Genomic DNA, 72089 nt, shown 5'->3' with positions numbered 1-72089 from the left:
AACATTCTGTATCATACATTCTGTAATCATTTGGAAGCTAAAGACAGTAATGTAACATTATCGTCAGACAGTTCTGGACTACAGACTCCAGTCCAGCTCCTGTTTTCTCATACTAAGAAACCACACTGTTATAACCCTGCCTGCTAAACTGTTTCTGTATGTGATTGTTGTATGCCTTCCACGCATAGTATGATCTGAGCTTGCATTTTTAGACGCTGTGACAAACTGTGATACTGATAAATGCTTTCTGAAGTTTTCCCCAACCCATGTGGTTTTATTTATTAATGTTGTTTTCTTAGCCAGTGTCATTTAACGGATCAAATGTTACTGTATTTAATGTTTTTGTCCTTTTCTGTGCAGAGATTTCTGTCACTTTAATAATGTTTTGAATTGTAGATGGCAAAATCGCTTCATTTTATGCATTATAATATACACAGACGAGGCACAACATTATGAGCACTGACAGGTGAAGTGAATAACACTGATCATCACGGCACCTGTTAGTGGGTGTTCAAATATATTTAAAATGTGTATTATTTTATATGTATCAGTTTTATAATATCATCATGAAATTAGTGGTGTTGATGGTCTGGCAGTAGTGGGACTTGAGCCGGCGACCATTCGATTATTAGTCCAGTCCGGTGCCTTAACCACTAGGCTACAACAGCGACGGCAGCTCCCAAGCATGTAGCCAGTTGTAGACAGTTGTGGCCTAGTGGTTTAGGAACTGGACTGGTGGTCGGCGGTGGTCGCTGGTTCGGTCCCCACCACTGCCGGGTTGCCACTGTTGGGCCCTTGAGCAAGGCCCTTAAGCAGCAATTGCTTAGACAGTACACTGTCACAGTACTGTAAGTCGCTTTGGATAAAACTGAAATAATTTGACTGTGATCTAGATAAAGTCTTGAAAACCTGCTGTGTGATTCCAGTTCTGCACGAAGAGTGAACCGAGTGAACCGAAATGTTTCCACAGTGTACTAAATGTGACACACACACACACACACACACACACACACACCTAATGCAAAACTGGTTAAACTAGTTATTAAGAGGACAGTAAATTTTACATATGTGATATGGATGTTTTGTTTGTTGATGTTTTTTTAAAATCATTCAGTGATAAATATGCAAGCAGGGATTTAAGAGCTGTATACTGTTATTAACTGTAAGTTTTGTGTTTTTGTCTTTGGTTTAGATTAAATGCAGTAAATGCAATTAACTTTCAAAATTCAAAGCCATTTTTCAAAGCCAACATTTTAGGCTGTCAGTACTATCATCATCATCATCATTTCACCATCAGTGCAGGCTTTCTTTCAGCATTCAGTCGATCAGCAGGGTGTATTCTGTTTTGATTCCTGGCTTTGTTTTGTGGTTTAATGTTCCTGTCTGATTGGCTTACACGAGGAACTTTATATTTATTCAGTTTAAATCGAAAAACAAAGTATATTAAGTATATTATTCATTGTTTACTTATTGGAGTACTTTACTTTGTAAGTACAAAATACTTTTATACACGTACATCCATTAGGAAAATGTACAATCAGGTCCATATTCAGTTCATATCCAGTGATGAGCAATTAATTTGAGGGTATTTGGATCCAGATGAGGTGAATGTTGAAGATACTACAGCCCAGTCCTGTATTACATTTATTTCTATTGGCATATCAAACTTGTACTGAGTACAGTTAAACCGATTAGGCATAACATTATGACCACCTTTCTAATATTGTGTTGGCACTGTGTATTCTGACACCGTTCTATCAGAACCAGCATGAACTTCTTCAGCAATTTGAGCTACAGCAGCTTGTCTGTTGGATCGGACCACAAGGGCCAGCCTTCTCTCCCCATGTGCATCAATGAGCCTTTACCACTGTTCCTTCCTTGGACCGCTTTTGATAGATACTGACCACTGCCGACCGGAAACACCCCACAAGCCACAAACACCTGCTCGCTCTCCCTTTTAGTTATGCTGTAATAATTAGGGCTGCCGGAGTCTAAAACTCTCTGTAAAACTGTTTGTCAACTAGCATTGTACATTATTAACTACATTCTCTGTTGTTTTACCCCGAGGGCATTCTGATGGAAACCTGTTTACCCGCCGAGGTTAAGGATTAAAGTCGAGACTGCCGGGACAACGATGCTGCTCCTGTCAGATGTGACGGGTCTGGAGTAATTGCAACGACAAGAAATCACTACAGACTTTATTGAAGACTAGAGCGGATAACAACTCTATTATTATTTAATTGTTTATTTATCTATTTATTACCAGTTATGACTTTTAGATCATTTAATTCTGTGTTCGTATGCTCTGTGTAAATCGTGTATTTATTTAAAGTATCCTCCAGGCCACCCAAGAAGGATGGGCCCTGCTGAGTCTGGTTCCTCTCAAGGTTTCTTCCTGTAATTTTCAGGGAGTTTTTCCTTGCCACAGTCGCCCTCGGCTTGCTCAACAGGGGTTTTTGTATCTGTTGGTCCTGGATTTTGTAAAGTTGCTTTGAGACAATGTATATTGTAAAAAGCGCTATATAAATAAAGTTGACTTGACTTGACAAGAGCTGCAGTTTTGGAGATGCTCTGACCCAGTCGTCTAGCCATCACAATTTTGCCCTAGTTAAACTTGCTTCTAACATCAACTTTGAGGATAAAATGTTCACTTGCTGCCTAATATATCCCCCCCACTAACAGGTGTCGTGATGAAGAGATAATCAGTGTTATTCACTTCACCTGTCAGTGGTCATAATGTTATGCCAGGTCAGTGTAAACAGTTAGCTGCTTAGTTAAACAGTTAGTTAAGTCCAAAAACATGCTGGCCAGTTGAAGATGCTCAAAAATACTAAAAAGGTGTGAGGTGTTTCTGTCTTTTTGCCCAATGAATCAGACCCACCGTGACCCTGACCAGGATAAAGCAGTGGTAAAATAGACAATGAATGAATAAACAGCATAACATTTACAACATTGTGCCAAATGAAGAGCATTCTCAAGTCAAATCAAGTCAAATTCTAGATGGTTTACTGCAAAATACTGTATCAACCACTGGCGGGAATCAAAACATTAATGTCTGAAAATATGAAAAAGGCCGCACAGTTCCTGGAACAGCATTCTTTGGACAGATTAAACCTGTGGACAGATAAACTTGTGCAAAAGTGATAGGAGGAAAAAAATATGAAGAAAAGACGCGACTGCTCGTGATCTCAAAAACACCACGTCAACAGTGAAGCCTGAAGGAAGTTTTGTTACAGCATGGGCGTGTATGGCTACAAATGGAACTGGTTCTCTTATATTTATTAATTATGTGATGGAAGCAGCAGGATGAATTATGGAGTGTTAAGGATCATTTTATCAAGTCAAATCCAGCCAAACTCCATAAAACTCATGAATTACAAATCACACCGCGGAGGGATAACGATCCAAAGCACACAACAAGAGCTACCATTTCTGTAGGTAAAGAAGCCAAGTTAATTTCCTGACCTGAAATTAATTGTGTGAAATTTAATGTGTATTTCATCTGCTGAAGACCAAGCATCTGGAGATGTTTATGGGTTCCAGTCTTCGTCATTGACCGCAAAGGATTTTTGACCAAGTTTTAAAAGTGAAATTTTTATTTATGATTGTTGGTTTGCCCACTTGTCCAGATTATTAGTTTACATTTATTGTAACTCCAATAGCATGTGGTAGACGGCTAAAATTACAACATAACCAGACCCAGAATATGTACAGACCTCACTGTAAATCATGGTGGTCCTGGGATTTTAATATTTCATTCAACAATATCAACAACATTAATAATAATATTATTTTTCCTTCTGGGCGCTCTTATATTTTGGGGTCACCAGAGTGGATCATTCTGGTCTATATACACTGACCAGGCATAACATTATGAGCACTGACAGGTGAAGTGAATAAAACTGTTTATCTCTTCATCACTGCACCTGTTAGTGGGGGGGATATATTAGGCAGCGAGTGAACATTTTATCCTCAAAGTTGATGTTAGAAGCAGGAAAAATGGGCGAGCGTGAGGATCTTTTTGATTGTTTGACGAGGGCCAGATTGTGATGGCTAGATGACTGGGTCAGAGCATCTCCAAAACTGCAGCTCTTGTGGGGTGTGTCCCGGTCTGCAGTGGTCAGTATCTATCAAAAGTGCTCCGAGGAAGGAACAGTGGTAAACCAGCCAAGGCTCATTGATGCCCGTGTGGTCCGATCCAACAGACGAGCTACTGTAGCTCAGATTACTGAAGAAGTTAATGCTGGTTCTGATAGAAAGGTGTCAGAATACGCAGAGCATCACAGTTGCAGGGCTGTTTTGGCAGCAAAAGGGGGGCCAACACAATATTAAGAAGAAGCCTGATGGCAGAGCTGAGATTTGAGACGATGTATTCGAGACCCCAGCTCTGGTGTGCTAGCGTTTGTTTTTACCGCTGCGCCACCTGAGCGGCATAATTGTATAGGATTATTATCTTCATATTAAGATACAAAGTTGGGCAGAATACGAAGATTTTGAAGACAAGTTGACAAGTTAAACTCATGTTCTGTTTAATGGAATTAAAATATTTATTGTTATTTATTGATAATAATGTGACAGTTACACCTCATAGTTACTGATTAAGAATAATGGGTTAACTGATTTGTTCAAAATTTAATGTGAACGGCAAAATATGCCGTCACAGAACCGTAGAGTCTGTAAAGTTTCATTATCTATCAAAACAAATACCTCACACATGGCGTTTGTTTGTTTGTTTATTAGGAATTTAACGTCATGTTTTACACTTTGATTACATTCATGACAGGAACGGTAGTTACTCGTTACACAAGATTTATCAGTTCACAAGGTTATATCAAACACAGTCATGGACAATTTTGTATCTCCAATTCACCTCACTTGCATGTCTTTGGACTGTGGGAGGAAACCGGAGCAAACCCACGCAGACACGGGGAACATACAAACTCCACACAGAAAGGACCCGGACCGCCCCACCTGGGGATCAAACCCAGGACCTTCTTGCTGTGAGGCGACAGTGCTACCCACTTAGCCACCGTGTCACCCCACACATGGCGTCTTTCTAGAGGCTAACCAACCACGTAACTGCTCTAGTTGATAAGTAATTATTTACTAATTATTTATTTCACACGTCACACTATTGCACACACGTTACCCCTCCTGCCTGTTGTTTCGTTCTCGTAATATGTTCTTTTGTCAGCAAGAGGAACTCAGGATACTCGGAATCAAGTCTGTTTTTCTTTTGAGCAGAAAACTTAAAATAACTCACGACTTTTCTTAATAACAGAAGCAAACGTGTTTCTGTTTAGCATGCATGGCTATCTCTCAAAAAGGGATCCAGCTTTCAGTCTTTCCTGGAGCTCCTGACACACATCCTGCATCGAAACAAATAGAGAGCGCCAAAGGGGCGATAACACAGGCGTTATATTAGGGTAGTAATTGGCACCACAAGTGTACTCACCCACTGAGTGAACTAAAAACAAAACGTATTCCTTGGACCATTACTTACAGGCAGTGAAATGTTTCTGATTCTGATTATGAAATATATCAATATATTTATTAAAGCTGTTCAAAAATGGTTAATTGTGTACAGTATCTCCACATTAGGCAAAAAATATGACTCGATAAAAGATCACAGAATCACAGTATACACCGATCAGGCATAACATTATGACCACCTTCCTAATATTGTTTTGGTCCCCCTTTTGCTGCCAAAACAGCCCTGCAGCTGTGATGCTCTGTGTATTCTGACACCTTTCTATCAGAACCAGCATTAACTTCTTCAGCAATTTGAGCTACAGTAGCTCGTCTGTTGGATCGGACCACACGTGCATCAGTGAGCCTTGGCCGCCCATGACCCTGACGCCGGTTTACCACTGTTCCTTCCTTGGACCACTTTTGATAGATACTGACCACTGCAGGCCGGCTGCAGTTTTGGAGATGCTCTGACCCAGTCGTCTAGCCATCACAATTTGGCCCTCGACAAACTCGCTCAGATCCTCAAGCTCGCCCATTTTTCCTGCTTCTAACATCAACTGTGAGGATAAAATGTTCACTCGCTGCCTAATATAACCCCCCCACTAACAGGTGCCGTGATGAAGAGATAATCAGTGTTATTCACTTCACCTGACAGTATTCATAATGTTATGCCTGGTCGGTGTACACATACATACTAAAACTTGACTCGTGGTAGTTTATTATGGGTAGAATTATGGGTGTGCTGTCAGTAAACTAAACGTTTTTCTTATTTGCTGCTGTACTGCACGTTTTATTAAAAAATAAATAAATAAATTAATTAATTAATCGTTGGGTGAACAGTAGAAATTCCACATGTGGGTGGCATGTGTATATTAGTGTATAGTGTTCTCGGTCTTTTGCTTGACAGTGCTAGTTTGGTATGTTCCATCCTCTAATGTAGCGATTCTCAACCCTCTTCACCTGTGTTAGCAAAGTTAACTACAAGAGTTGACTGCAGTGGTGTAAAGCACACTGCCACTGGTCTCAGGCACAGTGGTGAAACACTTCAGGCAAATCAGGATTTAGCAGATACCAAATACAAATAATCAGATTATATGTCTAAGGCAGGTTATATGCATTAGGCAGTGGTAGCTCAGGACTTAAGGTACTGGTCTAGTGATCAGAAGGTTGCTGGTTCTAGCCCCACCACTGCCAGATTGATTGATGTAAAAAAACATGAAAGTACACCATGCAAAAAGTGCTCATGGTGAGAATCCAGTGTTCAATCAGCACTTGTGAATGTGATGTTCAGGTGTTTACTTGCATTTGGCCATTCACTTTTTCTCAGTCACACACTGCAGATGAAGACGAAAAACGAATGTTCTTAATTGTCTGAATGGACAGATTGGAGATTTGATTTGATTTGATTTTATTGAACCATTTCATATTTTATAAATAGATACAATACCTCCTATAAAAAACTGAAACAGTCAGGGATAACACAAAAAGTCCATAGACTTATTTCCATTGTGGTCCCTAGATATAAAATCGTCTGTGACTGTGTTTGACATTCAAGACTTGAATTAATGAATCTTGTGTAAGCAGTAACTACCTGTCCTGTCATGAATGTAACCAAAGTGTGTAAAACATGATGTTAAAATCCTAAAAAATGAATAAATATAATAGTATAAATTGGCCTATTATTTTTTATTTCTTTAGTTTTTAAGTCAGATGTAATGAACCAAGTCCTCTAGGAAACTCAGTATGCTTTTGTCATATCCATTTTCTACATGCGTGAGCCAGGTAATGTACATTTTATACACCACACCACTCTGCTGAGGTGTGTTTCGAACTAAATATAGGACAAAAGACTGGCTGGGGAATTTTCTGACTTAAAAAGAGGAATGAGTTTGGCTGTCAACTTACAGGTTCCAAACTGCATTTTGAGCATTGCATTCCATCTCTGGTGTACCAGTTCGAAAATTGGAACAGATTCTACAAAAATCAATTGTCCATCTTTAGAAAAATAGACATTATATGGTAGTTTAAAGATATTAAATCTTTATTATGTATGTTACAGTGCATTACAGACTGCATGTTTATTTCTCCCTACTCCCTACAGACACTGAGATAACCAGTATAACTATCTAGCTTTTTTCATAACAGTTTCAAGGATAAATATTCTGATTGCAGTGCTCAGTAGCACAGCTGTCCTTTTACGTTAACCCACCACCACTGGGATCCGGGTACGAATCTCTGTGGTGTTATCGGCCAGTCGTGCATTCACACACAGACTTGCGATGGATTAACGCTTGGTCCAAGGTACTCCAGTTGCACCCCAGTGTTTTCTGGTGGAACCGTCCCATCAAGAGCTTAATCAGGATTAAGCAGTTGATGGAAATGAAAGGAAGAAGATATTTAGCATTATGCACACGCCTAATTATGTTTTAAAAGTTTTAACTTTTAAAGGTAGGCGGAACAGTGGCTCAGTGGGTAGCACTGTCACCTGACAGCGAGACGGTCCTGGGTTTGGTTCCCAGGTGGATTGATCTGTGTCCTTTCTGTGTGGAGTTTGCATGTTCTCTCCTCCGGGAGCTCCGGTTTCCTCCCACAGTCCAAAGACGTGCAAGTGAGGTAAACTGGAGATAAAAAATTGTTCTATGACTGTGTTCGATATAACCTTGTGAACTGATGAATCTTGTGTAATGAGTAACTACCGTTCCTGTCATGAATGTAACCAAAGTGTAAAACATGACGTTAAAATCCTAATAAACAAACAAGTTGCTTTTTTGATAAATAGTTTCAAGGATAAATATTCTGATAGTGGTGCCCATCACTGGGATCCAGGTACGAATCTTTGTGGTGCTAATGGCCAGTCGTGCATTCACATACACATGGTCGGCTATGGCTTAATTGGGGTGGATGTTGTTCTGCGATGGATTGGCGCTGGGTCCTGGGTACTCCTGTTGCACCCCAGTGTTTTCTGGTGGCACCGGACCCATCAAGAGCTTAATCAGGATAAAGCAGTTAATGGAAATGAAATGAGAAGATATTAAGCATTATGCACACTTATCTACTCACTCGCTTTCTTAACCACTTATCCAATCAGAGTCGCGGGGTGCTGGAGCCTATCCCAGCTTTTCAATGAGTGCAAGGTACACAGTAACACCCTGGATGGGGTGCCAGTCCATCGCAGGGCAGACACACATACACGCATACACACACTCATTCACTTATAGGGCAATTCAGTGTCTCCAATTAACCTGACGGCATGTTTTTGGACTGTGGGAGGAAATTGGAGCTCCCGGACACGGGGAGAACATGCAAACTACACACAGAAAGGACCCGGACCTCCCCGCCTGGGGATCGAATCCAGGACCTTCTCGCTGTGAGGCGACAGTACTACCCACCGAGCCACCGTGCCCCCTCACACTTATTTAATTACGTTTTAAAAGTTTTATTTTAATAAAAAAGGTGCAGCACATCCATCCATGCATAGTTTCCCAGTGGTTCCCTCAGCCCACATTTTAAATATCACTTCTGTAAATAATAATAATAATAATAATAATAAGCTACTTAATAAATTAATTACAAATTTTGGTAACCAACCCCCCCTCCCAGCACTTCCTTATGTTTTCTTCAGGTTTCTCTTTCTTAGTTGAAATAGGATTATCTATAAATAGAGCCATAAGCTGGCATCATACAGTCCAGTCCAGGTACCTATAAGCTCCTTAACAGTCTACAGGATGCACTGTGCTTTCTCTGCCTGCTGCTATTAAGTACTAAACGTCTGAGGAACAAACTGTTTATTCATCCTCTGGTAACCTAAAGCCCTGGCATCCGTGGCCTGTCCTGGTGTACACGCGGAACACAGCACAAAACAAATGCTCATGTGAGTCTACTCTCCAAAACGTGAATACTAAACATTTGAACTTTCTGTATGTACATAAACACCAATAGATGTGAACAGGATGAATGAATACTTTACTACAGTAGATTTGTTCAGTTCTGCAGTGTTGTAAATGGGAAAAAATAAAATCTAATAGATATATAGACTTTATTGTCATTGTAGTTATACAAAAAATTGTTTGGTAGCTCTTCAGTGAGACCAGCAGCAATAATAAAATAAGATAAAAAATATTAAAATATATATAAAAAGTACAAATACTATACCCTGATCAGCCATAACATTAAAACCACCTTGTTTCACACTCACAGCCCCCTTTCATGCTGTTCTTTAATGGTCAGGACCCCCACAGGACCACCACAGAGCAGGTATTATTTAGGTGGTGGATCATTCTCAGCACTGCAGTGACACTGACATGGTGGTGGTGTGTTAGTGTGTGTTGTGCTGGTATGAGTGGATCAGACACAGCAGCACTGCTGGAGTTTTTAAATACTGTGTCCACTCACTGTCCACTCTATTAGACACTCCTACCTAGTTGGTCCACCTTGTAGATGTAAAGTCAGAGACGATCGCTCATCTATTGCTGCTGTTTGAGTTGGTCATCTTCTAGACCTTCATCAGTGGTCACAGGACGCTGCCCATGGGGCGCTGTTGGCAGTCCAGCAGTGACAGTGAGGTGTTTAAAAACTCCAGCAGCGCTGCTGTGTCTGATCCACTCATACCAGCACAACACACACTAACACACCACCACCATGTCAGTGTCACTGCAGTGCTGAGAATGATCCACCACCTAAATAATACCTGCTCTGTGGTGGTCCTGTGGGGGTCCTGAGCATTGAAGAACAGCATGAAAGGGGCTAAAAAAGCATGCAGAAAAACAGATGGACTACAGTCAGTAATTGTAGAACTACAAAGTGCTTCTATATGGTAAGTGGAGCTGATAAAATGGACAGTGAGTGTAGAAACAAGAAGGTGGTTTTAATGTTATGGCTGCTCAGTGTATATACGTGGTTGAATAGTGCAAACAGAACAGTGTAACCGGTATCTTATCACAGTAAAGACAGATAATAATAATAATAATTATTATTGCACAATTAGTATACATTTATGTACAAAATCTAATCGTGAAGCTTTAAAGCTGTAAAAGATAATGATAATGAAAGTTCCCAACAAGATTATCTTAATTCATTATGAAGTAAGCAGTCAGAGCCAGGCTTAAACACGATGTTCCAGTACTAGTACTGAGCAGTAGTGTAAACACGAGTCGCAGAGGATCCAGTCTGAGTGACGCAGGTCAGAGAAGGCCGAGTTATTAATACCAGCTGTAGTGAAACGTCATTTCTCTATTTCTAATACAGTACAAGTATCTGAGCTGTGTGTGTTGATACCCGATACTGATCAGACATCCTGTAACGGAGCCGGAAAGGTTCGTACATTTTATTGATTTTAGAGACGTCCACTGTGCTGGGAGGGAGTTTCACTAGGTGTAGAGTGTGTCTTTTGGGAATTTGTGCCCGTTCAGTCATAAGAACATGATTTTATTTGTTAAAATGGTAGTAGATTGTGTTTTCCTTGTGCAGCAATTGTATCTGAAGATGATTGTAATTTTGGAATGGGTTAGGGGTTAGGGTTAGGGTTAGGGGTTAGGGTTAGGCAAAGTGGGTAGCGCTGTCACCTCACAGCAAGAAGGGCCTGGGTTTGATTTTTCAGCCGGGTGGTCCGGTCCTTTCTGTGTAGAGTTTGCATGTTCTCCCTGTGTCTGCATTGGTTTCCTCCTCCTGCCTTGAGTGTGTGTGTGTGTGTGTTCCCTGTGATGGACTGGTGACCTGTTCAGGGTGTTTCCTGACATTTGCCCAAAAAAACAAAACAATGAATGAATAAATAAATGTTTTGAAATATGATGAACACTAAAGGTAAGGGTGGAGTAATCATGTTTGAGGGCATTATCTGCAACGTGACTGACATGTACAGGATTACAGGAATGTAATAAAGACAGTTGGACTTGATTTGATTACCCAATTTTTACCATACATGTATATAACATGCTGGCGTCCTTATAAAGCCAACATGACAAGATCGTGCCGGTTCCTCCTGTACAACATCAGGAAGATTCGGCCATTTCTCTCCAGGGAAGCTACCCAGATTCTGGTCCAATCACTTGTAATCTCACGGTTGGACGGCTGCAACTCCCTCCTGGCAGGAGCTCCCATGTCCACTATTAAACCCTTGCAGCTCATTCAAAATGCAGCTGCTCGTCTGGTTTTTAACCAGCCCAAACACTGCCACATCACCCCACTGCTGCCACATCATCACCCCACTGCTGCCACATCATCACCCCACTGCTGCGTTCTCTTCACTGGCTTCCTGTAGCTGCACGCATTCAGTTTAAAACACTGATGCTCGCCTACAAAGCCAAAAATGGACCAGCCCCAAGCTACCTTTGTGGTCTAATCAAACCACGCTCTGTACCACGCAACCTCCGAGCCACTAGTCTCACTCGACTTGAGCCTCCACCCAGGACTAAAGGAAGACAAGCATCAAGGTTCTTCTCTGTTCTAGCACCCAAGTGGTGGAATGAACTTCCTCTGTCTGTCCGAACATCTGAGTCTCTTGCTGTCTTTAAAAAACGATTACAAACCTTCATCACCTTTTTACTAAGCACTTAAGCTGACTTGCACTTATTTACTAACATTTTTCTTCCATTTCCAAAAAAAACAAAAAAAAACCACTTTGGTTCTAACAGGTTTCAGCAGATTTGTGTTCTTTGACTGTTGTTTACTAAAACTAGAGAAATGAAATGTTTACTATGGAAGCACTTCTGTAAGTCGCTCTGGATAAGAGCGTCTGCTAAATGCAGAAAATGTAAATGTAAATGTAGCACAGAAAGTCTGGTGGAGCTGTGAGCTCTGTGTGGGCGCAGACTGTCCCATAGTTTAATAAACCTAAAGCTTAATCAACCTAAACACAAACACACCTCATCAGTGACGTCAAATTACACTGTGACATATTACTTACACACACATCGATCAGCCATAACATTAAAACCACCTCCGTGTTTCTACACTCACTGTCTATTTTATCAGCTCCACTTACCATATAGAAGCACTTTGTAGTTCTACAATTACTGACTGTAGTCCATCTGTTTCTCTGCATGCTTTGTTAGCCCCCTTTCATGCTGTTCTTCAATGGTCAGGACCCCCACAGAGCAGGTATTATTTAGGTGGTGGATCATTCTCAGCACTGCAGTGACACTGACATGGTGGTGGTGTGTTAGTGTGTGTTGTGCTGGTATGAGTGGATCAGACACAGCAGCGCTGCTGGAGTTTTTAAACACCTCACTGTCACTGCTTGACTGAGAATAGTCCACCAACCAAAAATATCCAGCCAACAGCGCCCCGTGGGCAGCGTCCTTTGACCACTGATGAAGGTCTAGAAGATGACCGACTTAAACAGCAGCAATAGATGAGCGATCGTCTCTGACTCTACATCTACAAGGTGGACCGACTAGGTAGGAGCGTCTAATAGAGTGGACAGTGAGTGGACACAGTATTTAAAAACTCCAGCAGCGCTGCTGTGTCTGATCCACTCATACCAGCTCAACACACACTAACACACCACCACCATGTCAGGGTCCCACTTTTGCTGCCAAAACAGCCCTGACCCATCAGGCATGGACTCCACCAGACCCCTGAAGGTGTGCTGTGGTATCTGGCACCAAGATTTAAGGAGCAGATCCTGTAAGTTGTGAGGTGGGGCCTTTATGGATCAGATTGGGATCTGGGGAATCTGGAGGCCAAGTCAACACCTCAAACTCGTTGTTGTGCTCCTCAAACCGTTCCTGAAGCATTTTTGCATTTTGTATTTTTATCTGCACTGTGTGTATTGTGTTGTTTTGCACTTGTGTTCTGTGTTGCACCCTGATCCTGGAGGAGCGTTATCTCATTTCAACATGTACTCGTATACAGCTGACATGACAATAAAGCCTCTTGAACTCTTAAACTTGAACTTAAAGCAGGAGTTAATGGACATGGAGACCAGAATATGAGTGACGTCACCAATAACAGCGTTTAATCTCACACTACTGTTTTATTACCTTCCTACAGAGCGTCACATTAAACATGAAACGTTATCTAGCAGTAACGATCATCGTGTTCTGCGACTGTAATAACACGTCCGGATAAACATTTCAGAGCAGGGAACCCAACGCTTTCTGTGTGTTAACCTACAGCCAGAATAACACGCCCTGTAATAACGCAAAACACTCATCAATGACATTTACTGCTTGAGAAGAAAAGATGCATGACGATCTTTTATCTGGGCAAACTTGACGATAACTTTTCTTTAAACCTTATCATCAGGTTTGTAATTTGCAGTTTGTTTGTCTGATTTGTTTTAGTACTTCATTAACCCTCCTTTTATGTTAAAAAATAATAACATCCACAATGTTACGGGTCAGATTGACCCACACAGTTTAAATACACTCAAAACCATCCAAAGGTTCAAGTCAAAACTGTACAACTTTGTTTACATTTTAGGCATTCAGCAGACGCTTTTATCCAAAGCGACTTACAATATACAGTCCAAGCAATTGAGGGTTAAGGGTCTTGCTCAAGGACCCAACAGTGGCAACCTGGCAGTGGTGGGGTTTGAACCAGCAACCTTCTACTTATAAGTCCAGTACCTTAACTGCTAGGCTACAACTTCCCTTTGTTAAGTATTATTAGAAGATTCAGAACCATGAAATATGAGAACACACACACACACACACACACACACACATATATTAACAATTATTTAATAAACATTAATAAACTGTAGCATGTGTGAAAATATGGTTGATATCACCTGCGCCCACTGGATTCATTGTTTTCTGCTGGAGATTGAGGTAAGCTCTTCTTCTGCAGCCATGCCTTTGTAATATGTGCAGCATGTGGTTTTGCATTGTCTTGTTTTTGGACATGTTGCTGATACATGTTGTCTGGATGGTCCTTTTCGTCTTTGGTCCGAAGCACACTGTGACCATTTTTTCCAAAAAAGACCTGGAATGCTGATTCATTTGACCACAATACACGTTTTCACTGTGTGATGGTCCATCCTAGATGCCTCCCAGCCCAGAGATGGTTAACATAAGGCTTCTTTTTTGCAGAGTAAAGTTTTAAGTGGTATTTGTGCAGTAACTCTGTATTGTAGAGCTTGATAAAGGTTTGATAAACTAATCCCTCACCCATGTGGTTATATCAGCTAGTGTTGAGTGGAGGTTCTTGATGCGGCGCCGTCTGAGGAATGGAAGATCACGAGCGTTCAGATTAATCTTGCACCCTTGGCCTTTACGCACTGAAATTTCTCCTGATTCCTTGAATGGTTTAATGATATTCTGCACTGTAGAGGGAGAACATGCAAATCCCTTCCAATCTTTCTTTGAGGTTTTTTGTTTTTAAACATTTCAATTATTTTCTCACACATTTGTGGACAAACTGGATCCTCTGATCATCTTCACTCATCAGAGACTCTCAGCCTTTCCTGGATGCTGCTTTTGTACCAAACCATGATCACAATCACCTGTTTGGAATCACATCATTATTTAGTTTCTTCACCTCATTACTCGCCCTAAATTGCCCCCATCCCAACTTTTTTTGGAATGTGTTGCAGGCCTGAAATGCAGGAATGGATGTTTAGTAATAAATGAAATGAAGTTGAGCAGATAAAACATGAAATATCTCAGGTTCATCCTGTCTGACATCAAATAAAAGTCCAAGTAAATGTAAGGAAATGTTATTTGCATTTTCCATACTGTCCCAACTTGTATGCCGCTGTGTGTCTTGTCTTGCACTCAGAGTGCATCTTTGTGCATTACAAGAACATTCTTGTTTTTCTTTGGGTAGTATGAAACTACAGTTGCATTTTCAGAAAAAATCAAATTGTGATTAATTCCCTGCATCTTTACAAGCTCACTAGGAAGTTCTGGTTTGTTTTTATTTTAGGTCTGTGAAACTATCTGTGCACATAAAAGCATCCGGGTCAAAATGACCCAAAACATAATCTTTGTACACGAATATTGTACAGACCTTAGACGAGATATCACTGAGACCAAACTTTTCATGCAAGTTCAGGACCCTTATTAAAGAAAAAGTTTTTAAATTTTTTTTTAGATGTGGACATGGGTTAAATGACCTGTAAAATAATAGGAGAGTTAAAAGCAAGTGTACTTTCGTGTGTGTGTGTGTGTGTTTGGTGTTTTATTGGATCTGATTAAATGTTTATAATATATGTTATATTTTGTATTGTTTCTCTTATCTAGCACTTACTTTGATTTCATAATGTTGCCTTATTTCCATTGAATCCATTTCTTTTTTGACATTTGAGTGACAGCGTTCATTTTCATTAGTTGCCTAAGCAATTTTTTGACAGGTCTGTAGGTCAGAATTCCACGAATACCTTCAGTCACTATCAGTTGTGTTTATTCTCAGTTTCGCCTGGTATGTGTACATGATCTCAGCTTTGATCTCAGGGGAAAATAAGCAAACAAGTAAAGTAGGAAGCTTGAGTGACTTACAGTACATTGCTCTACAAACATAATGTAAAAGAATTTCATCATTCTTATTATCTAAATAGGGGAACTGGATATGATCAACAGGAGATTCTGATTAAATAATATTCATACTGTAGTAAGAAGGTCCTGGGTTCAAAATCCCAGGTGGAGCGGTCCGGGTCCTTTCTGTCTGGAGTTTGCATGTTCTCTTTCCTTTGTTCTTTTGTTTATTAAATAAAGGTTCAAGTGAATTAACATATTACAGATTTCAGTTTTATTGCCTTGTTAGAAAGTGTCCCAAGTTTTCTGGAAATAGGTTTGCACATTTCTGTTGGTGAGTGGGAAAGGAATGTAGGCTGTAAAACTGACAAGTCAGATCAGTATAAAATTTAAAGATGGGGTGGGGCGGCACGATGGCTCGGTGGGTAGCACTGTCACCTCACAGCAAGAAGGTCCTGGGTTTGATTCCCTGGTGGAACAGTCTGGGTCCTTTCTGTGCGGAGTTTGCATGTTCTCCCCGTGTCTGCAGAGATTATCTCCCGGAGCTCCGGTTTCCTCCCACAGTCCAAAGACGTGCAGTCGGGTTAATCAGAGATACTAAAATTGGCCTAAGTATAAATGTGTGTGTGTGTGTGTGTTTGCCCTGTAATAGACTGGAGACCTGTCCGGGGTGTTTTCTGCCTCTTTCCTGGTGAACTGTACCCACCGCGACCCTGAACAGGATGAAGCGGTGGTAAAACAGGCAATAAATGAATGTAAAAGAACATAAATGGTAGATATTAACACAGCTTTCAAATGTTTAAAGGCAAAAAGTTCTACTTTTTGTCGGTGTTCTATGATTTCTTAACATAAAGATTTTTCAGTTCATTTAGTTAAATCACTCCTGCAAAACCACCCTTTACAAGCTCCATACTTATGATCATTCAGCTATTCCAGCTATTGCCACCAGCGCCCTTTATAAAACACCATTGCTCTCTGTACTCCCGGGTTAAATGTGTCATAACATCCGGTGGTTCATGTTTATTTACAAAACTCTTTTTGGCCTCACAGCGAGAAGGTCCTGGGTTCGATCCCTAGGTGGGCCGGTCGGGGTCCTTTCTGTGTGGAGTTTGCATGTTCTCCCCGTGTCTGTGTGGGTTTCCTCCGGGAGCTCCAGTTTACTTCCACAGTCTAAAGACGTGCAACTGAGGTGAACTGGAGATACAAAATCGTCCATGACTGTGTTTGATATTAAACTTGAACTGATGAATCTTGTGTAACCAGTAATTACCTCTCCTGTCAGGAATGTAACCAAAGTAAAACCATGTAAAACATGATGTTAATAAATAAATAAAATAATAACCCTTTAATCTTAGTTACTGGCCAGTGATAGCTCAGTGGTTAAGGTACTGGACTAGTAAACAGAAGGTTGCCGGTTCAAGCCCCTCCACCACCAAGTTGTCACTGTTGGGTCCCTGAGCAAGGCCCTTAACCCTCAATTGCTCATTGTGTTCCGCTCACTGTGTAAGTCGCTTTGGATAAAAGCGTCTGCTAAATGCTGAAAATGTAAATGTAAATGTACTGCAGCCGGTGTCTGTGGATAACGATAATACAGTGTCCTCACATTAGCAAAGTAAAAGCCCCTAAATCCAACACACACTTCAGTGAGTTATCATTTCAGTCTGCTGCTTCACTGACTGGAATCAGTTACAAAGAACTCTTAAACTAGCCAAATTCATTTCAGTTGCTGCTTTTAAGTATTTAATCAAGGCAAATTTAATCAAAAAGATACTTTTGCTTGTTTATGCAATTGTCTTGTGCGATGGTTCTGTCTTGTGTTTGGTTTCTTTGAACTTGGTCCCTCTCTGTCTTGTTTGCTCCTTGGCACTTGACAGGCTGTCCTTGTAAATAAGAACTTGTTTTTATTGTCCTGCCTGGTTAATTAAAGGTAAATAAATAAAAGTACATATTTAAAAAGTTAAGAAGAGTGGGGTTGGATCAGGTGCCACCGTTCAGCTTGCGTGTAAATTGTAAATGAGCCTCTCACTGACCTCTAGTGTTAATGAATGTAACCTGCAGACTGAGGGATCTCATGCTTGAGTGCAGTGGTCAGTCAGTGATTGATGAACTCATTCTGCTCTGTTATGTATGAAAGCAGGGGCAGGACTCCAGCCACGTGTAGGTTAATTACAGGTAACGCTGATTGCCTGATTGTTATTGATTGTTGACTTTTGAGAAAGTCTGGAATGGTGAAAGTTTGACATTCTGCTCTGATTTCAGGAACTGGAAATGAATTCACGACGTTTCTAATTTGTTTATGAGTCGTTTCCTGATTTCTGAGGTATTCATGCAGACGGGGAGCAGAAAAAAAAAGATACGATGCGTGAGAAAAGCGTTTGGCCAGTGCCGGCATGTTCTGCATGTTTTAATCAAAAAGGAAGCAGGAAATGATGTCACTAGGTCACAAACAGGATGCTGTGATTATAACACAATGAGAATGCCTGGCCATGTGATGGAGACCCAGAGGCCAAAGAGTGTGGCACACACAAACATATATACGTACACACAAAGCCTCGCAACACACTCCGTGTGTCCGTGTATGGGAGCGTGTTGCGGGTTCGAGAGCTTTACCAGATGACTAATTGCTGAGATAGCGAGCGCGGCGTACGCTCCACGCTCCGACGGAAGCTCTCTTGTAACCTTGTCAGTTTTTTTCTTCTCTCCGACCATCCTTTCCACCAGGATACACGTACTGTACAACATGTATGACTACGGAGGTCATTTACGTAGGGTGGCAGCGTGGGCCAGACGGACACCTCAACTGGGTTGAAAGTCTGGTCCGGGAAGGAGGGGGGTGGCAAAGTAATTTAATGTAATTGGTGGAACCAACATTTGACAAATGCATCAATAACCATCCAACTATGCTATTAAACTGCATTTATAGCCAGATAATCTTATTACTTTCAATTCAGAATTCAGCATTCAGCCCTAAACAATAAAAACAACGAATATGAGGGATCTTCAAAAAGTCTCCTCACTTGTATATTTTGGTTATAAGCGGTGAGGGTGTAGTAGTAGGAGCAGTAATCAGTCGTGTCTGAGAGACGCTTATAGTCCGGATTTAGCCCCATCTGATTTCCACCTTTCTGGACACTTGAAGCTTTAAGGGGAAGAAGATTTTCATGTGATGATGTGAAAGCAGCGCTGCATCAGTGGCTACACGCTCAACCAAAAACATTTATTGCCGACAGCATTAACAAGTTGATGCGACGCTGGAAAAATGCTTCGGAAGACTTTGTAGAAAAGTCACTGGTGGCACAGCAGGATCTTCCACTAGTCAGCCACCGGTCAGCTGGACGCCATCTAGCGGGCATAATTGGCAGTGCCTGCAGCAGACACGGTTCTGCTAGGGCGGGATGACCGAACTATGTGGGTGGGGTCTTCAAACGCTGTGTAAGGACCCTGATTAGCAGATAGAGGCGCCTGTGCAGAATGCATGGGTGAAAAAGGGTTCCACTAAGGGCTGCGAGCGGGTCGGAGGAGGCGTGAGCAGCAATAGACCCACCTCGACTGCAATCAGGGATCCACCAGCAGCGGAAGACAAATTGACTACGGTAAACTGGGAGAAAATGCATAAATAAAATAGGAAAAAAAAGGAAAAGTGATTTAATTTGTTTTGAGTTAAAAAAGTGCAGAAACTTTCTTGAAGAACCCTTGTAAAATAATTCATCAGTAGAGCTATTTTGACAGAATGTGGCGCTATCATTAATGTGGCATTGACATTAACCTCTATCTTGGTACGCACATTTGGAAATGTTTACTCTGCTTCAGAATCAGGGAAAGACTTTATAACGAGGCAGACGTGCTGTCTGTATCGATCTGTCCGAGAGAAGAAGATGTTTGAGGACGTGTGATCACCCTAAATTAAGAAACGGCACATCGAACCCCAGGACGGGGTACAAATCCTGCAGTTCACTATATTCCAGTAATGCTCAGTGTCTGCAGATTTTCATACCAAATCAGATCCAGCAAATAAGTAGTTTGAAGGCCAAGAATAACTGATTTAACACGTGGAATCAGATGAAGTTCCTCTGCTCTAATTCCTAGAATCATTACTACTGAGAAACCAGAGCCAGCTCCAGCCTTTCGCCTTTTGAGGGCCCCTATGTAAGATATTTTGGGTGCTCTTCTCTATATGGTCAGCTCCATATAGACTTCAGAACATGAGCCACAATTATGGACGTTCATATGGAGCTGGCCCCTTCTTTGCAGCTATAACAGTCTTCACTTTCCAGGAAACAGTGAATCATTCAGTCGAAAGAGCAAATGTAGGGCGAAAAGTTTGGCACAAAATCGGCGTTCCAATTCACCTCGTCAGATCAGATCATGTCTGTATGGATTTTGCTTTGTTCACAGGGATACAGTCATGCTGGAAAAGGAAATGGCCCTTCCCCAAACAGTTAAAGTCTGGAGCATATTAATTATACACTCACTGTCCATTTTATCAGCTCCACTTACCATATAGAAGCACTTTGTGGTTCTACAATTACTGACTGTAGTCCATCTGTTTCTCTGCATGATTTGTTAGCCCCATTTCACCATGTCCTTCAATGGTCAGGACCCCCACAAGACCACCACAGCGCAGGTATTATTTGGGTGGTGGATCATTCTCAGCACTGCAGTGACACTGACATGGTGGTGGTGTGTTAGTGTGTGTTGTGCTGGTATGAGTGGATAAGACACAGCAATGCTGCTGGAGTTTTTAAATACCGTGTCCACTTACTGTCCACTCTATTAGACACTCCTACCTAGTTGGCCCACCTTGTAGATGTAAAGTCAGAGACGATCGCTCATCTATCGCTGCTGTTTGAGTCGGTCATCTTCTAGACCTCCATCAGTGTTCACAGGACGCTGCACATGGGGCGCTTTTGTCTGCCTATATTTTTGGTTGGTGGACTATTCTCAGTCCAGCAGTGACAGTAATGTGTTTAAAAACTCCAGCAGCGCTGCTGTGTCTGATCCACTCATACCAGCACAACACACACTAACACACAACCACCATGTCAGTGTCACTGCAGGGCTGAGAATGATCCAGCACCTAAATAATACCTGCTCTGTGGGGTCCTGTGGGGGTCCTGACCATTGAAGAACAGTCAGTAATTGTAGAACTACAAAGTGCTTCTATATGGTAAGTGGAGCTGATAAAATGGACAGTGAGTGTAGAAACAAGGAGGTGGTTTTAATGTTATGGCTGATCGGTGTATAATCATTATTAGTGTTCATTTTATTTTGACCAGCCAAACGCCCCCCTGACTGACCCTGACAGCAGAAAGTGAAATATTAGTGGTCAGTAAATAGTGCTGATAGGACAGATGAAACTCTTAGACTGCGGTTTAAAATGTAAAGGAGCCACAACCCCTCCACACGGCTTTTACTTTGCCCTTTTCTGGCCTGCGTGCGGTCAGTGAAGGCTGACGTTGGCCAGGAGGGTGAATTATTTCCAGGTCTGGTTGGAAGAACAAGCGCGCTTTCACAAATTTCATCCGGGGAGGCGTTCGTCATGGGCTTGACACGCTGCCTAAACACGGACGAGGCGTCCAAGCTGTCGGCTCGGGAATCATTTTTTATGTTTTCTCAATATCGTGTTTACGTCTTGTTGAGTCTCGGCTCAGAGTCCTCCGAGAACCTAATGACCGACATAAATTCACTGCCAGCTCCAGGCTGTCTAACGCCGGACCTCTTGGCCCTTCCTCACTTAAGTGGAGACCCAGGTGACCCTGCACCACCCATATGGAGAAGCCACAATAAATAATTCTGCTTCGTGTTCCAGATTGCTCAGACGGGTCAATTAAACTTCGTCAGAGCCTGTAGCGGTCCCCCCTCCCTCCCTTTACTAGTTTGCGGTGCCAGCTTTGCCCTATAGCCCATCTGTGCGGGCCACGGCTTTTGTTACGGGTGTGTGTTGTACGAAGGGGGAGGCAGGAGCGCCCATCCTCGCTTTAACCCCGAAGGCGAGGCCGAGGCACTCGACGCCAAAACCCTCGTGCGTAAATGTGCGAGCGCTTTGTAGTCGCTGCTCGGCACGTGGAGCGGGGCGAGAGGGGTGGCATATGCCACTGTTTTTATAGTGGAGCAGGGTTGCACCCTGGGGCATCTGTTTCACTCCCCACTTTTGGCGAGCTCGAGGGGCCTGTAGCCGAGGCAACGGATTTGAATTTCAAGCCAATTTACGAGCGAGAAAGGGCGGGAGGGACGACCGCGACGAGGGTGGGATTCTTTTTCGGGATTCAAAAGGAAATCTAGACAGTTACAGAATATGAAAAAAAGAACCATGCCCACCTCTCCCCAACCCCAAATCATCTAAACTGTATAAGAACAAAAATCACAACAATAATAAACTAAAGAGAAGTATATTTCCTTTATTTTTTTTAGTTTACCACTGCTTTATCCTGGTCAGGGTCCCAGTAGCTTCAGTTTCCTTGGAATCACTGGGCGCAAATCAAAAATTAAAATGCATCAATGCGCCCCGGACAGGATGCCAGTCCTTTGCCTGTCTCAGAAATAGCCAATCATGTAGCCTAGTGGTTAAGGTACTAGACTAGTAATCAAAAGGTTACTGGTTCAAGCCCACCACTGCTAGGTTGCTGCTGTTGGGCCCTTGAGCAAGGCCCTTAACCCTCAATTGCTTAGACTGTATACTGTCACACTACTGTAAGTCACTTTAGATAAAGGCGTCTGCTAAATGCTGAAAATGTAAATATTTATCCTGGTCAGGGTCGCAGTAGCTCTGGTTTCCCTGGAATCACTGGATGCAAAATCAAAATGCATTAACACGCCCCGGACAGGATGCCAGTCCATCATCGCCTGTCTCAGAAATAGTCAATCGTGTTTGTATTTAGATACCGTCTATATTTACAACTGAGGCAGTTGTAGCCTAACAGTTAAGGTACTGGACTAGTAATCAGAAAGTCACCGGGTTCAAGCCCCACCATTGCCAGGTTGTCACTGTTGGACCCTTAAGCAAGGCTCTTAACCTTCAATTGCTTAGACTGTATACTGTCACAGTACTGTAAGTCACTTTGAATAAAAGCATCTGCTAAATGTACATGTTGGGGATTTGAACCCTAGATCCCAGCACAGCTTATTGTTGATCCATCTAAATTGCAGATGGAGAATTGCACCTCCAAATAAACTATAATAAAGAAAAATATGTATTGGATTGGTGTTATGAATAAATATTACAATTTTTGCATTTCCCCCCGAATTTCCTCCCAATTTAGTCGTATCCAATTACCTGATTGCATTAAGCTTCCTCTCTACTGATGTTGATCTCCACTCTGACTGAGGAGAGCCGTGACTAACACACGTCCCTTCCAAAAAGTGTGCAGTAGCCGGCCGCTGCTTGTTCACTTGCATGAAGTGGCTTCGTAGAGTCACGCACTGATCTCTAGTATCCCCTGTCTCTGTTCAGGGGGATAGAGGAAATATAGAGCAACCAATCTTCCTACTGACTTGGGGGAAAGACACACAAATGAAGAACATACCAAACTGTACACAGTCAAAACAGCTGTCTTGCTTTTAATGTATAGCTAAGTAGAAACTTTACATGTATTGATTCGTCCTTGTTTGAATCGTGGTTGGTCTGTAAGCAAGTCACACTCACACACCTAGGGACAATTTAGAGTACCTAATCCACCTACTTGTATGTTTTGGAGGTTAGGAGACACAGAATAGCCTTTCACTTGCATTACCAAAGGCTAGTCTGCTTACAAGCGGCGTAAGACAGAGGACGATGGAGAAAGCTGACCCATCTGTGCAGCCAACCATCACAAAGCAATGACGGTGTAGTGACGTCACTTGATAAGAGCTCCACACAAACTGTACATGGATGCAATGATTAAACCCAGCTTACTGGAGCTTTGCAGCATTAACACTGCTAGCTACGTCCATCAGATTAAAAACAGCTCCAATATTTTTAATAAACCCTATAAGGCTAAAAGAATGTGGTCTTTTAGTTTAGGTGTTTAAGCCACGCCCATGTATAAAGTAAATCATATAACATAAATGATTTCAACACTGAGTCGACAGTTTGTGAAAGGCCGTATTCTGTTCCCGTCTTTAAACACACAGAGGGATTCCAGTGACCAGTACAGAGCCCTGACCTCAACCTGTTGATAATACACACCGGCCACCAATGTGACATCTGATGTTTGTTATGACACGACAGCTACGCTAGTGTTCGTAAGCACAGAAAAAAAACTGCTACAAGCTCCTACCATGTAATTCATGTACTGTGGTTCATCCTCCTCGTTTCTACACTCACTGTCCATTTTATCAGCTCCACTTACCATATAGAAGCACTTTGTAGTTCTACAATTACTGACAGTAGTCCTGTTTCTCTACATGCTTTGTTAGCCCCCTTTCATGCTGTTCTTCAATGGTCAGGACCCCCACAGGACCACCACAGAGCAGGTATTATTTAGGTGGTGGATCATTCTCAGCACTGCAGTGACACTGACATGGTGGTAGTGTGTTAGTGTGTGTTGTGCTGGTATGAGTGGATCAGACACAGCAGCGCTGCTGGAGTTTTTAAACACATCACTGTCCCTGCTGGACTGAGAATAGTCCACCAACCAAAAACATCCAGCCGACAGCGCCCCGTGGGCAGCGTCCTGTGACCGCTGATGAAGGTCTAGAAGATGACCGACTCAAACAGCAGCAATAGATGAGCGATCGTCTCTGACTTTACATCTACAAGGTGGACCAACTAGGTAGGAGTGTCTAATAGAGTGGACAGTGAGTGGACACGGTATTAAAAACTCCAGCAGCGCTGCTGTGTCTGATCCACTCATACCAGCACAACACACACTAACACACCACCACCATGTCAGTGTCACTGCAGTGCTGAGAATGATCCACCACCTAAATAATACCTGCTCTGTGGGGGTGCTGTGGGGGTCCTGACCATTAAAGAACAGGGTGAAAGCAGGCTAAAAAGCATGCAGAGCAACAGATGGACTACAGTCAGTAATTGTAGAACTACAAAGTGCTATAAATTAGAAAGACACAATTAAAGAACATACTAAACTCTGAACTCAATGAAAACACTACTTTTTTACTGGTGCTATTGTCTCCAATCACCCCTAGGTGGGAGCAGCGTTTCGTTGCAACGAAAAAGCTCATTTGTGAGTAGTACAGTTTTTCTATTTTAAATAAATAAATTCTGAATTATTAAAACATCCACCGTAAAGTAAGCACTAAAAACAAATACTGAAGGAATTAACAATTTTTATTCTTCAGAAGTTTGGTTCTTATAAATATGCATTATATACAAAATAATAGTATAAAACTTATAAAGAGCAGTGTGTCATAATTAAATTAACTCTGGAAATAATCACTTTTTTAAAAACATGACATTATTGGTCTCATTATAGGCAGTCAGTGGTGTCCAGTCTCTTTTCCTTTTTCTTTCTTTAGTTTTCAGTCCTTTTCTGTTCTGGTAGGCTACACATGGGCTGTGATTCCCCTCAATCCTGCTGGTTCCTGTTGATTGCAGCTTTCTTTTATTCGTTTGAAACAATCTGAGACGTCCCAGGGCACGAAATCAGCATCCTATCCCACGTTTAAGGCTTTTCTGTGAATTCGGGCTGCATACAATCTTAGCACTGAGTCGTTTTATATAAACGTTGTATTTTTTTGTCTGGCATTCAGTGTTTCGAAACAGAATTAGGGCGGGTTGAGATGGGCTCCGATTGTTCCCCCCCATTTTCTGTTATTGCATAGCTGGCAATGCTGGCTGAAGGTTTGGAAGTCCCTGGCACCTTCTAGTGATTGGTTGGCAGATGACGTGTTCGTGATTATCACAAAATAGTGAGAGAGATCGCAAGAGCGCGTTCGCTCCGTGTGGGGGGCACTTTACTCTGCCAAAAACATTTTTCCTCGCAGTCAGTACAGAGTAGGTCTGTTTTTCCTTTGTGAGAGGAAAACCATACCGTAGAGGAAGGGGTCCGAATAAAGCGCTCTAGCACTGTACACGTTTGTACACACTCCGTCAACAGTTCAGCGAGCAGGCTCGTCCTCTTCTCGGTTCCTCAAGTTTCTCAGAGCAGCAGTGGACGTCACAAAAACGCCTTGAGTCTTTAGTTTTTTGTAAACAATCCAGAAAACTCTGCTTTGATTTCGCGTTCCCCTCCCCGAACGTGCGTTCCTACGTCTTCCCGAGCTTTATACCTGGAGAAACAAGAGCGTCGAGAGACGAGAACATGCTTTAGACCGTGCGTCACGTTAAATACATAAATACAGTCAGAACGATGACATGGAAACGAGCCATATGGAAGAATTAAGGAATTAGGGGCGTCCCTGTGCCCTCCTCACCTCAGTCGCTATGACGCATTCACTTCTCTCCTCTGCTATTACAAACACAGACTGGTACAAGGAGTCCCGCGGGGAGCATATCGTTGATATCCTACACTCCGGCTTTTCACTGCACACACAAATCACATTCGGCGTTAACGTAAAGTAAAAGCGAGCGCCCACTGCGCTGGAAATGTTAGAAACACAGGGGGGGAAAGAGACGAGGTCAGAGCGACTCTTGATCAAATCTGAGCTTTTTCACATAAATTATAGGAGACAAGTTTAATACCATCTTTATTTCTTCATGGGGTGCTGGTATACCTGTCGACCCCACGTATACACGACTGATAAGGACCTAAACCACCAGTGTTAAGACCAGTGTTACACATAAGATTAATCTGGTAATAAATAAAGTTGGCTTATCTGGTCACCCCAGAGTTTCACCCCAGAGTTTCTAAATAAATAACCACAGAATTAACCTAGAAAACAAACTTTTGCATGTCTAAAAGCACCATTACTGTTTACTTACTGAATTTAGCATGTAATATTTTGCTTATTAACATGTGAAATTTAAATGTATTAACATTTGTTCTCTCTAAAGTATACACTGATCAGCCATAACATTAAAACCACCTCTTTGTTTCTACACTTACTGTCCATTTTATCAGCTCCACTTACCATATAGAAGCACTTTGTAGTTCTACAATTACTGACTGTAGTCCATCTGTTTCTCTACATAATTTTTTAAGCTGCTTTCACCCTGTTCTTCAATGGTCAGGACCCCCACAGGACCACCACAGAGCAGGTATTATTTGGGTGGTGGATCATTCTCAGCACAGCAGCGCTGCTGGAGTTTTTAAATACCGTGTCCACTCACTGTCCACTCTATTAGACACTCCTACCTAGTTGGTCCATCTTGTAGATGTAAAGTCAGAGACGATCGCTCATCTATTGCTGCTGTTTGAGTCGGTCATCTTCTAGACCTTCATCAGTGTTCACAGGACGCTGCCCATGGGGCGCTGTTGGCTGGATATTTTTGGTTGGTGGACTATTCTCAGTCCAGCAGTGACAGTGAGGTGTTTAAAAACTCCAGCAGCGCTGCTGTGTCTGATCCACTCATACCAGCACAACACACACTAACACACCACCACCATGTCAGTGTCACTGCTGTGCTGAGAATGATCCATCACCTAAATAATACCTGCTCTGTGGTGGTCCTGTGGGGGTCCTGACCATTGAAAGGCATGAAAGGCGGCTAACAAAGCATGCAGAGAAACAGATGGACTACTGTCAGTAATTGTAGAACTACAAAGTGCTTCTATATGGTAAGTGGAGCTGAAACAAGGAGGTGGTTTTAATGTTATGGCTGATCGGTGTATATCTTAGGTTTCATTTCATATTCAAACACAACATGACATTTGACCAAGGATGTATTTTCCATCTCATCCACTAACATATATGTTGTGAACATGTGTGATATAGACATGATATTATCATCCACAGAAACGTGCATTCTTTATGTTGTAATTGCTTGCAGTGTGTCAGATTGGTCACTGTGAGGTGGTCAGTATCGGTCCAGCATCTGTATTACTCAATACTTAGAGCTTTCACATCAGAATCACATCGATGATGCATTTCTGCCAGCCACAACCACTACAAAAACTTGCTCATATGAATAAAAGTTTCTGCTGGGCAAACATACGGGTAAGTCATAAGGGTTCCCATAATACTCTAAGAACTGGTGGCTTTTGTGTTACAGTTAGCTATTTGTCGAACTGGATGTTCAACAAATAGCATTTTATAGAGCCTATAGAGCCAGGCAGCGCTCAAGATAAAACACACTAGCCCACTACTGCTGACATCTGGGGATCCAGGATTTGAATCTCAGCCGTGCTGCATGGACATGATTGGCTAATGTCGGGGTGGGGGTGCAGATCCCAAGCCTGGATAAAAGTAGGAGGGTTGTGTTGGGAAATGCAAGATCAGATCCAATGGTGCGACCCGTATATTCGAGAAAACAAAAGTGACTATAGAGCCGAAAAGTGACCACGGTGACTATATTAAATAGTATAAGAAGCATCTTTTTAAATGACACCTTGTGCTCTACAGCTCTGTTCTCATTGGCTAGTAAATCAGTTTAACTTTTACAGTCTGATTTCATGTCTTGCCTTTTATAAAACACATAAAGTTGATCAGGTTTTGGGATTAAACGTGATGTTTTTCAGTATTCCTCTCTCTTTTTTTCTCTCCAGATTTTCATCCAAGGAGAGCACGCCGCTGCCCACGCCTTCTTTACACGTGTACAGCCGTCTCTTCTGCCAATCAGGGTCCTTACACAGCGTATGTGACCCACCCACCCACCCACCCACCCACATATAGTCCGGTCCCCACCCTGCAGATATGGTGGCCAATTTGTATCTGCTGCAGGAACTGCCAATTATGCCCGCCAGATGTTGCCCAGCCGACCGGTGGCAACACCGAGCCTCGAACCCGGGAGTTCAGAAACTCGGTGCTGGTGCGTCAGCGGAATATCCCGCTGTGCCACCTGGGCGCCAGCATTCCTCTCTTAAACGGCATGAGTTTGTAGGTAGTGATACTACTGAAGTGATACTATGGAAATTTTACTAAATACCACCTTTTTAAATTTTTTTAGGACAGGGAAAAAAGTGTGAAATTTTTCACGTTTTGCCCATTCATTACATTCAATCCAGTCTTAATGGATTTACATGTTTACAAAAAGTCATGCTATTAAAAACTCAGAACAGAGCAAGGTGACAAATGAAATGAAAACAACCATAAAACCTGTGGTTCAATGTGAAAACTGTACTGGCTGGAAGAAACAGCATCCTTTTAAATGATCCAATAATATTAGGTTGAGATCTGGTTACTGTCAAGGCCATTAAATATGATTTCCATCATGTTCACACTTAAACCATTAAATAAGCTCTTGTGCCAAGTTTCTTCATGCGTCTTTAATTTGTTTTATGCTGACCCCTTCCTATCTATAAGAGGAAAAGAGGACCTTAACCATGCCAGGAAAATACCCCAATGGCATTTTTACTTCTATGAATGAATGTATGTTTTCTTTTATTTGACGCCTGCCTACAAGTTGCTTGCTGCTGTGATTATTTAATATAAATATAAACATAATAACGTGAATGAATCTCACCTGTACATTTTACTCAGCTGTATTTTGTCTTCTAAACACTTTTCGTACTTTAGACTTTTATCCTCTTGCGACTTGCTCTCTTTAAACTCTTTCGGCGCTATGTAGTCCAAATGGTAGTTCTTGTGTATATAATTCGACTTCTCCGGATCACAGTCCACCTCCAGCTCCACTTTCTTATTGTTGTTTTTGAGCTGCGAGGTGGGTATCAGATTGTCTCTCTGCGTATCCGACCGGTTGTTCATGGCCTCGGCGTGAGTCCTTTCGGCGCGGGCCTGCCTGTGGACGTGGCGCAGAACGATTCCCAGCATGCACAGGAGGATGAGCAGAGCCACCAGACCCACACCGAGCGAAATAGCCGCCCACTGAAACCCTTCCTGAGCCTTGGCGCCTGGCAGAACGGGCAACGTGACGGCAAAATACTCGCACCGGGGCCCGGTGAAGCCGCTCGGACACAGACACGTCGGAGGGCCGTCGCTGGAGCACGAGCCGCCGTTCAGGCACAGGTTGACCGAGAAGCAAGGGGCGGCGAAGAGCTCGCAGTTTCGACCTCCGTAGCCAAGAGCGCAGGAACAGGTGTAGTCGTTGGCACGGTTGTGGCAGGTGCCGCCGTTAGCGCAGGGGTTCGAGGCGCAGTTGTTGATGTTGATCTCACAGCGCTGGCCAGTGAAGCCCGGTCTACAGCTGCATGTACGCACACCGGACAGGACCACACACGAACCACCTGAACAGAAGCAAAACAGGTATTTAATTACACATCAGTAAGCTCACACAAACAATACAGGTGACACTGGATTTAATCTATGTACTCAAGCTCCACTATATGTGTGGATACCATAAACAAATAGTTTCACACATTATTTTCCTTTAGAAAAATCCTACACATCCGAGAAGAGGGCGTGTCTAAATTTTTAGATTACTTAAAATGCTCCTACTGAGGTGCCTTAATTCTGAGTGATAATCTGAGGAAGCGTCCAACGCCTCTGCACTGAAGGCAACCCCAGCATTCAGTGCGACACGACTTTTCTCGCAAAAAATTACAAATATGTTGGACCAATGCGGAGCAACCAACTGAGTTCTTTTACAAGTGTCATTTATTTGCAAATTCGGGCTCGTCAGAGACAGTTGAACTGTTTTCGGTACACGGAGGGAGACGTTAGCTGGCGTGCTAGCGGGTCGTGCTGCCCCAGCCCATTGGTTTGAACGGCCTGAGGCTAACTGTGATAGCTTAGTAAGCTAAAACTGTGGCGACGTAATTTGGCGTAATCTCTGTCTAAGTAGTGCGTCTAAATAATCTGAGTTATGAGTTTGATTAATTGCTTGGATTCCCTGTTATATTTCTGTCAAGGTACTGGACTGGTAATCAGAGGGTTGCTGGTTCAAGCCTTATCACTGCCACTGTTGGGCCCTTGAGCAAGGCCCTTAAACCTCAATTGCTTTGACTGTTTTCTGTCACAACTGTAAGTCGCTTTGGATGAAAGCGTCTGATAAAAGCCAAGAATGTAAATGTTAGTTGCTTCAGATAAAAGTGTCTGCTGAAGGTTTTAAATAGAACTGCAGTCGAGTGTTCCAGTTTTAGACTGATTGTGTCACATTTTAAACTACCCTCGTTTATAGACTTAAAATTGCAAATAGACTTTAATTCTAATGAAATTTTTACATTCTTCATTCTTTTCTCAGGTTAGAAAAATGTGTTGAAATTGTTGAACATTTGTAGCATCCTCATTAAAAGAAGTGGTTTCTTTATATAGCTTTAAAATAAAAAACAATATCAAAGGTATGTAGACGTACCATTGGCACACGGCAGAGTCGTGCACTTGTCCACCTTCTTCTCGCAGTTCAGGCCGGTGTAACCTCTCGGGCAGTCGCAGGAGTAGCTGCGACCATTATCCCTCTCGTGGCACTTGCCTCCTTGAAAGCAGGGCATATCGGCGCAGGTGAGCAGGCTGTTTTCGCAGTGCGTGCCCTCAAAGCCCGGCAGGCAGGTGCAGCTATAGCTATTGTCCAGCTCCTGATAAAAACACACAATACAGGCACTTAGAGGAGCTTTCTAGCTTTTAAAATCTTAAACAAACACAGCTGACAGCGGACTTACCGTACAATGGCCTCTGTTCCTGCACGGGTTACTGTCGCAGTGCCGCACCTCCAGTTCACAGTTAGTTCCAGTAAATCCAGGCCTGCACGTGCACGTGTAGCTTCCCTGGCCTGTGTTCGTGCATGTGGCTCCGTTCATACAGGGCTTGTGGTGGGTGCAGAAGTTCAGATCTAGTGTCATATGTGGATGATAGCACTTAAATCACCAAAAATTCTATCTAAAAACTGCTGGTAGCATTTGTCTTTAGATATATATCTAAATGTATATTTTTCTTATAGTTTAATGAAAAACTATGTTCAATCAACTCTCAAATGGTCCACTTTTTGAATTAAGATGATTGTAAGTCTCACCTTGATCGCAGAAGAGTCCACCCCAGCCTTCCTTACAGTTGCACTGCCAGGGTTGTTGGCATGTGCCATGCTTACACACTGGGTGTTTCTTACACTCAGTGCAGAAAGTTCCCTGCCAGCCTTCTCTGCAGCTGCAATGCAAAGAAAAGAAAAAAAATCAGCACATGGGTCATTTTAATATGTGTTGATGTGTATTATAAACTCAACTGCATCGATTAAGTTATAATTATGCTTGAATTATGTTAATGAAGCGGTGATTCAAAGATATGGCATAAGCTTGGTGACCATAATAATACATACTGTACATAATACATATAGATTATACACAGTTATATGGAAACCGGGAGCCTCCACTTCTAAGATCCTCTATTACTACCTCTATGTCTATGCACAAACTCTCATTTGCACACTTATACATACGCCTGTCTATATGTAATAAAGCATCACACCTTGCACACTTCTCCACTAAACTGACTGTACATACTGCTGTATCCTACTTCCTAACTTGTATATGTATTATATTTTGTTTATGCATTTCTCCCCGACTTTTTAGCGCGTCCAATTGCCCGATTGCGTCACGCGTCCTCTCCACTTATGCCGACCCCCGCTCTGATTTGAGAAGAATGAAGCTAACCCACGCCCCTCTGACATGTGGGAAGCAGCAGTATGCATTTTGTCACCCACACTAGGCTGGTGCATATATGCGAATCAGCCTTGTGTACGGAGAGACACACCCTGATTCGCACTCTTTCCCCACCTCTGTGCAGGCACCATCAATTAGCCAGCAGAGGTCGTAGTGCATCAGTCACAATGAGTCCCTATCCGGCTTAATACCCCATCCTTATATGAACAACAGGCCAATCGTCGTTCATGTGGCGGATGGCAAAAGCTGAGATTTCATACGATGTATTCGAGATCCCATGCCTGAGCGGCCTTTGTTTTAGTTTTTGAATAAAATCACAAAGAACTTTTCTAACAGTAATTCTATTTACTGAGACTAAAAAGCAATTTAACACCAACTGAAACTATTCGTCCAACCAGATTTGTTGATTTGGATGTTTGTGGGTTTTCCATAAGTAAATAAATATAATTTTTTGTGCCAATTTGACCAAGTGCATCTGTAGACAATAAGTTATTCATAGGTAGGTATATGACACATATGTACTAATAATCTATTTTATCATTTTCTACCATACATACTATATATACAAAAGTGTTTTAGAAATATTTACATTTTGTTAAAAGTTCAGGAGAACTCTGGGCCATGCGCTGGTTTTGGGCATGCCACCTCTTTCGTATCGCATACTTCATGCCTCTTACTTTCTCTCCGGTCTGTGTTAGTGTACAGTACGCTAAAATGCAGTATTTATAAAACATAGCGGGCTTGTCCGTGTTGGTTTGAGGTGGTGGGGTCAAGAAGGACACAACACACCCGCTCTACGACATTCTGGTCAGACAGCGGAGAGTCCATTCAGCCCCTCTGTAACAAGGGGCGGTACAGACACCGATCACACTGTACAATACTTCCTTGCTGTGCCAGGACATTGTGTGCTGAGACACTAACAGGACCGGCTCACTGAGTAACACTTAACACTACACACTTCCAATTTACCTCATACTTCTACACACACGTCATATCTCAGGGTCAAACTAGAGACATGTGAGTGTATCAATCTTACATGACACTCTTCTATACTGCACTCTTTACTTCACTTGTTATATATATTTTTATAATTGTTATGTGTTATACGTATATTTTACTATATCTCGTATACCATTGGAAACTGGAGTAGCTGGACGAAACACAAGCAGATACAGTAACAACATGCAAAAATCCTCACAGACAGTAACTGAAGGTGGGGATTAAACCACAGGACCCTACATTACTACTAGCACCATATTAATATTCTTTCCAAGACCTCGTATTATTGTGGCCTAAAGCTGGTAAGTTGTAAATTCAGAGTGAAACTAAGTGCAACAACAACGGTGCAGCACAGCACAGATAACAATGGCACGACCGTGGCAGCGTGTGCTCATCTGGGATTAAATTACCAAGCACACGCTTGATGATGAAGCACGTCCTTAACCCTAATCTCGACATTCGAAACCTTTCATATCGTTAGCTCATGGGAATTGTTTACAGTTTGGAACGGAGTAGTATCTATTGCTGGCCTACTACAACCGCTCAGTCACAGCAACAAATACATTCTGTCTTATTTTTATTCGATTTTTGGCCATCCATCCATGAGTGTTATATACAGTGTATCACAAAAGTGAGTACACCCCTCACATTTCTGCAGATATTTAAGTATATCTTTTCATGGGACAACACTGACAAAATGACACTTTGACACAATGAAAAGTAGTCTGTGTGCAGCTTATATAACAGTGTAAATTTATTCTTCCCTCAAAATAACTCAATATACAGCCATTAATGTCTAAACCACCGGCAACAAAAGTGAGTACACCCCTTAGTGAAAGTTCCTAAAGTGTCAATATTTTGTGTGGCCACCATTATTTCCCAGAACTGCCTTAACTTTCCTGGGCATGGAGTTTACCAGAGCTTCACAGGTTGCCACTGGAATGCTTTTCCACTCCTCCATGACGACATCACGGAGCTGGCGGATATTCGAGACTTTGCGCTCCTCCACCTTCCGCTTGAGGATGCCCCAAAGATGTTCTATTGGGTTTAGGTCTGGAGACATGCTTGGCCAGTCCATCACCTTTACCCTCAGCCTCTTCAATAAAGCAGTGGTCGTCTTAGAGGTGTGTTTGGGGTCATTATCATGCTGGAACACTGCCCTGCGACCCAGTTTCCGGAGGGAGGGGATCATGCTCTGCTTCAGTATCTCACAGTACATATTGGAGTTCATGTGTCCCTCAATGAAATGTAACTCCCCAACACCTGCTGCACTCATGCAGCCCCAGACCATGGCATTCCCACCACCATGCTTGACTGTAGGCATGACACACTTATCTTTGTACTCCTCACCTGATTGCCGCCACACATGCTTGAGACCATCTGAACCAAACAAATTAATCTTGGTCTCATCAGACCATAGGACATGGTTCCAGTAATCCATGTCCTTTGTTGACATGTCTTCAGCAAACTGTTTGCGGGCTTTCTTGTGTAGAGACTTCAGAAGAGGCTTCCTTCTGGGGTGACAGCCATGCAGACCAATTTGATGTAGTGTGCGGCGTATGGTCTGAGCACTGACAGGCTGACCCCCCACCTTTTCAATCTCTGCAGCAATGCTGACAGCACTCCTGCGCCTATCTTTCAAAGACAGCAGTTGGATGTGACGCTGAGCACGTGCACTCAGCTTCTTTGGACGACCAACGCGAGGTCTGTTCTGAGTGGACCCTGCTCTTTTAAAACGCTGGATGATCTTGGCCACTGTGCTGCAGCTCGGTTTCAGGGTGTTGGCAATCTTCTTGTAGCCTTGGCCATCTTCATGTAGCGCAACAATTTGTCTTTTAAGATCCTCAGAGAGTTCTTTGCCATGAGGTGCCATGTTGGAACTTTCAGTGACCAGTATGAGAGAGTGTGAGAGCTGTACTACTAAATTGAACACACCTGCTCCCTATGCACACCTGAGACCTAGTAACACTAACAAATCACATGACATTTTGGAGGGAAAATGACAAGCAGTGCTCAATTTGGACATTTAGGGGTGTAGTCTCTTAGGGGTGTACTCACTTTTGTTGCCGGTGGTTTAGACATTAATGGCTGTATATTGAGTTATTTTGAGGGAAGAATAAATTTACACTGTTATATAAGCTGCACACAGACTACTTTTCATTGTGTCAAAGTGTCATTTTGTCAGTGTTGTCCCATGAAAAGATATACTTAAATATCTGCAGAAATGTGAGGGGTGTACTCACTTTTGTGATACACTGTATATGTGAAAAATTGTGGAAAGTCTATACATCCCTAGTTATTTAATCAACTGATTATCAAAGTTTAATTAGTAATTGATTTGCTGATTTAGGGTTTGTGCAAATTGCTATTATCGTAAGCATCATACATTATGCTCTGTTGAATCTCCGTCAATCTGTGATCTTAACAATCTAAAACTTAATGTTAAATCCAAAACTTAAGATGCATTGGGATTCTGAGGCAGGACCTTTAATTGTGGCTAAATAAAAGCAATTCTGCATAGAAAAGTCAGACAGAATTCATCCATAGTCATGTTAAAGCCTGAGCTTTAGCTATAAGAGGCATTTTGATGCTCGGTCACCAGTTGAATAAAACAAATGTTGCCTTGTAAAAGGATTTAAACCCATTTGTGACAAATATGCAAAAACAGAGGACATCAAAAAGCCATCAGAAAGTCACATTGGCTGCGTATATGCAAGGATTATCTGTTAATTTACAGCAATAATAGGCCTGTACTACAGAAGAGGTAATGTTTTTATATGCCATAGGCCACAGGTTAAAAGAAGCTGATTGGTTGTTGTGTGGCTTGTTTGGTGTGTTGACATAACACAAGGATATTCGAGCAGTACTTACATGCACTCTCCAGGCTTGGAGCAATTGCCACTGGCTTCACTACATCCACTAAGACAGATTGCTGCAGGAAGAAAACAGAAATGGCTATAAGTAACATTAGTCTTTTATATAGAAGAGTAACTAGTTTTGTATAAAGTGAGGATTTAATCAACCCTGTCTAATGATCTACACAGACATGTGGGTCATTCTAAAGTCATTCTTTCACTTTTTTGGTGAATTAAGCATTAAGCAGTTTACTTATGTAACAGTGTGCACACATACAACACTAAGCCTGTCAAAGTTTTACATTTAAGCTGATGGTTGTTTGCTCCACTCAGTCAGTCGTAACTGATTATAATACGATACTACATTCACATTTTTATAAAGAACAGCCAATAATTACTGCTTATTTTAAATATCGTTTAAACCTGTAACAGTAAATCTAAACTACATTGTTTAAAACAGTGTCGTATACTTTACTTACATTTTCGGCATTTAGCAGACACTTTTATCCAAAGCGACTTACAGTACTGTGATAGTATATTATCTAAGCAACTGAGGGTCAAGGGCCCAAGAGTGGCAACCTGGCAGTCGTGGGGCTTGAACCAGCGACCTTTGGATTACTAGTCCAGTACCTTAACTGCTGGGCTACAACTGCCCTTTATGTACTTTATGACCTCCAGCAAACAACAACATATATAAGTTTGCATACGTCAGTTGTAGCCTAACGGTTAAGGTACTGGACTAGTAACTAAAAGGTTGCTGGTTTAAGCCCCACAACTGCCAGTTTGCCACTGTTGGGCCCTTAAACAAGGTCCTTAACCCTCAATAGCTTAGACAGTATACTGTCACAACACTGTAAGCGTCTGCTAAATGCCAAAACTGTAAATGCATATAAGTTCAATAGTTCACATGCATGTGAATCCGGCAATGAAATATAAGTATCATAAGTATATGATAGCACACGTATTCCATTATATAAATAATTAGTAATTATTTAAAGTAATTAACAATACATTTAAATTTATTTGCCAGCTTGTGAAATAAATTGTAAAACCTACTAATTAATATATATTTATAAATATATACAGTATATGCAACCATATACATGATGTACAGTGTGAGCTCAACAGGTAAGGTACTGCACTAGTAATCAGAAGCTTATATACAAATATGTACATGTTTAGTGTATTTACTGCTATATATTGCTATATTTTTTCTAGCAACATTTATGTTGTGTTTATGTTTCAAGACTAAATACTCTTTATATTTTTATTACCATGTTTCTAGATTTTTAGTCTTTACATTTTATTACTTAAATATTTTTATATTTAATTTACTCGTGCTTGGGTGACGCAGTGGTAAAGTACGCTGAGATCCAGGGATTTGGGGTTCGAATGTGTGCGTAGTTAAAACAGCCTAGTCATTGGGAGGTGCATGGCCAGTATTCTCTCAGTAGCAGTCCAAAAATAGGGGGCGGAGGTCATGTCAGGAAGGGGATTCAGCCAAAATCTAATCAAATCTGATGTGGCAAGCCCTAAATTTACTTATTTGTAAGCTTTAAATATTAAAAACTGAGAACATTTGTAACTGTAAAGTATATACAACAACTTCTAGTTCATTTTACTCTATTTTATAGTAGTTATAGGGTGCTTATTTAAGTCTGTCCTCAGTATGGTGTCTCTAGAGGTTAAGGTACTGGACTAGTAATCAAAAGGTCACTGGTTCAATCCCCACCACTGCCAGCTTGTCACTGTTGGGCCCCAGAGCAAGGCCCTTAACCCTCAATGACTTAGACTGTATACTGTTACAGTACTGTAAGTCGCTTTGGATAAAAGCGTCCGCCAAATGTAAACGTAACCGAACCTGTGGAACAGGCTTGGTGCTGGGTGCAGGTGTAGCATAAGGGTGCAGGTGTAGCATAAGGGTGCAGGTTGTTGCCCGGTCGTGTGCGGTTGTGGCCTCTGTGTGACATTGAGATTTGAGCGGTTCGAACGGCTGCTTTTTAGGCCAGAACAGATGCTCCATCTCAATAACCGGACAGCTGTCACCATTGTTGTTCAGGCTGTAATTTTGCAGCTGCCGCGCTGCACGGCGACAATGGGCAACGAACAACAACAGCGGAGCGGCGTGTGCCGGATAATAACCGCCCGATTACAGCGGCGCGTGCTCGCAGGGATTAAATTACCAAGCACGCGCTCGGGCGCGAGCACACACACACAAACACACACACACACAAAAAAGGTGCAACGGTGTCATTGCTTATCGTGACTCAGTGGGTAGCACTGTCGCCTCACAGCACTTGGGTTCGATTCCCAGGTGGGGCGGTCCGGGTCCTTTCTGTGTGGAGTTTGCATGTTCTCCCCGTGTCTGTGTGGGTTTCCTCCGGGTGCTCCGGTTTCCTCCCACAGTCCAAAGACTGCAAGTGAGGTGAATTGGAGATACAAAATTGTCCAACAGTGTGTTTGACATTAAATTTGTAACCAAAGTGTGTAAAACATGATGTTAAAATCCTAATAAATAAATAAATTTAAAAGCCCAACTTCCACCCCTACAGTTTAGTTTCAGATGGACGGGTCACACTGAAGATGCCCCGACCACACAGTGCGCACTCGTGCATAACGGCAACCGAAACCAGAGAAACAAGATCCAACTTGGCACATTTGGCAAAGCCAACTGCATGCAGCTCCGGATAATAGTATTAACACTAATGACTACTCGGACTAATGGAGAAAGCTGTGGGGTTGCCAGATTGACCTACAGTTCCTGGCACAGTTGCCAGATCCCCTTTTCAAATGCACCCGGATTCAATTAATGTAATTAATCACTGTTGCCAAATGCTGTATACATTTATACAAGCATGCTGTCTGTCTCAGATTTTTACATTTTAATCTTATTTATTTATTAAGATTTTAACGTCATCTTTTACACTTTGGTAGTTACTGGTTACACAAGATTCATCAGTTTAAGATTACAGTCATTTTGTATCTCCAATTCACCTCACTTGCACGTCTTTGGACTGTCGGAGGAAACCCACACAGACACGGGGAGAACATACAAACTCCACACAGAAAGGACCCGGACCGCACCACCTGGGGATGGAACCCAGGACCTATTTCTATTTTGTACTTTACGTGTTCCTTCTCTCTTTGTTATTTGGTATTAATGTGTCTGGGCAGTCGAAAAAGCATTTCACTGCTAGTTATATCATGTATGACCTGTATGTGACAATTACACTTTGAAACTTGAAAATACAACGTTAGAAAATGTGCCTAGATTCCGTGTAGCGATTAAAAAAGTGTATACCATTAAAAATTTGGTTCTACCATTAATACACTGGTATTTAAGTAGGTAAATGTGACTGATGTGGCCATTTCTTCTAGTAGTCTTAGTAGAAGTTAAACGGTTGCTTCAATGATTACTGCATGTCTATTAACACACACAGCCCTGTAAGTAATTGGAATACTGTGCCTTGTATACCATTAGAAACTGGAGTAGCTCGGTGAAACACAAGCAGATACAGTAACCACATGCAAAAATCCTCACAGACAGTAACTGAAGGTGGGGATTAAACCTCAGGACCCATGTTTCTGTGGCACCTACATTACTACTAGCACCATATTAATATTACTTGTAAGGGAGCTCGTATTACTGTTGTATATGGCTGTATACAACAACAACAGGGCAGCACAGCACAGATAATAATGGCACGACCGAGGCAGCGTGTGCTCATCTGGGATTAAATTACCAAGCACTCGCATACGAATGAAGCACGTCCTTAAGCCTAATCTCGACATTCGAAACCCTTCATATCATTAGCTCATGGGAATTGTTTACAGTTTGGAACGGAGTAGTGTGTATTGCTGACCTACTACAACCGCCGTGCTAAAAAGTGACACAAGCACAATGTTTACATTTTCGGTATTTATCCAAAGCGACTTACAGTACTGTATATTGTTTAAGCAATTAAAGGTTAGGGCCTTGTTCAAGGGCCCAGCAGTGGCAACCTGGCAGTGATGGGGCTTAATTGAGTGACCTTTCGATTACTAGTCCAGTACCTTAACCACTAGGCTACAACTGCCCAAACAAAAATAATAGTGTGTATTACTTAAAACGAATAAATAATGATATAAAAACGATGCACGCTTGTCCAAAATGACCAAACTAGCAAGCACAAACAATTAAAATAAAGTAGTAAAATTAAAACACTAGGCTTTTAAACATAGCTCAATATTAAACTTCATAAATTTGTCCCAAAAACAAAGGAACGTTGTATGGATGATAATAAATGTAGAGACAATCAAAACAGTCTAAGCACCAAGCACATACATCATACACAAATCTAATAGTAATGTCTAAATTAATGTCTTAAATTTCAAAACCTTTCTTCCATATAGAAGAAAGTCATGTGACTTGACATTTGCAAGCGTGAGACCCAGTTCAGGAGGGCGTTAGCCCCCACAAACGGCATCACTATAGATCATAAATGTGCAACCTTATTTCTGTAGATTTACCACCCTTCAAAGCTTACTTTGAACCCACCTGGCTTTAATATTTAGATGCCACTGAAGGTTTTAATTTACAGGCTCAAGTGCGCGAGCTTCTGGTTCGAATTAAACTTCGCAAGGTGGTAGATTTCTAGCGCTAGGCAGCCTGGACATAAAATAGTCTGATATGTAAAATAACGACTCCTAATTCATTTAACAGTCAGTTCTCAGGCCAGAAACGGTTACAGTGAGCTGTAAAAGCAAAAGGGGCCCCATGTGCACCTGAGAAAGCAAGGTGATGTACTAAAGCAAACTCTGAACCTCCTAAAATCCAGTGGATGGTGATCTCTGATTGCTTACGTTCTTCGCAGTATTCCCCCTTCCAGCCAGGGAGACAGGATAACTGCCCGTCTGGGTTGCAGGTGTAGTGGCCAAATCGGTCGTCCCTGGGCTTGCATTTTTTGGAACAACTGTCGCCGTAGTAATTTTCATTGCAGGTGAACCGGTAAGAATACCTTAGCTCTGTCTGCTGCCCGCTTTGAACATCCTGAGTCCACGCAGCCCCTACTTCCAACTGTCTTTGGATGGCAAAAGAGCTAATCTGTAAGTCGGGGTTGTTTGAGTCTGGAACAGAAAAATAAAAGGCACATCAGTCACGGCTAATAAATTATTTATATAAATATGAAACAGACTTTAGTAATGGTACAATGATTATACAGAATTGTAGGAATGTTTAATCAACTTTGATTTAAAGGGTACATATAGCGTAAAGTGAATTTCCTTTTCCTTCAGGTCGAATGAAAACATTCCCATGCTATTATCCCATTCCAAAGGGCGGGACACAGAAAGGTGTAAAATACAGGAAAGTCCAGTTGGATGGTTTTGGCAAGCACTGAGTATTCTCACCAAAGCCCCCTGCGCTTTCCCACGCCAAAAATAAACTAAAGGAAGTCCAATTGTGTTCGACTATGAGAATGTGAAGGTGTTTTGAAGCCAGAGGAAAGCGCAGTTCCACGGCAAACGTGATTTACAAAACAGGAGAAAACACTGCTGAACATAAGCCTTGCCGTATGAAATTAGTTAGGTATTACTACATTCAAACTTTCCTTTCCCAAAATAAATAAATAAATGAGTAAATAAAGAAATAAATAAAATGCAAATCCACTGTATTACACAATACAATAGTGTATACACAAGTGTCGCCCTCCAGTGGCTCAAAGGTTCACTCACCTAGAGCTGGATCCTCAAGAGATGAATACCAGGCCTCAATAATTAAAGAAAATGATCCCTAGGAAAAATAATAAACAATATATTCTATTATATTACAGTGCTGGTAACTAAATCTAAATAAATGAACAGAATAAAAAGGTCAATTTTACTGAATTGCATTCGTTAATTCACATCATTATCACATATGAGTTAAAAAATCCTCATACAGAATTGAAGAACTTGCTTTATATATAAAAACAACGTCTTCGATTGTGGCTACAACATTTGTAGGTAAGTACAGTAAATTGTTCATTTTAAAACACGCACACATTAGAATCAAGTAAATTCAATGCAAAACTCTACAATACACAGTAAATAAACATGTTTATGTAAGTACAGTGGATGGTGTTAACTCAGGTCAGACGTGTTTGGCGCTGCTAACATTGTGTACTTTAATTTAAGGTTAATAAAGTAAACTAACGTATGTAATGCATTAACTTGCAAAAACACTGCTGTCCACTGTAATGAATTAAGTATTTTATTAAAATAAATGATGTTTAAGATATACAGTTGTATATCAAATATAAACTATAAACAAGTTAGTTTTTCTTTATTTTAGTGAAACGTGTAGATCATTTTCACATAAAATTTAAAGTTCAAGCTGGCCAAATTTCAAATGCATTAATGTAAAACTCTAAAAACAATTTAATTTGGCAGTTTCTTTTGTATTTAGTGTAGCTGAATTTACCAGAATTCATCCTGGACTTAGTTTAGTTTAGTAAAATGGTGTACATGTTTAAATCAAATAACTTTTATGCAGCATTTTAACCTACTGTGCCTAGAACATGAAATTCAACTCTTTGTACATAAATCCAATCAGATTGTTATTGTTAAGTCTGAGACTGTTGACACTGCTTTGTGAATGGTGCAGTTTCACAATCATCAAACTGCTAATACTTATAACTACTAAACTACCAAATGAGTAATACATGCAATGCAGTCAGCTAAGGTCATCTTGAATTAACATTCTCAACTATGATGAAGTATTTTAGAACATATTTTGTTTATAGTGCCTATAGGGTGTAAACCTGCTGTCACTAAAAACACTTTTTCCACATGAATGAAGTTACAGGAGCAAGTACCTATATTTTATATGTGGAAATGTTGTACACATTTTAATTAGGTAAATAATTCAATGCATTGTTTTTGATTGATGAACAGACTTAAGGAAACAATACTTTAGAATGTGAGAAAGTGTTATTGCATTTTCCCACCTTAGTCTGCTGTATTTTATACTTTATTTTGAATTGTTAACATACTGGGCTGCACGAAACATCATAAAGTGACTTACATACACTAATAGTCATAAGTAAGTAAACTAAAAAGCAACTTTACTGGTGTAATATATGTGTATAATTGTATTAATAATTAATAATAAACTGATGGCCACAAGTTAATCAGTACAGCTGCTTAGCTGGCAGAATTACAATGCACTGAAAATGCTTCATTGCACTTCCAAGATTAAACTGTGTACAAAATGCATGAAATGAATAAAATGTATGTCTCAAGTAGCTGGGAACTAAAAGAGAATGTGAAAATGATGCACTACACAATAACAGACCAATATCACCAGTGTCTAACGCTTTAAACTGGAATTAAACACAGCTGGACTTACACACAGATCATCAGTGACTATGTACGTAAAATGTTGGTTGACCTGATTCCAAAGTGCACATCATTTCCAAATGAATAACACATTACTCGTTGCCAACTCAAAAGTGGCACTAGTATTGGTGGGATCTATTTAATCAATGTGAAAATAAATTTATCTTCTAACCCTGTACATGTTATAATTGTATAATATAATACAAATCAGCTCCTTTCCCTGCGCAAACTGTTTATCTGCGCGCATGATTTATATATTCCCTAGAATCTATTGCGCTTACCGGCCATCCAAAGTTGAAGGGGAGTCGGATAGGTGTGCTGAGAGGGCTTCCTGCCATCCTGAATGAGTTGGAGCCCAGTACAGGAGTGACAGCACTGCCAAATATACAGTCCCCGGGTGACACGGGCACCTGGTAGTTTTTAAGGCAAACTCGAAAAAAAGTCCGACAGTCCGGTCTGCACGGTGCGCCGTTCGCCAGCAGACCTTTAAGGTTTTTAAACTCGTGCAGGTCGAGTTCGAAAAGTCCTGATCCCAAAATCTAGAAGGAAAAGACATGATAGCATGCATCAGACTATATAGAAAGTAAATAAGACATGCATAAGATCTACTGACTAATGCAGAGTTTAAGGATCACTGCGTTAGGCTGGAATGGTGCGCTGCAAGGCTGTATGCATAACGGTTCAAGTCTGGGTGGTAGAATACATTTCTACATAACACAATGATAAATTCAGATAAACAGAAGCACTTCTTCTTAAAATATGGTAAAAGTATTTTAATGCACTTAAATGAACCCAGCTATGAGTGTGCGCTGTCGTGTTTACCTGCGTTAGTTGCGCGCTGAGACATGCAATGATTAAAGTGAACCAAGCTGCCATCCTTTATGTTCCCAGTGCTCACGGGGCAGCCGGGTCACCCGCGGGTTATATCTCCAAAAAAATATGCTCCTATTCCAAAGTGCAAGGCTTCAATAAACAAGTATACACCACCAAGTACAAGAAGAAGCAGGTATATTCCCGTGCGCGTCCTCGCCGCTCGTCCGTGCGCAAAGGTCGCGTTCAAATTTCCAGGTTATCCAGAAAGGTGTAGGTGACGCGCAGATCAGTATCCAGTCTAATTATCCGTCTTGTCCTTGCACCTTCATTATTCCACAAAACGGGCTGTTGCTTCGCTATAGGTGTGCAATGTATTTGTCAGTTAGGCTCAGTTATCGGTGTTGTTATTGTGCGCTTTGGTGTAACCGAGCGTCTTAACGCTTTTGTCTTTAAGTCCTGAATAAAGTCTCAACGCTCCCCTAGCGAGTATTTATACTGCGCGCTCGTTCCATCAACTGTCCGTCAGTGTGGCCACACCCACTCGATACTGTCCCCACCCCTAGCATCTACAATCAAATCCACAACCGTGTCCACACTTCATCCCAAACAGCGTCCTGCAATCAATCCAACAGGCTTAATGTTTCACATGTTAAGATCATGCAACATTAATGTACACTTAAATGTGCTGTTCCTATAGTGGGTGCAAAGTATTCACATTATCCACATGGTTCTTCAGGTCCTGGGTTCTATCCTCCCTCTGGTTACTGTCTGTGCAGAGTTTGTATGTTTTTCCAGTGTCTGTTTGGTCCTCCCAGCTCCCAGACGCATGCAGGAGGTGAACTGGCTGCACTAAATTACTCCCAAGTCTCAAGGATGTGCTCCCTGTGCCTGGTCCAGGATGTGTTCCTTGCACCCAGTATTTCTGACCGGCCTGCAACTCAAATTAGGATAAATAAAAAAGAAAAAAAGAAAATAAATAATGTTTAACTAACAGTCATTCACAAACAGTTATTTTTATGCATGTGCATACTTTCTTTATTTGAAATCTTTAACTACACAATTATGAAAGGCAGTATACATGTTTAAAGCAGTATATAAGCGTTAAGCAGTATATAAGCATTATATATGTATAAAAGCAGTATATAAGCATTATATATGTATAAAAGCAGTATAAAGGTGTTATATAAGCATTATCTATGTATAAAAGTAGCATAAAAGCAGTATCTATGTAAAGTAAAGCAGTATCTATGTAATAAGTACTGTGTATGTATAAAAACAGTATATAAGCATTACCTATGTATGAAGGCAGTATATAAGCATTATCTTTGCAAAAAAGCAGTATCTATGTATAAAAGTAATAAATAAGCAGTATATATGTATGTAAACTGTGTATATATATGCACCCCTGTTCAACGTCACTAATATAAGCATTATCTGTGTAAAAAGGCAGTATATAAGCATTATCTATGTATAAAAGCAGTATATAATCAACATATACAGTATATGTATAAAGGCAGTGGATAAGCATTATCTATGTATAAAGGCAGTATATAAGCAGTATCTATGTATAAAAGCAGTATCCATGTATAAAAACAGTATATAAGCAGTATCTATGTATAAAAACAGTATATAAGCAGTATCTATGTATAAAAACAGTATATAAGCAGTATCTATGTATAAAAGCAGTGAATATCAGTATATATGTAAACTGTGTATACGTATATACACCCCTGTTTAACGTAACTAAAATAAGAATTATCTGTAAAAGCAGTATTGTATATACGCATTATCTATAAATAAAAGCAGTATATAAGCAGTATCAATGCAAAAAAAGCATTATAAGGCAGTATATAAGCAGTATCTATGTATAAAAAGCAGTATCCATGTGTAAAAACAGTATATAAACAGTATCTATGTATAAAAGAAATGAACATCAGTATATATGTAAACTGTGTACTGTATATACACCCCTGTTCAACGTCACTAAAATAAGCATTATCTATGTAAAAAAGCAGTATATAATCAATATATACAGTGCTGGCCAAAAGTATTGGCACCCCTGCAATTCTGTCAAATAATACTCAATTTCTTGCAGAAAATGATTGCAATTACAAATGCTTTGATATTAAAATGTTCATTTAATTTGTCTTCAATGGAAAACCACAAAAAGAATTGTCAAAAAGCCAAATTGGATATAATTCCACACCAAACATAAAAAAGGGGGTGGACAAAAGTATTGGCACCCTTTGAAAAATCATGTGATGCTTCTCTAATTTGTGTAATTAACAGCACCTGTTACTTACCTGTGGCACATAACAGGTGGTGGCAATAACTAAATCACACTTGCAGCCAGTTAAAATGGATTAAAGTTGACTCAACCTCTGTCCTGTGTCCTTGTGTGTACCACATTGAGCATGGAGAAAAGAAAGAAGACCAAAGAACTGTCTGAGGACTTGAGAAGCAAAATTGTGAGGAAGCATGGGCAATCTCAAGGCTACAAGTCCATCTCCAAAGACCTGAATGTTCCTGTGTCTACCGTGCGCAGTGTCATCAAGAAGTTTAAAGCCCATGGCACTGTGGCTAACCTCCCTAGATGTGGACGGAAAAGAAAAATTGACGAGAGATTTCAACGAAAGATTGTGCGGATGGTGGATAAAGAACCTCGACTAACATCCAAACAAGTTCAAGCTGCCCTGCAGTCCGAGGGTACAACAGTGTCAACCCGTACTATCCGTCGGCGTCTGAATGAAAAGGGACTCTATGGTAGGATACCCAGGAAGACCCCACTTCTGACCCAGAGACATAAAAAAGCCAGGCTGGAGTTTGCCAAAACTTACCTGAGAAAGCCAAAAACATTTTGGAAGAATGTTCTCTGGTCAGATGAGACAAAAGTAGAGCTTTTTGGGAAAAGGCATCAACATAGAGTTTACAGGAAAAAAAACAAGGCCTTCAAAGAAAGAACACGGTCCCTACAGTCAAACATGGCGGAGGTTCCCTGATGTTTTGGGGTTGCTTTGCTGCCTCTGGCACTGGACTGCTTGACCGTGTGCATGGCATTATGAAGTCTGAAGACTACCAACAAATTTTGCAGCATAATGTAGGGCCCAGCGTGAGAAAGCTGGGTCTCTCTCAGAGGTCATGGGTCTTCCAGCAGGACAATGACCCAAAACACACTTCAAAAAGCACTAGAAGACTGGAGACTGGAGACTTCTAAAGTGGCCAGCAATGAGTCCAGACCTGAATCCCATAGAACACCTGTGGAGAGATCTCAAAATGGCAGTTTGGAGAAGGCACCCTTCAAATCTCAGGGACCTGGAGCAGTTTGCCAAAGAAGAATGGTCTAAAATTCCAGCAGGGCATTGTAAGACACTCATTGATGGTTACCGGAAGCGGTTGTTCGCAGTTATTTTGTCTAAAGGTTGTGCTACCAAGTATTAGGCTGAGGGTGCCAATACTTTTGTCCGGCCCATTTTTGGAGTTTTGTGTAAAATGATAATTGATTTGACTTTTTTTTCATTCTCTTTTGTGTTTTTTCATTGCAAGCAAAATAAATGAAGATATTAATACCAAAGCATTTGTGATTGCAATCATTTTCTGGAAGAAATTGAGTATTATCTGACAGAATTGCAGGGGTGCCAATACTTTTGGCCAGCACTGTATATGTATAAAGGCAATGCATAAGCATTATGCATAAAAGCAGTATATAAGCAGTATCTATGCAAAAAAGCATCATATATGTATAAAGGCAGTATATAAGCAGTATCTATGTATAAAAGCAATTAATAGCAGTATATAAGTAAAATGTGTACATATACACTCCTGTTCAACGTCACTAAAATGTTTCTAAATATAAATACTTGTAATGGAATCATTAAAGAAAATAATTTTATTAAACACACAGGATTGTACTGGTTAAACTGTAATGAAGAGCTCATAGATTGTAAAGAACTGCAATAAAAGTCGTTAGTACACCCCTTTTTACTGGGTTTTATTTGTTTGTTTATATTTTGTACGCCCACCTCTGTTGTAGTTGGCAGCTGCGAGTCTCTTTGGCATTGATGATACTGATGTAACAAAAATCTGTGGAGAAATATTCTGCTCTTTATTGTTGGAGATGTTGTGCAGATGTTCTATAGGATTCAGGTCAGGTGAAATACTTGGACAGGTGATGGTTCTCACTCTCTTCTTCTTCTTTTAAAACTCCTGTGTGCTTTTCACCTGTCAGTCTTTGTCATGCTGGAACCATTCTTTCACAGAGATGCTCTCACCTGCCTGTTGTTCAGTGCAGGACTGTGTAAATAGTGAACTGTGGGTTTGGCATCGTTTAGGGTTGGCAGCTGCTCCTTAGTATACTTTTTTTGTGGCTTGTGTGATGCTGCCACTGTGTTTCGGCTTATGTTTACTATCTAATCAATGTTCTTGTACCCTTTTCCATCTTTATAAAACTTACAGGCGCTCAGAGGGTGCAGTGGTTTATCATGCTAGCCCACCACTGGCCATCCGGGCATCTATACAAATCGAACTATGAAATTACTAAGGTTTGGGAGAAAAGAACACGGCTGAAACTCCTCCCAACTCCTAACTGACTGCCGTTATATATTATCATCGTTCCCTTCTTCCTTCATTGATGGATCCTTGCACCAACGTTACCCCCCATTCCCCCCACAGCTCTTTAAGTTTCCCCCGAACTCCCTTCAACACCCCCTCGTTCCCTTACTGTGTCATAATCACTACTCTAAGGCCTGGGACTCGTAAAACGTAATTGGCTGTGTTTGGGGGGATCCTGCCTTTTGATGAAAATGCTATATATAAAATGCATATATCTCTAATCTCTCTCTCTCTCTCTCTCTCTCTCTCTCTCTCTCTCTCTCTCTCTCTCTCTCTCTCTCTCTGTGTATGATAGTTAATGATGCTATTAAAAACAACTTTGTGACTACTTCCCATCTTGTATAATATATAATGCATATAAATATATTATGATGACATATAATTAAAAAAATTATTAATAAATAAATAAATACATTAATTAATTAATTCTATTATTTTTTAAGAATAATTTTATTGTGATCATCATGCTAAGATAATGATCTTAAACCAGCATAGGACTGTTTAATGGTCTTAAGTATTAAAGTACACAAGTATTATTGTACAACACTATGTAATTAAATAAATAACAAGAATAACAAATGTAGTTTGTAATATAAAAAAAAACTTATTATCAGATGAGATATGTAATACACTGATCAGCCATAACATTATAACCACCTCCTTGTTTCTACACTCACTGTCCATTTTATCAGCTTCACTTACCATGAAGAAGCACTTTGTAGTTCTACTTTTTTAACCTGCTGTCACCCTGTTCTTCAATGGTCAGGACCCCCACAGGACCATTACAGAGCAGGTATTATTTAGGTGGTGGAGCATTCTCAGCACTGCAGTGACACTAACATGGTGGTGGTGTGTTAGTGTGTGTTGTGCTGGTATGAGTGGATCAGACACAGCAGTGCTGCTGGAGTTTATAAATACCATGTCCACTCACTGTCCACTCAATTAGACACTCCTACCTAGTTGGTCCACCTTGTAGATGTAAAGTCAGAGACGATTGCTCATCTATTGCTGCTGTTTGAGTCGGTCATCTTCTAAACCTTCATTAGTGGTCACAGGACGCTGCCCACAGGGCGCTGTTGGCTGGATAATTTTGGTTGGTGGACTATTCTCAGTCCAGGAGTGACAGTGAGGTGTTTAAAAACTCCAGCAGCACTGCTGTGTCTGATCCACTCATACCAGCACAACACACACTAACACACCACCACCATGTCAGTGTCCCAGCAGTGCTGAGAATGATCCACCACCCAAATAATACCTGCTCTGTGGTGGTCCTGTTTTCACAGCATGAAAGGGGGCTAACAAAGCATGTAGAGAAACAGATGGACTACAGTCAGTAATTGTAGAACTACAAAGTGCTTCTATATGGTAAGTGGAGCTGATAAAATGGACAGTGAGTGTAGAAACAAGGAGGTGGTTTTAATGTTATGAGTGTGTATGTATTTATATTTAAATATGCTCACCTCATCATGCTTAGATAATGATCTTAAACCAGCATAGGACTATTTAATGGTTCTAGCTAGTTTGGGGTAGTTTTACTGGTCTCTAAGTCTGGAAAAATGTTGTGTTGGGAGTCTAGCATCAGAGATACGTATATTAGGGCAGTGATAGCTTAGTGGTTAAGGTACTGGACTAGTAAACAGAAGGTTGTCGGTTCAAGCCCTGCCACCACCAAGTTGCCACTGTTGGGTTCCTGAGCAAGGCCATTAACCCTCAATTGCTCATTGTGTTCAGCTCATCGTGTAAGTCGCTTTGGATAAAAACGTCTGCTAAATGCTGAAAATGTAAATGTATATGCCTGTACAGCAAGGGCTACCTAGCAGGAAAAAAAATTACCGGGCATCTTAATTTAGTAAACTATACGTAGAGCCAATAAGAGCAGCTGAGAGACCTCCTGGACACGGGGATCTCCTCACAGACAGTGTGACGACACTAAGTTTGATCCCAGGTTGCTAGGACACTTGTGCAACGCAGCACTGACACCCACCCGTTTACTGTAATATCACTGTATTAATGAAGTATTATATTAGTCTCATGTACTGTAACGTTTTTACAGAAGAAAACAATATTGCAGAGAATAATTGTGTGTAACTGACGTCATACTGTAGGTATAGTATAGTAGTGTGCGTGTTTGGTCGCGTGCTGCCTCCACACGCTCTCTTCATGTGGGTTGATGGGGGTCAGATAACATTTCAGCTGTATGATAATGAGCTCTCATTTCAACCCACAACCAAAATCAGTCTGTGGACAATAACACCGATCCAACAGCAGTAACAGAGAGAGATTCTGAAGGCTCAGTTTTAATTCTTTTATCACAAAAATACTGCAATAACAGAAAAACATGCATTCATTTAATGATTTCAGTTGTGAACATCAATTTAAAATAAATAGAATAAATAAACACAATTTGGTCTTTAAGTTTACTCTATTTTATTAATTATTTGATTTATTACTGTTGTGAGTGTATTCATCTAAAGCTGATGTCAGTAAATAAATCATGTGTATTTAATGCATCTCTTTTGTCAATGGATCAAAATATATAAATATATATACCGATCAGCCATAACATTAAAACCACCTCCTTGTTTCTACACTTACTGTCTATTTTATCAGCTCCACTTCTTTCACCCTGTTCTTCAATGGTCAGGACCCCCACAGGACCACCACAGAGCAGGTATTATTTAGGTGGTGGATGATTCTCAGCACTGCAGTGACACTGACATGGTGGTGGTGTGTTAGTGTGTGTTGTGCTGGTATGAGTGGATCAGACACAGCAGCGCTGCTGGAGTTTTTAAATACCGTGTCCACTCACTGTCCACTCTATAAGACACTCCTACCTAGTTGGTCCACCTTGTAGATGTAAAGTCAGAGACGATCGCTCATCTATTGCTGCTGTTTGAGTCGGTCATATTCTGGACCTTCATCAGTGGTCACAGGATGCTGCCCACAGGGCACTGTTGGGTGGATATTTTTGGTTGGTGGACTATTCTCAGTCAAGCAGTGACAGTGAGGTGTTTAAAAACTCCAGCGGCGCTGCTGTGCCTGATCCACTCATACCAGCACAACACACACTAACACACCACCACCATGTCAGTGTCACTGCAGTGCTGAGAATCATCCACCACCTAAATAATACCTGCTCTGTGGTGGTCCTGTGGAGGTCCTGACCATTGAAGAACAGCATGAAAGGGAGCTAACAAAGCATGCAGAGAAACAGATGGACTACAGTCAGTAATTGGAGCTGATAAAACGGACAGTGAGTGTAGAAACAAGGAGGTGGTTTTAATGTTATGGCTGATTGGTGTGTGTGTGTATATATATTACATTTTTTGATAACTACTCAAGAAATACTCAAGTCAAGTTGGGCAGTTGTAGCCTAGCGGTTAAGGTACTGGATTAGTAATGGAAAGGTTGCCACTGTTGGGCCCTTGAGAAAGGCCCTTAACCTCTAATTGCTTAGATAATATACTGTCACAATAATGTAAGTCGCCGGCTTAGTGGGTAGCACTGTCACCTCACAGCAAGGAGGTCCTGGGTTTGATCCCCAGGTGGGGTGGTCCGGGTCCTTTCTGTGTGGAGTTTGCATGTTCTCCCCGTGGTTGGTTTCCTCCCACAGTACAAAAACATGCAGTCAGGTTAATTGGAGACACTGAATTACCATTACCATTACCATTACCATTACAAGTGATGTTCTTCAATATTCAGTCCATCCAGAAAATAAAAGTAGTTTTTATGTTGCATGTAGTTACGACACCAGTAATTGTTAATATGTAGATCTCAGCCTAGGTAGGACTGCACATGAGTGATGCACATGCAGGCTGTAATAAACGTGAGCTGTGTACCCGCCGAGGTTAGAACTCGACCCATTGTAACTTTTATCACCCGCTCACAGCTATAGTGTGATCTAAAGCTTGTGATAAATCACAGCGCTGTCTCTCTTTCTTTTACACACACATGCACACACACACATGCACACACACACACACACACACACACACACATGTACACACACGTAGGTAGGGGGTCGAAGAGTTTAAGTCAACAACACACAAAGGAACCAGCAGAACAATAATGCTGAATGGTTTGTGTAGAGGGCACTTTCATTATTGTTCATCATTCGTGGAAGGTTTAGAATTGTTATTATTATAATTATTATTATTAATTGCCTTTCATTTTCCTTCAACCGCTTTATCCTGGTCAGGGTTGTGGCAGTCCAGTTCCACTGGGTAACTCAGGTCAGGAATACCCTGGACAGGGTGCCAATCTATTGCAGGGCTTTGGTAATCCTCCCCCCATTCCCAGTCATAGACAATTGTGTCTGAGTAGACATCTGGCCGGCCGATAGCACAGCTGAGATTCCAACATGGAGCTTAGCATTGGTGGGCTATCATAATAGCCAGCTGAGCCTCCTGAGAGACTAATAATAATAAAAACAGTAATGATAACAATAATAATAATAATAACAACAACAACAATAATAACAATAATAATTAAAACAAAAACAACAACAATATTGATGATAATAATAATAATAATAATAGTAATAATAATAATAATAATAATAATAGTAATAATAATAATATTAATAGTAATAACATTAATAATAACAACAACCACAATAATAATAATAAATACAATAATAATAATAATAACAACAACAATATTAATAATAATAGTAGTAGTAATAATAATAATAATAATAGTACTATTAATAACAATAATAATAATAATAATAATAATAGTAATATTAATAATAATAATAATAATTAAAATAATAATAGCAATAATAATATTAATAATAATAATAATAATAGTAGTAATAATAATAATAATAACAACAATAATAATAATAACAATAATAATAACTATAATAATAACTATAATAATAACAACAACAACAACAACAACAACAACAACAACAACAACAATAATAATAATAATAATAATAATAATAATAATAATAAAAAGTGTACAATTAAATTGCATAGTTTTTGCCAGGAAGTGACACAGTGTCTTGTAAAGCTGGTACAGTTGGTGGTGCACAATAATATGGGTAATATGGGAGTGTGGCATTATCTTCCATAAAGACTCTGCTGCAGATTGTATTATATCATTCAAATCCATCTCCAAACCTTCTTTTCTTATTATGAGCTAATGTTTTAAATATTTATAACCTAAATTTCTTATATAATGATGTAAAAATGTCTGACGACTGATCTGCACAACTGCAAATCCTTAAATGCAGCTCCTATTGAAACATTTCTCAGTAAGGATCAGTGTTTATAAAGAACCAGTATGAAAATAAATCTCTATACTTGTGTCAGTTGACAAGACGTATAGAAGCACGAGTCAACAAAGGTAAAGTGCACGATTATGACAGTTTGTTATAATGGCTTTTAGCTTTAGACTGAAAAGTACCAGACAAAAGAAATGCATTACCAAACCCAACTGTACTGATTTTATTCTTCTGTGTTTGTTTACAGAGCCTTTCAGCAGGTGTTTTGTTCTCTCGATATTTATTTGGTTCTGGATAAATATGTTTTTGTGCGGCCCAACAATCAGAAGTCTGACTGTGAGGCTCCTAAGTGAAGCGCTGTGGTCAGATGGTATCGTATTATGTTATTTACACACGGACTGAATTATGGCCGCTGAATGGTTCCTATCTTATCTGCTGTCGCTCCGTACGAGCAGAACTCTCATAAAGTACGTGACGACTGCACGCAAACAGATGTTTTATAGCTGGTTTTCATGCGTGAAAGCTGCTGATAAAACCACTGATCTGTTTTGATTTTGTTTGTATTTAATTTGCAATAAAGCAAACACAGCTCGGTCTGTTTGCTCGAAACCGCTTAATCCTCGTCAGGGTCATGATGGGTGTGGTGCCAAGGTATAAAACATATCATGGACAGGTGCCAGTGCATCACAGGGTGACACACACACGTACAAATTCACCTTTATGGAAGGTGGGATGAAAATCTGTGCCTAAGACGGACACCCACACAGACACGGGGAGAACATGCACAATTCCTCAAACATAGAGTGAATTACAGTGAGGATTGAACCAAGGACCTAAGGACCTACTTTACTGCGACTAGCCCTTAGATCAGACCTGTTCTTCAGTTAGTAACACCAAGGTACGTTTAAAAGCCTACCTAGAGCACCTGGAGGAACGCACACAAATGTAGGGAGAACATGCAAAACTCAATAGACCAAACCTACTTTACCACATACACCAATGTCCTGTTTGCCCAACCAATCTCATTATCAAAAATACACTATACGGCCAAAAGTATGAAGTACACCTGACCATGAGCTTGCTGGACATCATATTGATCTCTATGTGATCTTTTCTGAGAAAACCCACACATACGCAGGGAGAACATGCTAAATTTCAAGATAGAGTGAATTAAAGTGAGGATTGAACCAAGGACCTAAGGACCCACTTTACTGTGACTAGCCATTAAATCAGACCTGTTCTTGGCCAAACTTCTTCTTTAAACGTAATGATCATTGCTAATAATTAATTATTAACTAATTGATAATTATAAGTTAGTTACACCGGGAACGTTTACGAGCCTATCTACCTTAGCGTGTTTTTAGGAGGAAAGAAGAGCACCTGGAAGAGAACATGCAAAACTCAATATTTTCGGCATTTAGCAGACACTTTTATCCAAAGTGACTTACGGTATACAGTCTAAGCAACTGAGGGTTAAGGGCCTTGCTCAAGGGCCCAATAGTGGCAACCTGGCAGTAGTGGGGTTTGAACCAGCAACCTTCTGCTTACTAGTTCAGGAGCTTAACTACTAGGCTACAACTGCCCACAGTAGACAGTGACCAGAGGAGACCAAACCTACTCGACCACTTCCACCAAAGTTTCGCTCACTCAGCCAATCTTATCATCACGAATAAACTATATGACTAAAAGTATTTGGACAACTGACCATGAACTTGCTGGACATTCTATTGACCTCTATGTGATATTTTCAGCTAGAACAACAGCTGCTCTTCTGGCTTCTCACAAGACTTTGAAGTATGTCTGTGGGAATTTGTGCCCATGAAGTTAACAGTATTTACTTTTCTGGGATTTTACATTTTCTGCATTTTAGCAGACGCTTTTATCCAAAGCGACTTACAGTACTGTGAGGGTTAAGGGCCTTGCTCAAGGGCCCAACAGTGAAAACCTGGCAGTAGTGGGGTTTGAACCAGCAACCTTTTGATTACTAGTCCAGTACCTTAACCACTAGGCTACAACTGAATAATATAATTGATTTACTATTCCAGCGGCATGGTTGCTCAGTGGGTAGCACTGTCTCCTCACAGCCAGAAGGTCCTGGGTTCGATTCTCCGGGTCCTTTCTGTGTGAAGTTTGCATGTTCTCCTTGTGTCTGTGCGTGTTTCCTCCCACAGTATAATTACATGTAAGTGATGCAAACTGGAGATACATGTTAAGCACACATGCAGCTGAAATCTTTATATCTTTTATAATTAATAATTCGACCAAACCATAAAACAGACCTACTGGTATTAAACAAACGTTTTGTGATCCTCTGCCACCCAGTAGTGAGCAGAGAAGATGGATCCATAGGTTTCTCTGCTGAGTTATGTCATATACTGTAGTTTTTTGGATGTGCCTACAGACATATTCCGCTCTCGCTGTGGTTCATGTAAGTGTTGTTACCTGTGTATGTGATTTCTGTGTAAATGAAATGAGAATTATGCAGCATTAAAGTGCCCGTGTGTGCGTGTGTGTGTGTATGTGTGTGTGTGTGTATTTTTTTCCAATATATGTTATGTTTGGACTAACATATGTTGACATAAACCTAAAAAGTTCAGATTTGTTATGCAATCTATTTGTCTGACAGGTTTATATTGAACCTTCTCACAATGGACTCCATTCACTGGTGAAACAGACCCAGATCCCATCTACGGTTGGCAGCGAATTATACCAGAGCCGCTGTGAGATCGCTCGTCCAAAAGCAAACAGAAAAGCTATATTTTATTGTCGCCGCTATCAAAGAATATTAGTTATTTGCCAATCAAACCATCTGATTACGGGAACGGGTGTGAACAGGACATGGTGTGAACTCACAGTTCAATGCACAGTTATTCTGTCATTCTGACCCCAGTACATTCATTATAAATCGCTTTATCCCAGAGTAATGTAGTGGCTCTATAATGACAATTCTAACAATTTAACAGCAGATTTTGAATACAGTGCCTTTAAAAAAGTGCAAGAAGTAGCTGGTCCAGGCCCAATTTAGCAATAAATGTTAATTCCAAATGCAAGATAAGCACAGATAGCTCTGACATATGGGTCGATTCCTTCAGATTTTTAGATACGGCTTTTCTAGACTTTCCATCTGCACGTATCTCCACAATCTGTCTCATAAGCTTATAAAACTATCTGATCTTTTTCTGAGAGGAGCCTTCAGTCTTTCATGTCTACAGTATACAACCCACACCTCCAATCCTATCTCATTTAAAAGAACACCTGACTTTGGAGAAGTCATGAATCCAGAGGTTCACACAGGTTTTCCAGCCTGAACTGTGAGTGACTCTCATAGTTCCTGTCCAGTCTGAAGGCTGGACTACTGCAACTACTTCCTGGCAGCTTTTCCCAAGTCCATTCTCAGACCTCTGCAACTGATTTAAAACGCAGACATACACCTGGGTTTTAATCTACCCAAATGCTGCCACCCCCATCCCCCCACCCCCCATGGCTTTGCTCTTTATTCACTGGCCTTCTGTAGATGCTCGTATTCAATATAAAACAACAATGCTTCCCTAAAACTAAAGATTGGATTTTGCATTTGAGTTCTGTACCTCAAATTCTACGAGTCACAAGGAAGACAAGTATCAAGGTGCACGAGCACCTAGGTCAGGGGTGTCCAAACTTTTCTTGTTGGGGCCGGATGGAGTAAAAGAATATACAAACACGAGGCCACAGACACTTTAGTAATAAAACTAATAAAATATAACACAGCTGTGTTTAGTCTAAAATGGAGAAAACCCCCCAAAAAACCCTAATTTATATTCTGTTTTTTTATGGGGCGGCACGGTGGCTAAGTGGGTAGCACTGTCACCTCACAGCAAGAAGGTCTGGGGTTCGATCCCCAGGCGGGGCGGTCCGGGTCCTTTCTGTGCAGAGTTTGGATGTTCTCCACGTGTCTGAGTGGGTTTCCTCTGGGAGGTCCGGTTTCCTCCCACAGTCCAAAAACATGCAGTCAGGTTAACTGGAGATACTGAATTGCCCTATAGGTGAATGGGTGTGTGTGTGTGTGTGTGTCTGCCCTGCGATGGACTAACACCCCGTCCAGCGTGTTACTGTGTGCCTTGCGCCCATTGAAAAGCTGGGATAGGCTCCAGCACTGCCCTGCGACCCTAATTGGATAAGCCGTGAGTGAGTGATTTTTTTATGTATATTTTTTTCTCAGAAAATTTATTTGTATTTATAAATACAATGACAATAACGGCATTCATTCATATTTCTAATTTCTCTTAGACAATACAGTAATAAAATGGAAATAAACAAAGATCAAAACACAAATTATGACCAATCAATGTGATTCATTATTCAAAACTGGCTTTTTATGTATATTGTACCAGCTCCCATGGACTCGGTTCTATCTCAGGCTCCCGAGACGCAGATCTTAGATCAACACTGACCTTAGATCAGCGTTTTAAACGTCTATCATCGTGTCTTTTATAGCTGCTTTGGCAGCAGAAGCAGATGGCTCCGCTCCACTTGAATTACGCCTCTATTAAAAACATGGCCGTTTCACACTGCTTAATGCTACATTTGATCTCTGAGCCGCAACCTGTTTTGGCTGATCCATGGGCAACCCTGCCATCGCACCATATATCAGGGTAATATACGCCACCTGTTAGGCTCATTACACGTCCCCGCTGTATTTGCTCTACAAACGTAGGGCTGGATCCAGAGTGGTTGGCGTGAGCCTGAGCTCGGTTATAAAACACGTCCAATCTAGATTTGGTCAATATGGCATAACAGAGAGTCAGAGCAATATACACCAGGATTTATATGAATCAAAATATTGATATTTTAAGTGCTGTCCCAAGTTTATTGTCGACTTCCTTAAATAAAAGTCTGCTTGGTTAAAATCTGCTAGGCTCTGACCTCAGAATCCAAACAAGCTGGGATACTTGGAAAAAAGAATTTGCTTGTACTGTACACCTGTATATGTATATATGACAAATAATGGTGTTTTATTCCATTATGACCTTGAAGAAGATGGGGAGGCAAATCCATATTGATGACCAAAACATCTGTGTATGCAGTGCACCGTGCTTTCTATACCTAAAGGTGAAGTAAGGTATCTGTTCCTTACGAAAAATTCCATTCGAACCCTGTTACACCAGGAACAGTCCATCCAAAATCTTCTGTTTACTAAACAGTGCTGCTAATCTCACCTGAGTTGCTGACACATTGTTATTTACTACAACAGAACTCATAATTATACTCTGCTAAGTCATAATATATAATACTGAACCTTTTAGTATACTATATTCTATTGATTTAATGTTCTTTTAGCTTATTGTGTTAAAATACACATTAACAAATAATGATGATGGGTGAAACTGGTGCTCGACTATGATGTGACTAAACCTCAGTTATAAACACAGCTGCACAGGTGACTTTTAGGTTGATTGTCAGTTAACCAGTATTTATTAGTTTTAAAACAATCACTAACAGTTGGAAAATCGAGTGAGGTTTCAAAGCAACGTAAAACAACTTCCAGCGCTACAAACGGACCAAATACGGGGACCCTGGTTTAAAGTGGATTCAGAAAGCAAGAGTCCTAGACTTTCTGCACACTTCACTTTGTTGTGGATTTGGTTTTGCATATAATTACCATCCATCAATCTACACTTAATTACCCGAACTGACAAAAGTGTTTGAAAAATGGATTGGAAATCAAACACTTAAATCTTTTATTCAAAAAGCATGCAGACACTTTATTCAATACTTTGTAGACCTACATTTGGCACCAATTACAGCTTCAAGTCTTCTAGCAAACATCTGTACAAGCTTTACACAGATGGATTTGGACAGTATATCCCATCCTTTAAAGCATCATATTATTAAGTTTGCTGGTGATTCGAATTTACAGCCTGGTGCTAGTTGCCTTGTTTAATTTGGACATTAATGTGTCTAAGGCTGAAGAAATATTGATATATTTTAGGAAAATCCTTCAGTTACCGCTGTGGTATTAAATATTAACCAGGTTGTTTATAGAGCTTGTTGTTCATTCTTAATATCTGGCAACTGAAAATGATGACAGGCTGATTCTTAGGCTACAGGTGGATGCTGTGTGTAGGAAACCCCATCAGCGTGTGTATTTTCACTACATGTGTTGTTAAAGTTGCAGTTCAAGTTGCTTCTGTCTGGCCACAGATACAATTTACTATACAGGACAAACAGATTCAAGAACTTGTTTTTTCTGGACGCTATTTGCCTTTTAAATAATGATTTAATATGCTTTTTATATTGTAGTCATTATTTAGTGGTGTTTTTTTCTTTACTGGTAAGTACTGGACTAATAACCAAAAGGTTGTTGGTTCAAGCCCCACTACTGCAAGATTGCTACTGTTGGGCCTCTGAGCAAGGCCCTTAACCCTCAATTGCTTGAACTGTTCAGTCATGATTGTAAGTCGCTTTGGATAAAAGCATCTGCTAAATGGCACAAATGTAAATAATGTTTAAAGACAAGTGATTAGAAGGTTGCTGGTTTAAGCCCCACCACTGCTAAGTTGCCACTGTTAAGCCCCTGAGCAAGACCCTGAATTGCTCAAATTGTGTTTATTTACATTTGCGGCATTTTAGCGGGCGCTTTTATCCAAAGTGACTTACAATTAAGACTGAATACAACTTTGACCACTGAGGGTTAAGGACCTTGACAATGGCAACTAAGCAGCAGTTGGGCTTTAACAGGCAACCTGCTGATTACTAGTCCAGTACCGTAACCACTGAGCTACTATTTACACAGTTATGGATAAAATCGTCTGCAAAATGGCATAAATGTAAATGAAACGTGTAGACATGTAGCTGTCTAACAAATCACCCCTCATGAATATTAATAAAGATATCCTGTCCCATCTTTTTTGAGTGAGTTGTAATCATCAAACTCTAAATTTGTTTATATTCACACAATACAATGAAGTCAGTCAGTGTAAGTATTGGATTTTTTTTTGCCTTTTTGTCAGGTTAATAAACGTTCAATAGAAATAACAAATCACAAATTCTTCTTTTTATTACGTTTTATGAAATGCACAACTTTTCCATAAATGAGATTTGAACTAATAATCTAAACTAAATGGCCAAAACCTTTTACACCCTTAGACACCCTTATACTCTATATATTTAAAGAATACAATTAATTCGAATACAGCTAACTTTAAAACTTCATCTAAAGCACCCAAAAAGTAAAAAAAAGTGTAATATATTGTTTTATGCAGAACATTGCTCAGATATTAACTGTTATCCCATTGAAAACCATTATTCTTGATATGTGGCTGTAGAGATGCATTAAAAGAGAGCGTTTTCTATGACCTAATTTTTAAGTGATTTAAGTGCAACCCTTTCCCCAAATCTTCAAATAAGCAGGTGAACTTGATAAACCTAAAGATCATCAGAATCATCATGCTGGTATTAACAGCAGCCTGGTTTAACTAGCTTGATTATAATAGAAGACATGTGGCTCAGATAGAGAACGTAGATTAGATGAAGCACCTGCAGCCATATAAAGGGTTTAAAGCGTGATGCAAGACTGCATTATAGCTTTCTCTAATCTGCTCCCCCAAAATGTACCCCTTTCATCTCCGGCCGTATTATTTTAGATCCGTACAGCTTGGTGGAAATGAGAATTACGTTTGACTCCATTCAGCAGAAGCTAAAAACATCAGTCCAGGGTCTGTCCATCAAATGTACTGTATTGTATTATACTGCAATTTCATTTACTGTTTTTTTGTGTATAAATACAGTATCGTCTGTATATTGTAGAGAGCTACAAATTATTTGTATGTGCAAACATACTTGCCCAATAAACCTGATAAAATTTTGATTCTGATGTTGTCAATCAACCATAGATTATAGATTATATATATGGAATGAAAATGATATATATGGAATGAAACTCAATATATATGGAATGAAAACTGATATATATCAGTTTCATTTTATATATATCGGTTTTCATTCCATCAATATCAGTTTCATTCCAAATATATTGAGTTTCATTCCATATATATCAGTGTTTGCTATATATTTCCTGTTTGGCTTGCTATTATATACATTATTATATACAGTACATACATATATACATTTCTCTTTCTGTAACAGCTTTGACCATGTGTTTTCAGCATTACTCCTGGTAGGACACTGCAGGTCTTGTTTGTAATATACATGGCACATTGGGAGCACAGCCAAAAGTAACACGTAGTGCCACTGTTTCTGTAAAGCCTTCGCCATAATGGGATTAAGGACTTGAGTCCGAGCTAATCCCACTTTGTTTCTAGTGCGCCATGATGACCCACTCTGTTAAACCGACAGACGAGTTACAAAACAGAGTCAGTGGAACAATGATGAACGTCCTGCTTCATTACAATCATCCTCTGCAAAATAGTGGATACTAACAGTATACTACTAGGATACTAACAGGATAATGGTTTCATTAGTATTTCATTATAGCTGCTGTTTGTGTACATTTAGTCAGAAATGAAAGAGCAGCATTAATACTTTAATTAAAAAGATATTGTGGTGACCTGGACAATCCATTTACACCAATGTAAACAGACGCCATGTTGCTCCCAGGGTGCACTTTGCCCGCTCGGAGTGGCCAGTGGGCACGGTCTTCCAGAAGGCAGAAATGCTAATAACTGTAATAACTGTCTAAATACTCATGAAATCAAATGTGCCAGTGTAATCTACTGTATGTGTTAGCACTGCTTAATGCTACATTTGATCTCTGAGCCACAACCTGTTTTGGCTGATCCATGGGCAACCCTGCCATCGCACCATATATCAGGGTAATATACGCCACCTGTTAGGCTCATTACACGTCCCCGCTGTATTTGCTCTACAAACGTAGGGCTGGATCCAGAGCGGTTGACGTGAGCCTGAGCTCGGTTATAAAACACGTCCAATCTAGATTTGGTCAATGTAACATAACAGAAGGTCAGAGCAATATATCTGTTTTTACTCAGGGTGCACTTTGCCCGCTCTGGAGTGGTCAGAGGGCAGAAATGCTAATAACTGTAATAACTGTCTAAATGCTCAAGAAATCAAATGTGCCAGTGTAATCTATGTGTTGAGACCGTTGTGTTGTGTTGTGATCTGTGTTTATGTACACAGTCAATGTCTTTACCCCCATTTCCTGTGTAAAATAACCTTAAGAACAGGTACTCCACCTGTTCTCTCTCCCACTGATTAATGGCAATATGCATAAGTATATACACCGATCAGCCATAACATTAAAACCCCCTCCTTGTTTCTACACTCACTGTCCATTTTATCAGCTCCACTTACCATATAGAAGCACTTTGTAGTTCTACAATTACTGACTGTAGTCCATCTGTTGTTCTGCATGCTTTGTTAGCCTCCTTTCATGCTGTTCTTTAATGGTCAGGACCCCAACAGGACCACCACAGAGCAGGTATTATTTAGGTGGTGGATCATTCTCAGCACTGCAGTGACACTGACATGGTGGTGGTGTGTTAGTGTGTGTTGTGCTGGTATGAGTGGATCAGACACTCATCAGTTTTTAAACACCTCACTGTCACTGCTTGACTGAGAATAGTCCACCAACCAAAAATATACAGCCAACAGCGCCCCGTGGGCAGCGTCCTGTGACCACTGATGAAGGTCTAGAAGATGACCAACTCAAACAGCAGCAATAGATGAGCGATCGTCTCTGACTTTACATCTACAAGGTGGACCGACTAGGTAGGAGGGTCTAATTGGTCTAATTGGTTCCAAAGGGCTGTGAGTGGACACGGTATTTAAAAACTCCAGCAGCGCTGCTTTCTGATCCACTCATACCAGCACAACACACACTAACACACCACCACCATGTCAGTGTCACTGCAGTGCTGAGAATGATCCATCTACTAAATAATACCTGCTCTGTGGTGGTCCTGTGGGGGTCCTGACCATTGAAGAACAGAGTGAAAGCAGGATAAAACAGTATGTAGAGAAACAGATGGACAACAGTCAGTAATTGTAGAACTACAAAATGCTTCAATATGATAAGTGGAGCTGATAAAATGGACAGTGAGTGTAGAAACAAGGAGGTGGTTTTAATGTTATGGCTAATCAGTGTATGTATTTATGTACTGTATGTGGGGGTGTAGAGATATCCCTTTATGACCCCCTCAGCAAATGGCTTCCCATTACATGCACTGCTCTACTTTCTTTGCTCCACGTTTCCAAGTATTCTTTGGGATTTTCTTAGCCAACTATGCTCTTTTGGACTCCCTGCCAGTAATACCTACACCAACGTTGGGGCTTTATTTACAATCCCTGGTTGAACGGCTGAGCATTCCTATATCACTCACGAGCCTGAAGCGTCATTATTAATTAATTAATTAGTTTGTTTCCATACGTGCACCATGTGATAAACGGATTCATTTCAGGTCCTGTTGAAGAGCTACATCAACCTCTGTAACCCGCTTTAGCTCCTTTGTGGCGTGATCTATCCAGTAAGCAAATGAGTTGCATGTTATGGTGTAAAGATGTTCATAGCAAACACCAGGTCAGCGCTGACTAGATGTGAGCCATCAGGGATTATGCTCAATAATTTATGATTTCCTCTGAGGAAGGAAAGTCAGTGTGCGACTGCATTACTAAAAATATTTTATACAAAAAAAAGAATCAAACCGCTTATAGTGATGTCAGTCTAATCTAGGGTTTAAATACTTTTAATCACAGAAAGCTCCAATTTTTCTCTTTTAGTTTCACAGGAACCACAGACCATCATTTATTTACAGTGCATGGACACACGTGATTTATTTACAGTACAGCAGACCCTTGACTTGTGAATTTAATTGCTTCCAAAGGGCTGTTCTTAAGTCAAACTGTTCGTTAGTTAAACCTATTTTTCCCATAAGAAATAATGTAAAAATTAATTAATCCATGCCAGACCTCCCAACCCCCCCCTTACCTAACCTTTCTAATGTATTAAATGCTCTTTGTTGTTATAAATACAAGTATATTTTCCCTTATTCTTAAATTATAGAATAGACATTACTGTAATAAATAATAATAAACAACAATACACAGTAGTACTGTACATAAAACACACATCATATTTCAGTACAGTACGTGTGCTGTACCATACACCATAATACATTTCCTTCTTTTTATATAAAATGTATCTACCAGAAACAACAACTCTCATATTTCTCTATTATTTCCTTTATTTCAGTAGTGTTGTATTTTGTAGGTGTAATTGCACGAAAGAAAGAAAGACTTTACTGAGCCGAATTCCTTCTTCTCTCTCACTCACTGTCCCCTCTGTCTGATACACAGTGACACCTACTGGCAGGAGTAATTATACAACAACAAATGTAATAGATTTGTTTATTTTTTAACACTACGATTTTTCTGCACATTCTTTGAGGCCATTTTAATATTGAATTTTACAAAATATAAAAAAACACTGTCTGCTCTCCGCTCACTGTGTATATATATATATATATATATATATATATATATATATATATATAGAGAGAGAGAGAGAGAGAGAGAGAGAGAGAGAGAGAGAGAGACGCCCGGAGTCAACTTGTTCGTGTCGTCACGTGTTTCGCGAATTTCGGTTTGTAATCCAAAATTTGTTTGTACGTTAACTTGAAAAAGATCGTCCGTAACCCAAAATGCTGTATTTTATTTGTGAAAATATCTTCCCACTGATCATGGCATGCTTTACCTCAGGGGTTATCAGCATCAGTCTGGAAGGCCCACAGCTCTGCAGAGGTTTAAACCAATTTTTCTTCCCAGACATACCAGATTTAGCATATGGATGGTTTAAGGATTAGCTCACAGGTTGAATCAGGCTGTTCTCTTGGGTAAATGTTGGTAAATACTGGTTAACAGTCCGTGTGCTGTCGGGTCTGTTAAGTATGTAATATGTTACGTCATACATGTGTAATTATCTGTACTATTATGTGTATTGTGTGTACTACTATGTGGACTATTATGTGTATCACCAAAGAAAATTCCTCATATGTGTAACATACCTGGCGAAATAAAGTGATTCTGATTCTTAAAAGCAGGTAAAGTATTTTTAGGACTAGATTTGAGAAACCCTGATTTACACAGGGTCGCTTGGTGGGTAGCACTTCAGAAAGAAGATCCTGGGTTTGATTCCCAGGTGGAGCGGTCCAGGTCCTTTCTGTGTGGAGTTTGCATGTTCTCCCTGTGTCTGTGTGGGTTTCCTCCTGGTGCTTTGATTTCCTCCCACAATACAAAGACATGTAAGTTAGGTGAACTGGAAACTGACACTAACAATGAATGGAGGCAGACCAGCAGAAAAGGCCCGGGTCTCGATTCCTAGGTGGGGTGGTCTGGGTCCTTTCTGTGTGGAGTTTGCATGTTCTCCCCGTGTCTGTGTGGGTTTGCTCCGGTTTCCTCCAACAGTACAAAGTTAAATTGCCAGTGACGGTGTTTGACATTGAGGTTGAACTGGTGAATCATTTGTAACCCGTAACTACATGTTCTGTCATATATGAAAACAGAGTGTGAAACATCACCTCACAATCCTAATAAACAAACAAAGACTGAACACAGCAGGTGATCTTCACATCATCCAGTTTCAAGAACGTCTTCAAACCTTTCCGACTCAGAAACTTAAAAAATTAAAAAACGCGCTCTTCAAAATGAGATCTTTTGATAAAAGTTTGGCATTTATAATTATATTATAAATATATGAAGATGAATACAGTTGTAACTTTAATTTCACAGTAAATTCTGCCATTCTATCATGTTCGTATCTCTTTTCTTTTTAATGAGCTGATTTTTGACTGCGGCTACAACTTTGATCAGCCATAACATTAAAACCACCTCCTTGTTTCTGTCACTGTCCATTTATCAGCTCCACTTACCATATAGAAGCACTTTGTAGTTCTACTACGACGACCCCCACAAAGCAGGTATTATTTGGGTGGTGGATCATTCTCAGCACTGCAGTGACACTGACATGGTGGTGGTGTGTTAGTGTGTGTTGTGCTGGTATGAGTAGATCAGACACAGCAGCGCTGCTGGAGTTTTTAAATACCGTGTCCACTCACTGTCCACTCTATTAGACACTCCTGCCTAGTTGGTCCATCTTGTAGATGTAAAGTCAGAGACGATCGCTCATCTATTGCTGCTGTTTGAGTCGGTCATCTTCTAGACCTTCATCGGTGGTCACAGGACGCTGCCCACGGGGCGCTGTTGGCTGGATATATTTGGTTGGTGGACTATTCTCAGTCCAGCAGTGACAGTGGGGTGTTTAAAAACTCCAGCAGTGCTGCTGTGTCTGATCCACTCATACCACCACAACACACACTAACACACCACCACCATGTCAGTGTCACTGCAGTGCTGAGAATGATCCACCACCTAAATAATACCTGCTCTGTGGTGGTCCTGTGGGGGTCCTGATCATTGAAGAACAGGGTGAAAGGGGGCTAACAAAGGAATTGTAGAACTACAAAGTGCTTCTATATGGTAAGTGGAGCTGATAAAATGGTCACCAAAATGTGAATCTCTTACAATCCCTTTACTCATCTTTACCAGGGGTGTGAAAATTTGTAGACATTTCCAGGTACGACTGCTGTTACAGTGAGTCCTGCAAAGGTAAAAGTAAAGCACTCTTGTGAATGCATAGTCTACATGCAGATGATCATAGACGACAAAGCACACAACATGTCTGAGTCAGGTTTTCCTACTGAAATAAAAAGCGCTGCTGAAGGTCGATTCTGACGGGATTTCTCTTCAAAGGAAGCGAATCGGGTAAAAAATAGAATCACTTAGGAAGCAGAGGTCAGAGGAGATGACCTCTGGGCACTGACCTCCACTTAGCAAGTGCTGATCAGGGCTGCATTGTGTTGGGTGAAGTGTGTGTGGCCCGGTGCGCTCTTCACACCGTTTTTGCAGACTTGCAGGGGTTACAGAAACTCAGTAACAGTAAAACTGATGGAATGTAAAGAAAATAATAATAATAATAATAATAATAGTAATAATAATAACCTTTCAATGTGACTACAAGAGTTCATGATCAGTGGTTATGCAGTTATTAAATAGTCACAAATAGATCAATTGCTAATTGTTAATTAATTAATGTATTAATTCTTATGAGAGCTAAGATTTTTAGAAACACATGTACTTTGGTTTCAAAGTCTGAGTGAGATAAAAAGTGACACTTTGTCTCACTCATTGTCTTAACCACTTAGGGTCACCGGTTTGCTGGAGCCTATGCCAGCTTTTCAATGGGCACAAGGCACAGAGTAACACCCTGGACGGGACGCCAGTCAATCGCAAGACACACACGCACGCACGCACGCACGCACACACACACACATTCAACTATAGGGCAATTCAGTGTCTCCAGTTAACCTGACTGCGTGCTTTTGGACTGTGGGAGGAAACCGGCGCTCCCGGAGGAAAGCCACGCAGTCACGGGGAGAACATGCAAACTCCGCACAGAAAGGACCCGGACCGCCCCGCCTGGGGATCGAACCCAGGACCTTCTTGCTGTGAGGCAACAGTGCTACCCACCGAGCCACCGTGCCACCCCCAAGATAATCAACAATTTCTAATTTAATAATTTATGAATAATTTAATGATAATTCAGGGACAGCGTTAGCCTAGTGGGTAGAGCTTTGGGCTATCAATCTAAAGATCCAGGCTCTGCTATGCAGCCTTTATTTAGTATAAATAAAGAGGTACGCGAGAAGTACCCGGATAACGTACTTATTGGGCAGCCATGTTTGAGTATGCAAGCGATGCACACTTGCGGTCCGCTAATGTATCCCATAATGCAACTGGAGCTGCGTAGGCATTCAAAGCGGAATAAGAAACAAGAAAGATGGCGGAAAACGGAGTCCTCTGTTCACAAGTGTAAGTAAGATAAATAAAATAAAACATTTTAAAGACGAATAAATAACAAAAACACGATAAATATCCAAAATTTTGGCGAGTGGGGTTTGTAATGAGTCTGTAACTATGGTGATATTACGTCATCACGTCCTTACGTCATCACTTGACGTTGGCAAGATGGCGCATGTATGTAGTACGTAGTGATGTTGTGTGCATACTGCATACTTCTGTACTGAAAGTATGTACTTTTTTACCGGCCGAGTAGTGCATACTTCCTCCCATCTAGTACAGACTCTGTAAGTATGCGATTCCGGATGCAGCTACTGTGTCTACATGGGTGCGGTGGGTAGCACTGTCACCTCACAGTAAAAAAACTCCAGCAGCGCTGCTGTGTCTGATCCACTCATACCAGCACAACACACACTAACACACCACCACCATGTCAGTGTCACTGCAGTGCTGAGAATGATCCACCACCTAAATAATACCTGCTGTGTGGTGGTCCTGTGGGGGTCCTGACCATTGAAGAACAGGGTGAAAGGGGGCTAACAAAGCATGCAGAGAAACAGATGGACTACAGTCAGTAATTGTAGAACTACAAAGTGCTTCTATGTGGTAAGTGGAGCTGATAAAATGGACAGTGAGTGTAGAAACAAGGAGGTGGTTTTAATGTTATTGCTTCAGTGGCATCTGAACACACACCACACAGTCCTCCTGTGCTGTTATATAGGATGTCGTTAACTAAACAGAAGCGGCGGATAGGAAACGCTGGGATAAAACACTCAGGATCTGGATGGAAAAAATGACGGAGGATCATCTCTTGCACCCATCTGCTCGCCACGCTGATTGAGTTTTTTTGCTGGCTGTCATTACTTGGGAAGCTAACAAGGTTCCTAATCAGCAGTCACCTCTCTGTTTCCTGGTTTGGGGGGGCAGGAGCGGAAGATGATGGCCCGGGCAACAGAGGAATAATATTTCTGTTTATCTGCTGCGGGGATGGGTCAGAGGTATTTTTGGAAGCCTGTTGTTTTTTCCTTTGTAAATTCCAGGTTCCGCTTTTTGCCCCCCTTCTCCCCCCGTCGTCCCCTTGTTCCCAGCCTGTGAATGCACGGCCGCTTCCTCTCCCTTCTTCCTATTCTCAGCCTCTGATTGCTAGGAAGTTGGCGTGTGCGTGTGTGCGGGCGAGTGGATGTGGAGGGTTCGCAGGGTGTGGAGGATGTGGCCATTAGAAAATTTGGGGAGAGCGTGTCAACAGTTCCACGAGTGCTGCTTTCTCAGATACAGCTGCTGATGTGAGGTGTTCAGGGGAGGGACGGAGGGGGATGAGTTTTGTGATGCTCATGCATAAAAAAGTGTTTTGGCAAGTTTGGTTGGGCCTGAAAAGAGCCCTGATTCTAACCTCATTGAACACCTTTGGGATGAATCGGAAGGTTGATTGCTGATCAACGTGATTGACCTCACAAATGCTTCTTGACTAAATGGGCATAGTCACCCACAGACACACTCCAAAAATTTGTGAAAAGCCTTTCCAAAGTAGTGAAGATTGTTGTAGCTGCAGGTAGATGCATAACTTTAATGACAATTCTATTATTCTACATCTCCTGTTCTTCAATAGTCAGGACCCCCACAGAGCAGGTATTATTTGGGTGGTGGGTCATTCTCAGCACTGCAGTGACAATGACATGGTGGTGGTGTGTTAATGTGTGTTGTGCTGGTATGAGTGGATCAGACACAGCAGCGCTGCTGGAGTTTTTAAACACCTCAATGTCACTGCTGGACTGAGAATAGTCCACCAACCAAAAACATATCCAGCCAACAGTGCCCCGTGGGCAGCGTCCTGAGACCACTGATGAAGGTCTGACCGACTCAAACAGCAGCAATAGATGAGCGATCGTCTCTGACTTTACATCTACAAGGTGGACCAACTAGGTAGGAGTGTCTAATAGAGTGGACAGTGAGTGGACACGGTATTTAAAAACTCCAGCAGCGCTGCTGTGTTTGATCCACTCATACCAGCACAACACACACTAACACACCACCACCATGTCAGTGTCACTACAGTGCTGAGAATGATCCTGTGGGGGTCCTGACCATTGAAGAACAGGGTGAAAGCAGGCTACAACAGTATGTAGAGAAACAGATGGACAGTCAGTAATTGTAGAGCTACAAAGTGCTTCTATATGGTAAGTGGAGCTGATAAAATGGACAGTAAGTGTAGAAACAAGGAGGTGGTTTTAATGTTATGACTGATCGGTGTATATACAAACATGGTTTGTGCCTAAATTAGACTTTATATTAGGGATTTTTATTTCTGATTATGTAACCGAATATGAAAACATTAAATACATCTTATAGAGACGTTTCCTGCTCTGAATGACATTCTCAGACAGAACATCAGGGTGGGTTCCTGTGATGCGTAAACGTGTTTGACAGACGGACAGACTCACAAGCCTTTGGTTTATACAGCAGAGGAAAGCTGGAAGTTATTCAGGGATGCTGCAGCTCCCAGCTCCAGGTCACCGGCTAATACTAACATTTGTTAGCCAGAGAGTCCGACAGACACGTTTGTGTGTATTACAAACACGCCCATCACAGATCAGCATCTGCGAAAGGTTGTGATATTTAAAGACGTTGTCGTTGCCTTAAGCACGTTGTTGATATAAAAACAAAGCCGAGCTGCTTCACCAACAGTCCAAACCGCAGGGTCGTCCCGCGTGTTTACAGAGAACCTGCTCGGCTCGGCCGTCCTGCCCGAGCCTAACGCAACAGCTTTTATTCTGTCAGCGAGTTGAAATGCAAAAGAGCTGGAATGCAGGCTGAAAATAGAGAGTCAGCCGTGATAAGTGAGACAGGCGTTGCATTCGTCTCTCTGTGGAATGTCATTAATCTTACT

The 72089-nt window shown here is 41.0% G+C and overlaps 1 protein-coding gene across 1 annotated transcript; it reads right to left on the bottom strand.

Annotated features, from left to right (window-relative positions):
• Positions 1 to 25173: 25173 nt before the first annotated feature.
• dll4 (delta-like 4 (Drosophila)) lies at positions 25174 to 44559 on the bottom strand. The gene is made up of 11 exons (XM_063001452.1): positions 44506 to 44559; positions 43965 to 44222; positions 42040 to 42097; positions 41170 to 41433; positions 36344 to 36404; positions 31831 to 31961; positions 31481 to 31650; positions 31177 to 31396; positions 29389 to 30109; positions 26241 to 26349; positions 25174 to 26096 (listed from the first exon to the last, which is right to left on the bottom strand). The coding sequence occupies exons 1-11, from the start codon at positions 44557 to 44559 to the stop codon at positions 26091 to 26093; spliced, it is 2052 nt and encodes a 683-aa protein (XP_062857522.1). The 3' UTR covers positions 25174 to 26090.
• Between the last annotated feature and the right edge of the window lie 27530 nt (positions 44560 to 72089).

The sequence above is a fragment of the Trichomycterus rosablanca genome, chromosome 9 (genome assembly GCF_030014385.1).
Source record: "Trichomycterus rosablanca isolate fTriRos1 chromosome 9, fTriRos1.hap1, whole genome shotgun sequence".
NCBI lineage: Eukaryota > Metazoa > Chordata > Actinopteri > Siluriformes > Trichomycteridae > Trichomycterus > Trichomycterus rosablanca.
This window is presented reverse-complemented; position numbering and strand designations above follow the sequence as displayed.

Excerpts from the sequence above, each read along its gene's own strand:
- dll4 (XM_063001452.1), bottom strand. The coding sequence starts at position 44,559 with ATGGCAGCTTGGTTCACTTTAATCATTGCATGTCTCAGCGCGCAACTA. Across the intron at positions 44,223-44,505 it reads TCAGCGCGCAACTAACGCAG|ATTTTGGGATCAGGACTTTT; the intron begins GTAAACACGACA and ends TTTTCCTTCTAG. Across the intron at positions 42,098-43,964 it reads CCTTCAACTTTGGATGGCCG|GGATCATTTTCTTTAATTAT; the intron begins GTAAGCGCAATA and ends TATTTTTCCTAG.